The sequence below is a fragment of the Prunus avium genome, chromosome 2, assembly GCF_965620075.1.
Source record: "Prunus avium chromosome 2, drPruAviu1.hap1.1, whole genome shotgun sequence".
Lineage (NCBI taxonomy): Eukaryota > Viridiplantae > Streptophyta > Magnoliopsida > Rosales > Rosaceae > Prunus > Prunus avium.
In genome coordinates this window covers 32,741,602-32,811,496 of record NC_142285.1, presented here as the reverse complement: position 1 = coordinate 32,811,496, position 69,895 = coordinate 32,741,602, and the positions used below count along the sequence as shown (strand labels likewise).

General features: G+C 36.4%; 8 protein-coding genes and 1 non-coding gene across 12 annotated transcripts; 4 read left to right on the top strand and 5 right to left on the bottom strand.

The window, feature by feature from the left end:
- The first annotated feature begins 839 nt into the window (after window positions 1–839).
- LOC110766528 (uncharacterized) lies at window positions 840–1,817 on the top strand. The gene is made up of 2 exons (XR_015833845.1): window positions 840–1,527; window positions 1,679–1,817. It is a non-coding gene; the product is annotated as an uncharacterized LOC110766528 (transcript).
- A 1,772-nt stretch (window positions 1,818–3,589) lies between these two features.
- On the bottom strand, window positions 3,590–6,004 carry LOC110766808 (4-hydroxy-tetrahydrodipicolinate synthase, chloroplastic). Its single transcript, XM_021970198.2, has 3 exons — window positions 5,589–6,004; window positions 5,242–5,325; window positions 3,590–4,703 (listed from the first exon to the last, which is right to left on the bottom strand). Exons 1-3 carry the CDS (start codon window positions 5,672–5,674, stop codon window positions 3,776–3,778), a joined length of 1,098 nt encoding a protein of 365 aa, XP_021825890.1. The 5' UTR covers window positions 5,675–6,004; the 3' UTR covers window positions 3,590–3,775.
- Window positions 6,005–10,987: 4,983 nt separating this feature from the next.
- Window positions 10,988–19,347, top strand: ARK2 (armadillo repeat kinesin 2). 2 transcript variants are annotated; one of them, XM_021970096.2, is made up of 19 exons: window positions 10,990–11,369; window positions 11,667–11,767; window positions 11,923–12,045; window positions 12,140–12,325; window positions 12,538–12,759; window positions 12,911–13,064; window positions 13,540–13,689; window positions 13,947–14,035; window positions 14,327–14,530; window positions 14,829–14,945; window positions 15,454–15,588; window positions 15,690–15,821; window positions 16,260–16,398; window positions 16,493–16,585; window positions 17,363–17,488; window positions 17,629–17,754; window positions 18,098–18,241; window positions 18,581–18,709; window positions 18,788–19,347. In XM_021970096.2, the coding sequence occupies exons 1-19, from the start codon at window positions 11,189–11,191 to the stop codon at window positions 18,946–18,948; spliced, it is 2,712 nt and encodes a 903-aa protein (XP_021825788.2). In that variant the 5' UTR covers window positions 10,990–11,188; the 3' UTR covers window positions 18,949–19,347. The 2 variants fall into 2 exon arrangements, with proteins under 2 accessions (XP_088105150.1, XP_021825788.2); XM_088249024.1 differs by lacking the exon at window positions 15,454–15,588 and having other exon boundaries at window positions 10,988–11,369.
- A 5,434-nt stretch (window positions 19,348–24,781) lies between these two features.
- On the bottom strand, window positions 24,782–26,704 carry LOC110766919 (AT-hook motif nuclear-localized protein 22-like). The gene has a single exon (XM_021970345.2). It carries the CDS (start codon window positions 26,064–26,066, stop codon window positions 25,119–25,121), a length of 948 nt encoding a protein of 315 aa, XP_021826037.2. The 5' UTR covers window positions 26,067–26,704; the 3' UTR covers window positions 24,782–25,118.
- A 7,660-nt stretch (window positions 26,705–34,364) lies between these two features.
- On the bottom strand, window positions 34,365–38,037 carry LOC110767016 (putative calcium-binding protein CML18). Of its 2 annotated transcripts, none has more exons than XM_021970440.2 (2): window positions 36,988–38,037; window positions 34,365–34,761 (listed from the first exon to the last, which is right to left on the bottom strand). In XM_021970440.2, the coding sequence occupies exon 1, from the start codon at window positions 37,673–37,675 to the stop codon at window positions 37,058–37,060; it is 618 nt and encodes a 205-aa protein (XP_021826132.1). In that variant the 5' UTR covers window positions 37,676–38,037; the 3' UTR covers window positions 34,365–34,761; window positions 36,988–37,057. The 2 variants fall into 2 exon arrangements, with proteins under 2 accessions (XP_021826132.1, XP_088105500.1); XM_088249374.1 differs by having other exon boundaries at window positions 34,368–34,712.
- Window positions 38,038–38,455: 418 nt separating this feature from the next.
- On the bottom strand, window positions 38,456–48,401 carry LOC110766800 (brefeldin A-inhibited guanine nucleotide-exchange protein 2). Its single transcript, XM_021970184.2, has 11 exons — window positions 46,849–48,401; window positions 45,476–45,793; window positions 44,914–45,259; window positions 44,413–44,835; window positions 44,039–44,325; window positions 43,432–43,705; window positions 41,666–42,165; window positions 41,258–41,579; window positions 40,747–41,128; window positions 39,939–40,624; window positions 38,456–39,385 (listed from the first exon to the last, which is right to left on the bottom strand). Exons 1-11 carry the CDS (start codon window positions 48,027–48,029, stop codon window positions 38,777–38,779), a joined length of 5,328 nt encoding a protein of 1,775 aa, XP_021825876.1. The 5' UTR covers window positions 48,030–48,401; the 3' UTR covers window positions 38,456–38,776.
- Window positions 48,402–51,778: 3,377 nt separating this feature from the next.
- Window positions 51,779–54,869, top strand: LOC110766441 (Tetratricopeptide repeat (TPR)-like superfamily protein). Of its 2 annotated transcripts, none has more exons than XM_021969775.2 (3): window positions 51,779–52,471; window positions 53,241–54,123; window positions 54,311–54,869. In XM_021969775.2, exons 1-2 carry the CDS (start codon window positions 52,016–52,018, stop codon window positions 54,030–54,032), a joined length of 1,248 nt encoding a protein of 415 aa, XP_021825467.1. In that variant the 5' UTR covers window positions 51,779–52,015; the 3' UTR covers window positions 54,033–54,123; window positions 54,311–54,869. The 2 variants fall into 2 exon arrangements, with proteins under 2 accessions (XP_021825467.1, XP_021825473.1); XM_021969781.2 differs by having other exon boundaries at window positions 54,219–54,869.
- Window positions 54,870–55,800: 931 nt separating this feature from the next.
- On the bottom strand, window positions 55,801–59,361 carry LBD18 (LOB domain-containing protein 18). The gene is made up of 2 exons (XM_021970325.2): window positions 58,511–59,361; window positions 55,801–56,382 (listed from the first exon to the last, which is right to left on the bottom strand). Exons 1-2 carry the CDS (start codon window positions 58,847–58,849, stop codon window positions 55,972–55,974), a joined length of 750 nt encoding a protein of 249 aa, XP_021826017.2. The 5' UTR covers window positions 58,850–59,361; the 3' UTR covers window positions 55,801–55,971.
- Window positions 59,362–66,661: 7,300 nt separating this feature from the next.
- Window positions 66,662–69,432, top strand: LBD19 (LOB domain-containing protein 19). Its single transcript, XM_021970415.2, has 2 exons — window positions 66,662–67,117; window positions 68,910–69,432. Exons 1-2 carry the CDS (start codon window positions 66,800–66,802, stop codon window positions 69,276–69,278), a joined length of 687 nt encoding a protein of 228 aa, XP_021826107.1. The 5' UTR covers window positions 66,662–66,799; the 3' UTR covers window positions 69,279–69,432.
- Window positions 69,433–69,895: the final 463 nt, after the last annotated feature.

The following is a 69,895-nucleotide window of genomic DNA, read 5'->3' as shown; positions in this document are numbered from 1 at the left end:
GGATTTGAACTCAAGTGCAAAATGAGGAGTGGGGAGCACATCTGCTCTAGCCGACTTGAATAATCATAACATATATATAAATTCATATTGGGAGTATTCTTACAACCATCTAACGAAATATTTAACACTATTTGTACTTATCTTTCAAGAAAAAGAACCGTACATCTTGTAAATTAATATGGTACCTTAGCCAACACTAATGGGGATAAAGAATGTTCTTGGTTGGTAAGCATATTTAAATTGTGCTTAGAGGAAATGATTACATCTATAAGTTTTGAGTTTACACGTTATGAATCTTGACCATATGACATATGTAAAACATTTTCTCATGTAAAAGCAAAAGAGGGTTCCAAAGGGTTTGCGTCTACTTTTCAAACACAAGCCTTGTAAAAACAGATGGCTTAAGATAAGAACTAACTAAAAGTTCAAAAACAAACACCAACTTTTTGACAATATGACCCATTTTGCCTCCATATATCTTCTCCAGCTAATTATCTGTCATAATTTCACGTGGAAATTCAGAATCAACCCCATTCATATAATCCTCACACCCAATTAGTCATTGACTTAACTAAAGTAATTGTTTATTAACTAATTAATTATTATATTTAAAAACAAAATCTCTTTAGCTTTAAGAAATATGCATCCAAATGTTTTCTGAGCATTCAAACTTGATTTCTACAGTAATGATTTGGTTGATTGATTGCAGCACATGATCATGGAAATAAGTCATCTTCCACATTGAGGGCTCTGCAGAAAAGAAACCCAACCCTATTAAATGAAATGAAACTCAAAGGGGGAAAGTTCTAAAATTCAACAAAGTTGGGATATTCAGTCACTTTCCATGTGCCGCAACAAAACCCAAGTGCGACTGCCCCCTCTCAACACTCAATCCCGCCTTAGGAGTTAGGGGACTGTATATTATAGGAAATTAATCGTAACATTTTCTCGTTACCGACAAATAACAATTTGACACATACGGGAACAATTTTCCTCTTGTGTTTTTGACGCGTTCGTTAAGTTATATGTGGAAAAGATGCCAAAAGGAATAAGGGAACCCTCTAATATTTATTTATTTTCCTAGCTTCTTCTCCTCTGCAATTAATTTCATCCCCTACTGGCCTTTGTAATGATGACCCTTTGCGCCATCATTGCTATGAAAAGCCTTCTCTCTCTCTCTCTCTCTCTGTCACCAAAGGAGACAGATGCAAACACAAGACAATAGTTATGTGGCTCACCTTTTTCTCCTGGGTTCTGCCAAGACACCCCTGCTATTTAAAGTCCAAGAACTCCATTTTTCACAACCCACATTTTTGTTAGCTTTCTCTTCTCCAGGTTTACACACATTCAACTCTCTCTCTCTCTCTCTCTCTCTCTCTCAGAGAGAAAAGCAGCAACTGAATTGTAGAGGAAAACAATGTGTATGAACTCCTCAGAAATGACTCCATGCAGTCCTCAATACTCTGCTTTTCGCCTTCGAAGGCCATCAAACCAACATAACTTTCGAGTTCACCGCTTAATCAACAGGTCTTGTTCCTTCACAATCTATATATCTCTCTCCCTCCATTTATCTAATCTATCAATCTATCTCTCTACCTATCTATCTATCTATGTCTCTGTTTGTCTTCTTCGGTTTTTTACTTTTTATCTAATAGATTTGTTATATGTATGCTAACAGGAAGAGGAAAACAGCAAAAGAAGCAAAAAAAGGGGCAGAGATAGGAGGGGCAAAGGTAGAGATGGAAATCAAGAACCTGAAGCTATACATGGAGAATCAGAGCATTATAGAAGAGAACAACAAGCTGAGGAGAAAAGCACTTCTTCTTGTCCAAGAGAACCAAGCCTTGTTTTCACAGCTCCAACAGAAGAAGCTCTCTCCCAACAAATGAAACAGTACCAATATATGCATGCAGCAGCACCATGAAACTGAAACCTCATTACCCTAATGTAAACATATATTTAATTTAATGCTTTGCAATTTTCATAAAATTATTATTAGAAAAAAAGTTAACAAGGAGTAGTTCTACTAGGGGCCCCTCTTAGCCTTGATTTGTTCTTTCATCTCCTTGTTGGGGAAGTTCTAAATTCTAATGTCTCATCTTCCCCTCCACCTCACCTAGTTTGTGGGCTAATTTTGGTTAATTATGGATGATTTACCTTTTATGTGTGTCAAGTAGATTAGTATGTGCAATCCTTTTACATATTCTTCTGTAACTTCACTTTCCTTTTTTTTCTTTTTTCTTTTTTCTTATATCTCATGTTTCATACATCTTTCTCTTTGTCTCTCTCATCACGTGACGAGAGAAATATAGAGAAAGGTGTGTGAGACTAGGCATGTGGCAAAAGAAGATATTACCCAGATGTGTCCTCTCAGGGACAGTAGTTTACTGTGAGGGTGTGTACATGTAATGTAAAGGTTATTAAGAAGTCTTTCAGATTGAGATTCTGTGATGCATGTCTCTGTCTGTCTCCTCAAAACTCAGGTGACCCCCCCGATTTGTTAAGAGTCTCAGGTCCCCAAGAAAAAAAGAAAATAAATAGATAAAGAAAATCATCCCTATGTGCATAAATGTTCATATCTTAAACAATGCTTGGCAGATAACCGTCCAATTTGGAGGACAAGTATATTTCATTTAATACTTTACATAAATCTCTTCTGATATTTGAAGGGTGTGTGATTTATCATGTACCTCTATCAAGCCATGCCCAGACTTTGGAATGTTCTTAACACCCCTCACATGATCATGCTTCTAATCTTACTTCTTAGTGATGCAAAATGCTACAACCAACCACTGGCAGAAAATTGAGGTTGTATTCAAAGCTAAGTCAGAATTATGCGTAGGCAGAGGAGGCCGCTTCTCCTGAAATAAATCAAAAGGAGCAGAAAACAGAAAACTAGTTCATGTTCATTAGAACTCAGATGAGGATGAAACCGAAATCGTATGTTGCGAATCTGATCATAAACGGGTAAGTTGGTTAAGCCAAGGAAGGAAGATGTTTTGATGAACACTGAATCAAAAGCCATGTGAGGGGGCTGAGATATTGAACTGATAAAAATACAAAATAAAATAAAAAAGGGTTTGCGGATATTCAGTAGTTTTCTAAATTCAGGTGTTCACTTCGTCAAAATTGGATGATCATGAAATCAGTTAACGAACTGAACTCTCATATGAAATGGGCTGCCACATCACCTGAGCCTATGATGATAGTGGGAACCCACCCAACGAAGCCCAAGGTATGATGGGCTTTGTTTGCTTTGGTTCACATATTTTGCTAAAAGATATAGTTTATTAAATAGCTGCTACTGTTGGTACTCACCTTTGATTATCTTCACTGAGACTTGCTTTCATGAAGCAGAGGGTAAGAAAGACATTTCAAATTTCATCTACAAGCATTATTAGAGGATTGAAAGATGAGAGATTTCTCGAAGCTTCACGCTTTCCAGTCAACTAGAGTTAAAAACAACAATCATGTGTATCTCAGAGCCTCAAGATAGGGTTACTGGCATGTGAAGGACAAAGTAACAGCTTTAACTTTATATAATCACAGGTTGAGCAAGTAATGCAACTGCTCCAGCCAAGGGTAGATGTGATAAACAAGAAACAACACTTTTTGATAATCACATTCAAACACGCTGAAGTTATTGAGACACAGAACCACAAGAGAAAATAACATCCCGAAAACATCAGTATATGTAAATTAAAACAGCATTTTTGAATTCCAAAGGAAGTAACTCCGACAGCCAAAAAACAGAAGTCCTAAACACGAAAACTATCTAATACCGACTCACTAAGACGAAGTCATCGTCATTGAGAACTTTCACATCCTTTTCTCCGACAAAATTCTCCCGCCCAATTTGCTTAACCAAATTCACAAATTCTACCCTCTTGGCAAGAGGAAGAGGCACATATGGCAGCCTGAAGACCGGCCTCACAACACCAAGTTGGGCAAGTGCTGTGTTTAAGCCAATGGGGTTTGGCTCTTGGAAAAGCCACTCAACCAGAGGCATTATCTTTGCATTAAGAGAAGGGTTCTTCCCCCCAAACATCAATTCTCGCATTAAACCTGGAACCAGATTACTAGTAACAGATATAACTCCAGTAGCTCCATGATTCCACCTAGAATCATGGCACTCATCATCATTCCCACTCCAAACCACAATTCCCTTGTCGGTATACTGATCAACACGATCATTTCCAACACACTCCTTGATACCTGCGAAGTTAAAGCTCTGAGCCAACCTGTGAATCACACGTGGGGGGATATCTTGGCCAGTTCGTGACGGCACATTGTATACAATAGTGGGTCCCATTGACATGACACTATCAAGGTGTGCAACCAATCCCTCTAAGGAGGTTTTTCCATAATAAGGATTGATGTGAAGGGCAGCATGCATTCCAACAGCAAAACCCTGTTCAGTAGCATGAATTGCTTCTCTAGTAGAATTGCTTCCAGTGTTCCCTATTACCTTAATTGATCCTCCATAACAGTTGATCGTGTGGCCAATGAGCATTATGTGTTCATCCCAGCTCATCAATTGGCCTTCACCGGTTGTGCCACCAACAATCACACCTTCGGCTCCATTTTCAATCTGCATATTAACCAAAGCATCGTATGCTTCAAGGTCAAATCTGCCGTCAGGTAGATATGGGGTTTTGATGGCTGTTATCAATCTAAGTGACTTTATATCGTCCACTGATGTCCTGAAAACATAGAGCGTGCTTAGCATAAAGAACAATTTGCTCAAATGGAGCATTTACACTTCTAACGAGCTTTCACATACACATGCAGCACTTCATGTATACACAGTAGTTTTCCAAAGCACATGCTTTCTTATCAGCGACAGTACAGAAGCAACATAACAACACTAAATAACCATCTCTAATAGTGGACAAACATATACAGCTTGACACAACATTAAAATAGTCGTTCAAGATATTTCGTCTAGAATCAGGTAGTCATCTGGATTGCAGGGACCTAGAAATATGAATGAAGTTCATGTTGTTCCGGAGTCTAAAGGCATATCCCACTACTAAAGAACCGAAACATGAGATTTTACTGGAAAACCAAAAATACAGAGAAGCAATGATCTATTCTCACGTAATCTATAAATGTTCAACTGTGCACGCATTTTGATCTTCTAATCCTAAACAAGCTAAGAAAAAATGAAGCCACCAAACATCTTAGAACCAATTCAATATGAAGTTCATCACCCCACATAATTATATACATACAAATTACCTGTTTTTCACTTCAAAACTACGCATTGGAAGATGAAAATTGGGGATTACAGCTGCTCGCGGACACTTCCATTTTGCAGTCCTACTGCTTCGAATCAATACAAAAATTAAATAAATAAATAAAACAATAAAACAATGAAATTGATAAACTAATTAATCAGTTGATGAATTTTGTACTCTGTTTTTCTTTAGCATACAGATTTAATTAATTAAAGTGTAGTCTAATTTAATACCTAAAATAAAAATCTCTAATGGAGAACAAAATTAAATGACAAATATGAGTGAATTTAAAATTTTAATTAATTAAATACAAAATAAAATAATATAATATAAGAGAATGAGATAAACCTCATGTAGTTATCGGTAAGATGGTGACGCGGAAGCTGGAGAGCAGACTCTCTCAAGCACACACTACAGCTCTGGAGCGTAGCCATTACTAAGACACAGCGCGAACCCGATTGCGATTCTTAGAGGGACCCGACCCCAAACAGAGAGCGAATTCGGAAGCCTGAAGCTTGAAGGAGAAATGGAGGCAGTGGCAGAGTTGAAGTTTCAGTGAATGCTGGTGGCGTTAGTGGAAATGGAAATAGTCATGAGAATCGTGGTGGAAGGAGTTCGGGGGAGAGAAATGCAGAGATTGACGGAGCTCCGATTGGATTGGTGGGCCATGTAATCCGGGTACGGGTCAATAAGCGGACGACGGAGGCTGCGAGCGAGAGTGTATCTCTGTTCTGTGTGTGCGTTGTTTATTAGGGTTTTGTGTGGTGGCAGCGAGTGTCTATGGCTGACTCGGATGTTGACACGTGTAGATTTTTTTTTCCTGAGTTTTTATTATTTTGGATATTCTTTTTATGACATTTTAGTTTTTCTTTTGGAGTAAGCTAAATTTGGTCCACTTTGATGTCTCTTTGTACTATTAGTCAATTTACAGGTTGGAAATTTTGTTTTTGGTTAAGAAAATAACTTTTTTTTTTATCAATTATGAAATAAAGTATGTGTGACAGATGTCTTGGCTACTATGGACCAAAGACGTTGATGGCTAACTACCATTGGATAAAAGTTCAAAGGTTGGGATCTAAATTTAGTTCAAATATTTGTGTCATAATGGCATGTTTACTAATCCGCAATTAAATTAGGAAGAATTGAATTGAGGATAAATTAAATTGAGGAGAATTAGATTCCAGATCTTTATTAAAGTTGTTTACTAAAACATATATATGGATTGAGGAGAGTTAGATTTCAAATTCCTATTAAAGTTGTTTACTAAACCATATGGAATTGGGGTATGAGTGGTTCTAATTACTAAAATATCCTCATTGTTGAGTTAAAGTATATGGTAAATTTTAAAATTTTAAAATTGTGTGAAGATATAATGGGTAAAAAAAGATGAATTCATAATGGGTTAATTCTCTAATAATTAGAATACCACCTCCCACCTAATAATTGAATTCCTCCAAAAGCAAGAATTCAATTTCTAATTTTGTGTGGGCCTCATCTACTTTTTAATTCCTTAATGTTAAGTAAACGCAGGAATTCTCCATATGTGGAATTCAATTCCTGATTAGTAAACACATCATTAATGTTTTGAGTATGCATCCGTGTAGGGTGTGTAAGTTTAGTATGTTATCGCCCTTCTTAATAAGAAAGATCTTCAAAAACTTAATGTTTTGATAAAATAAATTATTTGAGTTTTTTTTTTCCCACAAAATAGCCCATTTACATATTCCTCATTAGAAAAACAACTATTTACATAATTATACCAAAATGAAGTACAAAAAAACATGATATGGAGCCAAACTTTTATTCAATTATTTTTCCTTTTCCTTTTATTTTGTTGTTTTGGGCCAGAGAATCCGGTCAGATTCATGCCTAATAGAAACATGTTATGGGAAAAGGCGGTGATAAAAGAAAAACATGAACACATTTAATAAGAGTGAAATTATTGGTCAAAGGATGACCCTATAATGTCAAGTCATTCCATGTGATTTGCTGGCCCTTGTGGTCTCCTACTTTGCTGCTAATCATTTGATTAGGCTCTTTTTAGGTAGTTTAGCTGAGATTTTTTTACAGTTATTTGTATTTTTTATGGAGCCACTTTTTTGGTTTAAAGGCAGAGTAGATTTAGCACCCCTCTCTCTCTCTCTCTCTCTCTCTCTCTCTCTCTCTCTCTCTCTCTCCATCTCTCTCTTTGTCCCTCTCTCTCTCTCTCTTCGTTCTCTCTCTTCGACCCTCTCTCCCTAAGCATTTTAGATTTTTCTTATGACTTTCTCATCTTTCAAGCAATATAGATTAGTAAACAAGTCAGCCCAACTTATGAAATGGGGTGAGGTGAGAGGTTAATATGATCACATCTTTCATTTCTTATCTTTTTCTTTGTACACTAAGTTTAAGTCGCGTAATTGACTACTTTGCTTCTTAAAGGTCAAGAAGATATGTCCTGATCGATCAATAAATAAATAAAACGACATGCAAGTAATAGTATTAATCTTTGCTTCGTGCTTCGTTGCCTTGACTCAACTAGTTTCAATTTTGCATTTTGTTGATTTCTTCATGTAATATCTCGACTTCGGATGTTGTTTATGAAAATTAAGTTAATTTAGTTGGTGTTTATCAATAACCACAGTATTTCTTGGATGTAAATATAATATGAGATTAGCAAAAAATAAAATGCGATACGAAATTATAATTATTTATGTTAACAATGTTATTTTGATATATGACCCATTTCATGCAACCCCAACACAAAGATTCAATTTTTTAATTTGTTTTGTGTGCTTAATGATCAAGAAAACAAAATCTATATAAGAAGAGTAGGAACAGTTTCACGAATTGAAAAAAAGAATTGTTTTCAAGAATTTAACCAAACAAGCCTTCAAACTTTTAAGATTTAGAAACAGTTTTCAAGTTGGATACTTAACAAGTTTTTGAATCTTAAAAAATGAATTTTAGAACACCTTGTTTTTAAGAAAAATCCAAAATTTTGAGTTCCATACTCGAATAGGATACCAAACACCCACTAAATTTATTTATTTAGGATTAAGAAAAAATGAACATACTGCCACTAAACAACCGACAACCAAAGTCAACTGATTGTGGAGACCACAAGTGGAACCAAGGACTTAATGACATGTTTACTAATCTGTAATCAGATTAGGAGAAATTGAATTGGGGAGGAGTTGGGTTGAGGGGAGTTAGAATCCAGATTCTTATTGAAGTTATTTACTAAACCATATGGAATTTGGAGTAGGAGTGGTACTAATTCCCTACAAGTTGTTTACTAAATTCCCATGAATTGGAATTGAAACGAAATTGATTACTAAAATGCCCTCATTGCTGAGTTAAAGTATATGACAAATTTGGAATTTTAAAAAGGGTGTTGATTTCCCCACTCCCCTTTTGTTCGCTTATGCTCCATTTTGTTTTTTTTAAATACTTTTTACTATAACAAAAAGGAAGCGTAAGTATAGAATAAGCAATCTCACATAATTATTAAGAGTCAATAAGATTTAAACTCTTAATTTTAAAAATAAAAAAAAGATAGAGAGCACTTTAAATCCGGGGTTTTTTCGACTTCTGGTGGACCTATGTCGATCTACTCTTCTTTTGGTTGATCTATTGTCTCAGATCTGGACTGGCTTTGGTTGTGCCTCATCTTGCGAGGTTACTCTTTGAGATGTTGTGGCTTTCATGGTAGATCCATTACTTATTGGTGCGTTAAGGCCCTGGAGTAACTAGTTGATGCTCTTTATGTCATGCCCCAAAGAAACATTAGCGGTGGTCGGTTTTCCTTTTGCCGACATTATTTTAGTTTTTTATTTTGGTTTAGTTTGTTCAAAAAAGTCCATAAACTCAATGAGTTTTATGTGTTTTTTCTCTCATGATTCTAGAAACTTAATTGAGTTTGTTGGGTGTTCTTATTCTCTTCAAGAGAGTCATGCTGGTTAGCAGCTAGTTTTTGTTTTTGAAGTCATTGGACTATATTCGGAGAAATTATAGCTATTGAAAGGGGTTTAGAAAAGTTATTTTTGAGTTTGATTCTCTCCAGATTGTTTCAGCTTTTCAACTGGCTCAAGTTACTGGAGAAGTTTTACCCATGGTTGCCATATTTTCATTGGGATGTCTCCCTTTACCATGTCCATTGTATTCTTTATTCTATTGATCTAATAAAATTCTTTTGCCTTTTATAATTTTTTTTTTAATTTTTAAAAAAGGGAGCGTAAGTGGACAAAAGAGAAAGATGAACATACAATTTTCAACAAAGGGAATGTAAGTGAACAAAATAGGAGTGGGAAAATCAACTCCATTTTAAAAATTGTGTGAGGATATAATGCATAAAAAAGATGGATTCCTAATGGGTTGGTTCTCCAAGAATTATAATACCACCTCCCACTTAAGAGTCTAATTCTTCCAAAATGAGGAGTTGAATTCCTGATTTTGTGTAGGCCCCTCTCGCATTTTCATTCCTCCATGTGAAGTAAACACATGAGTATCCGTAATAGGAATTCAACTCCTTATTTTGATTCTGATTACGGATTAGTAAATATGCCACAAATAGAAAGTGGTGTGTAATAAAGGACAAAATAAACTTGCACATGCGAGAGCAACCTATCGTTTAATCTCAGATGAAAAAGGCAATGAATTTTCACCATGTGGTATATATCTATCTCGAGAATCCTAAGTGTGCCTCTTTCATTTTGAAGGTGAAAGAGGATGAGATCCATCTGGAGGACATCACAACTGCTCCCAACTACCATATGATTGTCTCAATATCATAGCTCAGTCAATGGGATTGATGTGTTTTGAAAACACATCAAGAAATGAGCTTTATATTTGGAATGTTTCCCAAGAAAGGCTTGGACAAAGGATAGAAATCTATGGTCTTCTTATAGGTTTAGGCTCCTCTAGCTTTGGCCATTCAAAAGATAGGAAGCAGTTGAGGATCCTCAAGCTCTTATCACCATTGATTCTAGCAATGGTTGAGGGCATGGAAATCGAAGAGCAACATAAACTTAAAGTTGTCTCTTTAGACATGATCCAAGCATTGTGATATTTCATTCATTCTCTCCGGTCTTAGCATTTTTATTAATGATGGCTGGATGTATTGAAAGAATATCAAAAAAAAAAATTATAAAAAAATACCAAAAAATTATGGATGTTTTCTCTATAAATACATAACAATTTTATTCACTTTCCACACCAAATCTTCATACAAACTCTTCTCCTTCCAATATTTGTAAATTGTAATCATTTTTTTTCTTGCATTTGTAAATTGTTTATATTTTCTTCCATATTTTTTTTTGTATAATCATTTTATTTCTTACATTTCTAAATTGTTTATATTTTGTTGCATAATCTTTTTTTTTTCTTGCTGGCCCTTGCCTTTTGGGGTGGAACCAAAAAAGGCAAGGCTGCCACTATTCACATGAATAGTGGCAGCCATTGCCTTGCTTTTGCCTTGCCCTTGTCTATTGAGGTGGAGGTGCTCTTACCAAGTGGTTCTGGATTCAAGCCCCCATAATGTCTTTGTGTGTTCGTTTCCCCCTTTTTTTGGAAAATAAATAATAAATAATAAAAAACCCCATATCCAGATACCAAAGCAAGCAAGATGTGATACCAGCGACAAAGACACAGGCATTTTCGTAATTTTGCGCCTCCTCTTCCAACCCAAATGAACTTTAATGCGGGACCCACCCAATCTGCGACTCACTCTGTCTCTTCCCGCACACTATGGCCCCTTTGGGCCCCATCTCCCATCCCCCACTCTCTCTCTCCCTCTCTCTCTCTCTCTCTCTCTTCAAGCACTTTCTTCACTTTGAAACCATCAAACCAGGAAACACAAAAGAAACCCCTGACCCTCAACGTCAGACACACAGCAGAGTCTGAGTCACTGAGGCTTTCAAATTTCTCACCAATGCGTTTGTGAAATCTCTCCTCACTTGAATTGAACGATGGCTTCCCGAAACGGCGTCGCTCAGAGGGGGGCTGTGAAGTTGGATCGCCCCGTGAGTTTCAGAACGTCGTCCTTCAAGTCCCGGCTCCCTCCTTCTCAATCTCCCGGCAACGGATCCGCTGTTCGCAGGAGCAGTCCGGCGTTGTTTGGCTCTGCAGGTTCCAAAGACGATCATGCAGGTCAGTTTTGTTTGAGCAAATGCGATTCAATTGAAAATGTGAAGAAATGGAAACTTCCAATTCAAGCCTTTCAATTGAACTGTTCCTAATCATTTAAGTAAATGTTAGAGCTGATTTGGGACAATACATTCTGGTTCTGTAGCTCCCCTATACTCTACCGGTTTGTTTTAAAATAAAATGTTTGAAAATTGCAAAAATTAGTTAAAAAAGTGATAAAATAAGATACGCAAACCCAGATGAGCAAGCGATGAACATGTGCTTGTATGTCTGTTGCTTATGCTTTTTTCATTTGGATAGTGCCTGGAAGAGTTCGAGTAGCTGTACGATTGCGTCCCAGAAATGCGGAAGAGATGGTGGCAGATGCGGATTTTGCTGACTGTGTGGAGTTGCAGCCAGAGGTACTTGTTCATTTTGTTTCCATTGCTAATTTGAACTTAGTTTGGTAATGCCGGTGGTTAATATCTTCTTAACTTTTTTCTTTTACAGCTGTTCTTTTAGGTTTTTTTTGGTGTTTGTGTGTATCTAATAATGTTTGACATTTGTTCTACCACAGCTTAAAAGGTTGAAACTTCGAAAAAACAATTGGGATTTGGACACGTATGAATTTGATGACGTGCTTACTGAGTTTGCATCGCAGAAGCGTGTCTATGAAGTTGTTGCTAAGCCTGTTGTGGAGGTTTGTTATCTACTATAGACCACTTCGTATTTTCCTACACTATTTGATGTGGCTTTGCATAGCAACTGAATAACTTCCCCTTTTGCTCTTGTAGAGTGTTTTAGATGGTTACAATGGGACGGTTATGGCTTATGGTCAGACTGGTACCGGGAAAACATTTACTCTTGGACGTCTAGGAGAAGAAGATACATCTGATCGAGGAATCATGGTTCGTTCCATGGAGGACATTCTGGCGGATATATCTCCTGAGACTGATTCTATCTCTGTCTCGTACCTGCAGGTTGTTAGGCCCTTATGGCATTGCTGCAGAATTGTCATGTTATGTTCAAAATTTTCATTATTTATTCGTTATCATCGGATATATAAACTTCACTTACGATTTTTAACATTCAGATTCCTTTTTCATTTGATCTTCTAAATGCTCTCATTTCTACCGAATCTTCATTGTTCAGAAATTTAACGTTCTTATTTTCTACCCAAAAAAATGTGTAGCTTTATATGGAGACCCTCCAGGACCTACTTGATCCGACAAATGATAATATTCCCATTGTGGAAGATCCAAGAACTGGAGATGTTTCAGTACCTGGGGCAACTATTGTGGAGATCAAAGACCAGCATAGTTTTCTGGAGCTGTTAAGATGTGGGGAAGCTCATCGTATAGCTGCTAACACCAAGTTGAACACTGAATCTTCTCGTAGTCATGCGATTCTGATGGTAAAATAATTTACTGTCCATTATCTGTTCATATATTTATTCATTTAAATCATGATGCATGAAAAAAATGTCAGAATTTCTTGTTGGTAACTGATTGCTTTTTTGGTATAGCATAACTGGGGTCTTGATGTTTGTAAGTTCCTTAGTGCAGGTACAAGTTAAGAGGTCTGTCTTGGGAAGAGAAGATGATGTTTCCAGCGAAAATGGCGACCCTTCTCACTTGACCAAGCCTTTTAAACCACTTGTCCGGAAAAGCAAACTCGTTGTGGTAGATTTAGCAGGTTCAGAACGTATCCAAAAATCAGGTGTATATGCCAACTTGCAACCTTTTGTCGGTTTTGTAACTGTAATACTACATTGTGTGTGTGCCTGTGTTGGTCTGCTGTGTCTATCTTTATGCATATGTGTATAAATGTTTCTCTATGTCTGTGTGTATGAGCTCCTTCTCCATTTGAAGTTTGGTTTGTGTTCTTTTGCTTGCCACCTGCTGAATGGGGTGGAGGGTGCAAATTTAAGCTGCTTGGTTGCTTTCAATCACCTCAACTCTGAGTTAATATGTTACATGACTGACATCCCCATATCAAGTTGTATAGATTTTTCTGCTATGCCCTGCAATCGCATATGGTTCTGGTGTGGATTGTCTGATTGTATTTATTATTAGTATTATTATTATTATTATTATTATTATTATTATTATTATTATTATGAATCTGATCATTGGTGTTTGTAAGCTAGTCCCAGCAGGTATGTGGTATAACTTTTGTCTTTCCTTTTTGGCAGGAAGTGAGGGACATATGTTAGAGGAAGCTAAGTGTATCAATCTGTCGCTTAGTGCATTAGGGAAGTGCATAAATTCTCTAGCAGAGAATTGTGCTCATGTTCCGTTTCGTGATTCAAAACTTACAAGATTGCTTAGAGATTCATTTGGAGGTAAGATGTCTTTTATGTCTATGTAAACTTCACCTGAGTGGAATACTTAGATGAAATGCAAGCCATGACTGTCATCAAAATGTGAAAACTCATAACTTTTGTTTCTTGGTTCACTTTGTTTTTCTTAAGTTCCTCCTATCATTTTTTGTGAAGACTCATAAACTGATCTTAGTTTCCCCTCTTTCTTAAATGTATTGTGATAAAGGAAATTACGGTTTTATTTGTTTCTTGGCTTCACATTTGTTATCTTTTTACAGGATCAGCGAGGACTTCACTAATTGTTACTATTGGACCCTCTCCACGCCATCGAGGAGAGACTGCAAGTACCATACTATTTGGACAAAGGGTGAGTTATCATATTTGGGAAGTCCTTAAATTTGAATTAGAAAGCATCTATCATATGTTTTGTTGAAGTGTACTGATTGGATAGTGTCCTAAAAAGAAGTTAAATTAGATAGGCAGCATCTCTTTTCATATGCTTTGATCCCACAGTCTGTAAACATCCGTTCTATCTATTCCATTTAATATTTATTTTATCTGTATAAGCAGGCTTTTTTTTTCACCGATGAATTTTGGTACCGGTAAATATTCTTGAATACTTGAGATATGAATGGATGTGCCATTTTATTATTGACAGGCTATGAAGGTGGAAAATATGTTGAAAATCAAGGAGGAATTTGATTACAAAAGTTTGTCGAGAAAGCTTGAAATACAAGTGGATAAGCTTATTGCAGAAAATGAAAGGCAGCATAAAGCTTTTGAGGATGAAGTTGAAAGAATAAATCTAGAAGCACAAAAACGTATATCTGAGGTTGAAAGAAACTTTGCTGATGCATTAGAGGTTTGTTTGTTTTTAAAAAAAATCTTTTTAACTACTAAAGAATTATTTTTACTAAATTTATGCGTCAAACTTGCTCTTGGTGGATTGTGAAACTATTTCATTGCATTTTTTCTCTAATCAATTATCTTTAAACAAGCCACAATAGATGTAGCCTTTGTGCATATTTCAGAAATAACTAGAGAAAGGAAGCAATATTTGAGCATTTTATATGTATTTCCTCTTAACTTCCGTGTTTCCAACAGAGATTTAGTAATTTGGTTTTGGTTCTACAATTTAAGTGTTTTTACCTTCTCTGTAGAAGGAGAGGCTAAAATGCCAGATGGATTATATGGAAGCTGTTAAGGAGCTTGAGGAGAAGCTGGTGTCGAATCAGAAGCCAAACCTTTGCCTGGTTGATGGTAAATGGAATGGAGAGGTAGTCCCTTGAAGAATCATTGCATGTTATAATTTGTTTTTTGAAAGAAAAATTTCACGTTCATTGTTGGTTTATAAGAGATCCTTTATCATTTGACATCAATATTAATTCGGGCTCATGTGTCTTTTTGTCTTCTTTTGCATATCGGCTTCATAATTTCCCCAGTAATCTCAAATTATCTTTCAATCGAGTGAATTTTCTAGAATGTATTTGCCCTAGTGTGAATGCTTCGTTGAAGTCAAATTCACCAGCTTTTGTCTATCATCCAACTCAAAAGAACTATTGAAACAATATATCTATAAACATATAACATGATGCACCACACTTGCAACAAAATCTTTGTAACTTATCAGTAGGATGATTATAAAGCTCAAGACTTCTAACGATAAATATGAAAATCATTTTATAAAATGAAATTGGAAAATTTGAAAATTTCAAACCAAGCACACCCTTACTTTCTGGCCACCAAATGCCTACTATATTTGATTTTTTTTCTTCTTTCATTTAGGGGCCTGGGCTTTCTGTTTCTAAGGAAGCAACTGAGTTACAAGAGTTGCTCCAAAATGAAATTGACCTAAGAAAGATGGCTGAAGAGGAGCTGAAAAATCTTAAAGGCCAACTAGGGCTATATACACAGTCAGAAGTATGACTTTCTTTCCTAAATTATGTAGTGCTAGTGGAATCTGGCAACAATACTTATGCATGGGATTGATGTCATATTCGGGATTATTTTTGGTGTACTAGGCAGGGGGAGATGCAGAGATTTTTAAGCTTCATAAACTTCTGGAGGAGGAGGCTCAACAGAAGAAAAAACTTGAAGAAGAAATAATAATACTACGTAGCCAGTTGTTGCAATCAAATTTTGAAGCTGAACAGGTATTCAAAGAAGTTAAATAAAAGTTTTTCCTTCGTGGTTAACTTATATTTGGTGTGTGAATCCATAAATAGATTATATAATCTCTTCTTCTACTTTCTACTTAATGACAAAAGTATTTGAGCCTTTTTACCGCCACAAATATAGATGTTGATTGTTCAGTGATTCCTACTGGGTAGTTGTCTGTGCTTTTCTATGACAACCAAGATTAAAGGGTTGGAAAATAGTGAAAGAGCCTGGTATTTTCTTAAAAGATAATTTGCTTTCTTTGAGTGCCTATCTATGTGACAAAATCATATGCTGAAGATGAACGTACGATTCAGGTTGCAAATCATATAATGATTACAAGTTTAAGAATTTTTGTCCCACCTTAGCCTTTAGACTATTGAAATTTAAATTTATAAGAATTTAATCATCTTCACTCTAATCTGTATTCATAGATGAGAAGGTGTCTTGATAGAGGTGGGCCTGGAAATGGGTTTACTGGTCTAGATTCTTCTATGCCTCCAGTTAGGAATTCGTATCCCAAAGACATCGGGAATGGGCAGAAGGCACCAGTTTCCACGCTCTTTGAACAAGGTAATAATAAATTTTTGCATAATGCAATATCCTTCAAACCTTTTTAATCCACAGGCATCTCAAACATTGTTTTTTTTGTGAATCAATACAACAGTTGGATTGCAAAAGATTTTGTCATTACTTGAGTCAGAAGATGCTAATGTTCGTATTCATGCTGTAAAAGTGGTGGCCAACCTAGCAGCTGAAGGTGGGTGGATTTATCCCTGATGCACATTTCTTTTTTGGCCAAGTCTCTCACATACTTCCAATATCATGTTTTATCAAGAGAAGTTAGAAATTTACCATACAAGTGCTTAATCTTCTGGTTCTATTGTACTTTTTCTATCCCGTGATCTTTACATCATCTTGTTTAACTCTATATAGGGTGCATCGGAATCATGAACCTAGTAATTTAGTTGTAATGAGAAGTTGCTTTTGTGTTGTTGGTTTTTTAGTCATGAAATAGCAATTGCAGAAAAGTAACTTGATTTAAGAGAACTGAATTGTACTCCAGTTAGTTATTGTGGAAGTAGTTGTACTATTAGGCAAAGGTAGAACACCACAGAGTAGATCAATTTATCATTCTTTTATCAGGAATCTTTATAACCACAACCCTGTTGAAGATAAGGGTCATCTGTATGTAGAGGTTCTGTCAGTTTCTAATCCTTGCACTAACCATTTTAAAAACACTGTTGGCTACTTAAGTTACAGTTCTGATCTGGAGCTGTATGTTTGTTTTGTAGATACTTAATGATACCTTTGGGCCTTGGTTTAATTTGTATACAAAATTAATTTGGATATCTTAGATCTTAAATCCAATATTTTTCTGAAACATTAGATAGACAATGTTATTAGAATCTGACAAAGAACATTATTTGATTTATGCAGTACTATTATACGACACTTAGGAATACAAGTTACAGTTATATATACTTTGTTATTTTTGTTTTATGAGAACTGATGTGCACTTGCATGTGAAAAGCAGAAGCAAATCAGAAAAGGATTGTTGAAGCTGGTGGTCTTACTTCCTTGCTGATGCTTCTTAGAAGCTTTGAGGATGAAACCGTTAGAAGAGTGGCAGCCGGTGCCATTGCGAACCTTGCAATGAATGGTGATTGCTCAGTGATTTTTTCTTCTCTCTGAGAATTAAAAGGGATTCCTCTTTAGTTTGGATGTTGTTACTTTTGGGTTGAGATACGCTTATTTTGACTTTCATTGGTTTTCTATGTTGCTTCCTTTCTGATGTAGCAGAAGCCAATCAAGAACTTATAATGGCTCAAGGTGGAATTAGTTTGTTAGCAACGACAGCAGCTGATGCTGATGATGCTCAAACCCTTCGCATGGTTGCTGGAGCTATTGCTAATTTATGCGGAAATGGTATACTGCATTCTCTTTTGTTTATTTGTTTTGTTAGGGCCTTTGCATTATGAGATTGTTGGCTTATTAGTGCATAATGAAATTCCTTCATAATCTGCCAAGAAGACTGTTCCTTTTAGCTATCAAGGTTTATAAATTATTTAAGCTTTTTTACTTTATTGTCTCTGATCATGCCCATTTTCCAATTCTATGCTTGAGATGAAGTGTTTGTTTCTTTTCTTAGGTCTTACAATTGTCTTCGTTGCTTTGCAGTTTGCACTTCATATTATGATAGTTTTTCTACCCCTCCAAAAGAAAAATAAAAAAATCCTGATTTGTTGACATGGTTTTTGATATCCCTTAGATAAGCTACAAACGAAGCTAAGATCCGAAGGTGGTATTAAGGCTTTGTTAGGAATTGTGCGGTGTGGCCATCCTGATGTTCTTTCCCAAGTTGCACGTGGAATTGCAAACTTTGCAAAATGCGAGTCCCGAACATGTACTCAAGGTAATAATCTGTGTCAGATATATGCCATCAACAGTTCCCTCAGTGTTCAAAAGTTTTCATTTATTGGATTTCATTCTTTTTCTAACCAAATGAACAAACTGACCACTTTAAGGGTCCCCCCTCCTCTTCAGCAGTAACCATGAAATTGCATAAAATTAATCTGTTGTCAAAGTGAATAATTGAATTTCAAATTCATAAATGCTCATAGTTAGGTTTGGAGCTGATTCTTGGTTTCAGCAGCTAGATTTAGATTATTTTGGTGATATGAACTTCCATTTTGATGTCAGATTTAAGGTTTTATGTTTTGTGGTGTAATATTAATATGCTGAACTACTATAGGGATAAAGAGTGGAAGATCTCTCTTGATAGAAGATGGTGCACTTCCATGGATTGTACAAAATGCTAATGACGAGGCTGCACCAATCCGGCGCCACATCGAGCTTGCACTCTGTCACCTAGCCCAGCATGGTAGGTGCATTTTTTCATCCTAGGTAAAATCTTAATCATCTGAGACTTGCTGCTTATTTATTGGTATTCAATTCGCAGAAGTGAATGCAAAAGACATGATTAGTGGAGGTGCCCTGTGGGAACTAGTTCGTATTTCTCGGGACTGTTCACGAGAGGACATAAGGAGTCTTGCTCATCGAACTTTGAATTCAAGCCCCACTTTCCGTGCTGAAATGCGACGGTTACGGATAGACTACTGATTAGAAAGCAGTGTGATAGGCTGCATTGAATATACTTGTTGTCTCCAGTCATTGACACTGATGTGCACACAGATTCGTGATGCTGCTGTATAGGCTTGGGCAAGAATTGTGTCTGATTATTCTGACATGCCTAATAAGGGGCATGACCGGGTGAATTCCTCGCAATTTTTGTGTAAAGTAAGCGAGGCTTCAGTTTATATCTCTGTTTAGCTAGCATCTGTGTTTATAGAAGAACAAATTAAAGGGAAAGATTTTTAGCTGCTTGAGGGTTAGTCGAGACTCTCCCTTTTAGATCATGAAAGGTAGAAGACAAGCTCGAAACTTCAGCACGTCTTTTCCATTGTTGTATTGATTTATTGATATAAGCCAATGATAGTCGTCATTCTTTAGTTTTTTTAATGCTGACTTCAGTGTTTTATATTTTGATTTTGGGTCTTATGTTTTCATGTTATATTTGGGGAAGGAAAACGTGGGTGCTTATGCAATTGCAACCTTGATTAAGGGCTCGTTTGGGAGTTATTTTGGCACTTTTGTGGGGAAAAGCATCTCCCACGCGCTTCTCCATGTAATCACTTTAAGGGGTCGTTTGGTACGGCGGACTGTCATGGACTGGACTAAATCCTGGGACTGCCTTGGATTAGCTCGGATTGGACTAAGCTGGATTAAGTACTGACCTATGTTTGGTGCTGCGTCGGACTAAGAAGCTGGATTGTAAAAATAGTGAAGACCTATGTTTGGTGCTGTGTCGGACTAAAAAATAATTCTTGTAATATTTAAATTTAATTTAAAATTTTGACTTAAAAATAAATAAATGCTACAAAGAAACACAATTCAAAGATTTAAAACAATAAAAAAAAAAAAATTATGATTGTTTATGAAGAATAAAATTTTGATATTTTTTTTTTGGCTTCTCAAGATTTATCTTAGTTGCTCCTTAGCCTTGCCCCAAGACTACTACAAATCTTCTATTTTTTGTTGGTCGAAACATTACTAAGGAGCTAAACTCACTCTATATAATTCTACGTCTTTCATGGAAGACCAAGTAAAAAATAATTAATATATATATATATATATATATATATATATGTATAATTTTTGTATATTTGACTTTTGACTTTAAACTGAAAAATATAATTTAACAAGGTAATAATTGCTTGCGATAAAGAAAGCAGCACATCATGAATTATTAAACTTGTTTCAATATAAAAAGAATATCAAGCATTTGTCAATTATTATAGTTTGATTTTCCAGCACATCATGAATTATTAAACTTGTTTCAATATAAAAAGAATATCAAGCATTTGTCAATTATTATAGTTTGATTTTCCAAATACAAATGTGGTCAAATGCAATATCAAAATAATTCTCGTAATATTTAAATTTAATTACGGATTTTGACCTAATAAATAAATAAATGTTAAAAATCCCAATTAAAAATTTAAAACAATAATAAAAAGAAAACAAATAAAATTCTAATATTTTTTAAAGAGAGGAGTCGGACTAGCGTGTTCTATTTAGGAACGTGCTATTTAGTGAACCACTTTTCGGGCTCACTATATTAGACGGGCGAGTGAGGCCTTTTTTTCACTATTGGACTATATAGTCTCATTTAAGTTAGTCCCGTCTGTTACCAAACATGGGTTTCGAGTGCTATTTAGCCTAGTCCAGTCCAGTCCAGTCCAGTGAAGCGTACCAAACATACCCTAAGTGGTTTTAAGTAATTATATGGAGAAGTGATTCTCCATAGAAGTGATTTTGGGCCTATATGAAATCACTCCTAAACAAGCACTAATTAAGTGAATATTTGAAGGTAACTATGGAGCAAGAGAGGTATAATTTACACACAAAAAAGAACATACAACACGTTTATTTGTCGAAATAATCACAGTAAATATGATATTTGTATACAAGAATTCTTCATCATTGAGCATTTGAGGTTTAAAGATCTTAATGTTTTATGTAAGCAGCAATTTGTCCACTTATATTTCTAGTAACTTGAAACCCCAAAGTTAGAATGTGCCTTTATTTTTCGGCAATTGGATTATTCTCTGTCGCATGTCGCATAAAACGTAGCTCCTTTAGGCTTATAGTGCAGAATATATCTTAGCTCTATAAAATTAGGGTAATTAAGGATTCTAATTTGATGCCTTGTTTATGTGGTTCAAGTCTTCTTGAAAGGCAAAAAAAAAGTCTTCTTGAAAGGCATTCCAACCTTTAAATTGTAGGACCAAACCTTTAAAGGCATTCCAACCTTTAAATTATAGGACCAAACCTTAAAAATAGAAAAAAAAACAGACAATTCTAAAGAGCTCACATCTCTTGTAGAAGATATTGTTAAGAAAGGACATAATGTACTTTTCATGAGGTAAAGAAAAAAAAAGGGTATGACTCTACATGACACATGAAATATTGTTCTTTAATTTGGCTACAACAATACATGCCAAGATGTTGAGGATTATCAACACAATTATAATATAAATGCTTTATTAATTCATTCCTAACTTTTTAAATGGTTAAGTATGTTCTTCATAAATATAAAGTCAATATTTTTTGTTTCATCATTCAGTTGTGGGAATTTGAACTTCTGACATCGTTCTTCCAATATAAAGAAGAAAAATAATTGGTTATACGACATTTTGATCGCAAAAGGTTCCCATATATCTACACTCTCATGAAACTTCATATTTCAATGTTGTAAAAACATATGTGCACAATGTTAGATGGTTTTGACTTCACTATTATGTAGTAAGTTTCAGGTAATTGTTATTAGAGTTCACTACAACACACCGAAATACACTAAATAATTGTTTCATAAGATGAGGGGTCTTCTAAACAGAGTTAAATTCTAGTTTAGTGACTTTTTTTTTATAGTTAATTAATGATGGGACCTAGCACCACTTTAGGGTTATGGTGAAGGCTGGGGAACCTTAACTTTAATTAAACATCATCATCATCCACAACTCCTCGTAACACATTGGAACATGTACAATTTGCTCTTTAGGAAGTGTCAATCATTAGAATATAATAACAATTCAACTGAAGACCCGCACCAATATCCATCGTTTCATGATTGATAATTTGATAGGATATTTGTAGATATTTGTAAGTACATAATAATTTATTACAATATTAAAATTCCAATCAAGGTAAATAGTAAGTGGGATATTATTTGTCTTTTCTTTAACACATTAAAATTCCACACTGTATAGAAACATGATTAAGGTGATGACACAACCAGGGCTTTATGATAGAGGATTAATATACTAAACAATCATTTCCTACTTAACAACAAGTTTCCTATAACTTATAAGCATACCCGTTTAATATGAAGAGAGAAACATGCCCTATTGCCTTATTGATAATCCATATCAAGATTCAACACTCTTCTCATCACATGAGATCGGCTCAATTCAGGGATGTTGAATCAATTAGCAATGGAGACAGTGACTCAACTTCTTATAAACCCTTACAATGTTTATTCATTTTCCGATGTGAGACAAGTCTTCACATCAATAACCATGAACCGAACACGGGTTTACATATATGCAATCCAAGAACTTATCAAACTTAACCACTGGGATTATCATGATTGAACCAAAGGAAGGTCCCAATACATATTTAAGTTACTATATGGATCCTAAAAGTTAAAGCTGATAGGAACTATATAGACCAATCCATATCAAACATAAGACAATAATAGGTGTTAGTATCACACAGGCATGAACACAATAGAAGCAAGTAGATTCTAAAGCTATATAACGCACGTATGATATATACGAACTCTGTTGAGGCTAACGAGGAAAAGAAGGTTAAAGCCTGCTGTGTTTTGGATCATGAAAAACTGCAACAGGTTGAAGGTCTTATAATTAGCTTTGATAAGCTTTTAAGGCGATGTCGAAAAGCAGAAAGCAAGAGGACAGAAATAGAATATTGACACTTTATATACAAACTCATCAATCAGATTGTACTTTGAAGAAAGTGATGCTCGTCATTATGAACTGGAAACGATTTATATATATATATATAATACGTCCGAATATTATTATTGTGTTATTATTGTGTGTAGGTTATGCATTTTCTACTTTTTTTTTAAAAAAATTTGGTCCGCTTTCATTTAATATATATATATATATATATATATATATATATAGTTATTCTCTTATCCGGATGTCCGTACGTTATTATCGTGCGGATCCTATTGTAAACAGGCAGGAAAACAGAGAGGGGTAGTACAAAATACACTGCGTCCGCACGATAATAACGTCCGGATGTCCGCATAAGAGAATTTTTGTATATATATATATATATATATATATATATATATATATATATATATATAAACTTGAATTGTCTCAAGCACAGTAGACATGCATGGTCCACCTAATAATCACCCCTCAAATTGTATAAGGTTTAAATAATTTATAACACAAATTTATACACAAACAAAACTTGCACGCACAAGGGCAAAAATAAAGGCTATATATCAGCTAAGATAAATATATATATATATATATATATATATATATATATTTGTGTTGCTATACACAAATCTATAGAAAACTTCATCTTATCTATACTTGTCATATCTTAAATATTTTAAATCTATATTTGTGAGATTCGTGTACAATTTTTAAGGAATTTTGGTAATTATTTATAGACATGTATAAAAAGATGGAATACTAAATTGTGAATATTATGTAAGGACAGATTCCTCCTTTGAAGAATCTAAAGATTCCATAACCACAATCAAAGAAAAAGGCCAGTTAAAAAAGAAAATCTATATCTATATATATATGTTTCAGTTGCACCTTGAAGAAGAAGTCCTCTTCCTTATAGTTTTCTTTTGGGAATAAAATAAAAAAAACCAAAGTCTGCTAAAATTCATCAAACCAAGATCTAGAGGAAAAAGAAAAAGAAAAAATTAAATTAGGGGAGGAAAATAAGAAGTTAAAATAAACTAAAAGCCAGGCATATATATATCTATATCTATATCTATATCTATAATGTCCACTAAGAACATGACTAGATCTTTTATGCACCAAAAATAACTAGGGCAGAGAATCTGAAAAATTGTCTAATCATGTGTAGCAGAGCTATAATGTCCACGAAGAACATGACTGGATACTCTCTGATCGATGAAGTGCAGAAATGTCCAAATAGAGAAGTAGAGATAGCTAGCTAGGGTTTCGAGGAGCATCCCAATATTTGATCGGAGAATCAAGACAAAAATAAGTACTGTTTTTCGTTTTTATGAAATTTACTGACCTTAATTTCTCTCAGCTGCTTGATTCACTCCATTCCTTTACTTCTGAGGAGAGAGAGAGAGAGAGAGAGAGAGAGAGAGAGTTTAACGCTTGCTTGAGTTGAGGTCAGTTTTGTTCTGGTTGTTGCCTCGAAAAGGAGCTTTACAGACAGAGCAGTGCACGTGTGACCCTGTATCCAATGTCCTTCTCGGTCGACCTCCATAATAAACCCTAGCTAGCTAAATCACTGAGTCAGAGATTCAGAGAGAGAGAGAGAGAGATAACCCTATATTCTCTTGAGGAAAAGACGTTTTCACCAACCTCTTGAAACCGTCACGAACTTAAAAGTTAAAACAAACCTCTTTAATTTCCACAACAACATCAGTAACTGCTACAAACAATAACAATGAACACGATGATTTTTATGTAGGAAGAAGAAGAAGAGTTGTGTATTCTATACAAGCAAAACCTATAAGAAATCGAGAACAAACATTAATCTAAGAAATCCAACCCAAAAGAAAAAAGAAAAAAAAATTGAAGGGAGACAGCAGAGAGAGAGAGAGTGAAATGGAATGCCAACCTTTTTGCATAACTTGTTGATGCTTCATTTCTAAGCTAGCTACAATCACTTGCGGTGAATTGAAAGTAACTATTCCACTAGTAAAACCAAACACCCCCCAACCAAAATCCATCCAATTTTTCAATCCAAACACCCATGTAGATGAATAATTTCCATGACAACTAATCAACATCTTTAATTAACTAATTCATTAAACATCAACTAAATTTTATAAAAGAAGAAGAATCAAAGCTGTTTAATTTGAAGAAAAAAGAAAAAGAAAAAGAAAGAGGGATCCATCCATCCGTCTTAGATTGAGAAAAATAAAAAACACAGTGTGCTCCTTTTCTTGCTTAGCGATCAGTCAGTCAATAAGGAGGGCGTGCTGTGCCCCAATATCCCTCAGCAGGCAATTGGCATGAATTTAGTAGACTTTGTGGCATCCCATGAAAAAGCGACGGTGCATTAGGATCTTGCAATAGTTGCTGTTGTTGTTGTTGGTGCTGCTGAATCGACTGCTGTTGATGTTCTTGCCCGCCAACCCCGGGAGACCCGAGGGGTCCGCTTCCCGGCACCTGCCCTGCGGTAGCGGGATCCTCCTCCTCCAGAGGCAGCCTCTCATAAGCTGCATTACCAAAAGACGCTGCCATGATCACCACCGGGCCCGATGCCACGAGCGGGCCCACAACCCCGCCCCCGACCACCTGGCCCTGCACTCCGGCCAGGTATATAGTCAAACCTGACGCAGCTGGCGGGGCAGGAGGGGGCAAAAAGGACCCGGAAAGCGACAGAATTTCAAACCTGCCGTGTAAGGTGACCACAGATCCTGGGGAGGCCGGTTGTCTTATAGTGACATTAGTGACGGTTCCGCTGCCGCTGAGGATGCAAACTCCTCTTTGCCTGCGCCTGGCGAAAGTGGAGACGCTGTCCATGATATCGCAGCCGTTGGCGACTTCCATGACGTGGGATCGGAGAGCATTGGCGCTGTCCCGGGTTATGATGATGGGGGGCTTTGCCTTGTTCTTGGAGCCCGCGGGGCGGCCCCGGGGTCGCCTAGTGATCTCACCCTCCCCAGCGCTGGTGGAGCCCAGTTCCTTGCCGTCCAAGGAGGTGGTGGCGGCGGAGGTGTTCTCGTCGCGATCGCGCTTGATGCCACGGCTAATTAGGCCTCCTCCGCCGCTGCTGTTCTGCTCGTCTTCGGAATTGTGGTTGTTGTGCTGGAGGTGGTGCTGGAATTGGTGGTGAGGATGTAAGTGGAGATCCCTAGAAAGGAAAGAAGGAGGCAGTGGACGCCCATGTGCCGCTACTGGATCCATATATGAGTCTATATTTTTCTGGTAAACCTAATTTTGAGCTCAAGGAGCTAGCTCTCTCTAGCTCTTATATATGCAATTAAGCAAAACCCAACAACAAAAGATAATTTGAGGATCGAGGGGGATAGATATGGAGGGCTTGTTCTATTTACTTTCCTTTTTTTTTATCCTTCCCTGTTTTTTTTGGGTATTTGGTGAGGAAGATAATGGGGCTAAATAATCTTCACCAAATTGAAAAGAAGGAAAAGGGAAAGTCTTTCTAGGGCATACCCACCAAATATTCAGCTGAAAGAGCTGAAGAATCAACCATCTATCTTCCTTGTACAAAATTACTCTTCTTCTTCTTGTTCTTCTCCTCTCATCATCATCATGTGAGTGAGTTTGCTTAACTTTGTAGTTGGTTTTGGTTAAGAGTTTGGGAGGAATTAAGAAAGGAAGATAGAGAAACAAGTAAGAGAGTGGAGAGACAGAGAGACAGAGAGAATCAGAGTTGTGGGATTTTGGCCATGGCCTCTCAAGGGAAGAAGGTGGTAGTGGTGTTAGTTTTAGAACTGTTGGGATTGAATGAATGAATTGGGCTTTTTGGTGTTTCGATTGATGAGAAGACTTTTGAGAGAGAGAGAGAGAGAGAGAGAGAGAGGCTTTTTGATTTTTGGGTAATGTTGTTGGTGTGACTTGCTGGATATAATATTTTAGGGTTAGGTCTGGAGGAATTTAATCGGATCGATGATGTGGTTACCATGGATTGATGGGTTGATGGATGGATGGATGGTTGATGATGAGACCCTCCTTCAATTAGTTTTGGTAAGACAGCGTGCGCATGGGCGGTGTGTGGGTCCCACCATCCTCCTCTTTGTCTCTTGCTCTCACTCACTCTCCCTTCCTCGGGGGGCCCCAACACCGGAACCCCATGCTCTCCCCTAAGCTCTTTTTTTTTTTAGTAATTAATTTGTCTTCTTTTGCTATGAAGTGACTATGAGTCCATGGTTAATTAATTAATTAATTATAAGCCTGCACTCGCTAATTCATGATTTTTCTAGCTATTTTCTCTTCTTTGCTCAATCTCCTAACCTTGATTTATTGCTTAATTTTCATGTGGGTTAATTTCCTTTCTTTAATTCTCAGTGATATTCATAAATCCTCCTAAAAACCAAGCGATTAAGAATTATTTCACCCATTTGATCATGAAACAGAACTAGGGCTCTCAGCAAGACTGAAAATTATTACCAGATATCCTCATGCATATATATATATCCATATATTAGTTGCATATCTCCATATAAGCTTGTTATATATGTTGAATTGGATCTTACAACGTACTGAAGATAGCAGGCAGGCAATATATATCTTTCTTCTCTCCTGCAGTCTGCATATGCCTTATTATATATATGTCACAAGTCTCACTCATCGATGCAGGATTTAATTAAATGAGAAACACATGCCTACACAAAGAAACTAAGCTCATTTCTTCACTTTGTTATTTCTCTTAACCCCTTTGTAAATTGTATACCCTACAAAAACCAACTTCTCTCTTTAATTTTTAGCTTTTAAGACTTAGTCAGCTAACGAGTTACTACACTTTCAAGAGACGATTTTATAGTCTATTTCGTTTATCACGTAATGAAACAGATACATACAAAGTGTCATGAGAGCTTTAAGAATTTATTCTCCGCTACAACGATACATGTATGAACTTCGAGCATTAATCAATTAATTCATTATAGCAGACTTTCCATCTGCCTACACAACCAACCAGGTGCTTTTAATTCATTAGCAATTAACACCATCTAAATGTAAGCCTAATATTAGGGGAAGAAAAAAAAAGAAAAAAAAAGGTTATAAATCTTGGTTTTGTGACTAGTAAGTGATAATAATGGAAAAGGAAGAAGACTGGAACTGCATGTGAGTCATGTGACACGTAATTTCCTTCACTGGAAGAAGAAGCAGCAGCAGCAGCAGCAGGAGGCAGGGGTGGAGTTGTCATTTCACTGGGGGTGGGGGAGTCGGTCTCGTGGGAAATTGAAGTGGGGCCCACACGCGAGCAATTGGGGTCGGCGGGCGGGCGGGGGGGGTGGAGTCAGGGCGTGTCTTACGGGCGACCCTCGTTCGTTTTGATCCTCCCTCCCTCCCCTCCATCAGTTGATGTCTTTTCAAGTTTCTGATTTGTGTGATGACGTGGCTCTCCCCGGCTCCTTCTATCTTATCACTTCAACCGCCACGCGCACCTTCCATTTTCTCTTCCAATCCAATTATTAGTGACTTACCTAATTGCTTAATTACCATCAACCCATTTTGTCGTTATTCATGCCTTTAAATGATCGGGCAGGGCATTTTAGTTTCGTTAGGACAAATAATCCAACCTATTTGTAGTTGCTACATAATTTCATCCAGGTCTTTATTCAACATGTTTATTGAGAATTTAATATGGTACGTACGTAGTAAATTTATTGTCCATAAGAAGATATTCTTTTACTAATAGTACATATTTATCGAGAATTTAATATGGTAATGGTACTTACGTAGTAGATTTATTCTCCAAGAAAAGACATACTTTTAATACTATAGTATATATGTGCAAAGCAACTTCTTTTACAAAAGACCAAAATAGTAATACTAAGTATCGGACTCATCACGAATATATATCATTCTCATCACCCATATAATATTTCACGGAATCGAAGACTAATTGATATGAAAACATATTAGTTAAGATTGTGACAATGTATCAAAAAGTAAAAAGCAATAACAGTGAAATCAATGGAACTTTAAGCCATTATATGATAAGCTGCATTGGAAACCATTGCATGATCTATATACAGTTAATTTATGGATGTGATTCAACATTAGTTTAGGGTAGTCAACCCAACATGTCAGCTAAAACACTTGGATATAATTGACTTTCCATTTCAAGATCATGAGACTTTTTGGATAAGTTCGAATTTGATGAGTTCTTTACGGTAATTTTGGTGTTGAATCTCAACTTCCTTTATAGTATTAGAGTCAGGTTTGCCCACGTATGAAATCCAACAGTCACATATAGTCCACGTGTCAAACTTATTATAATATCTTTCTGTCCAAATAATCGTTTTATATAAATTGGTGCACAAAGAATTAGGCCTCGAAAATTTAATTTGGCATATATATGAATGGAATTAAATCGATGATCACAACGAACAAGAGTCGTTGATGAACAAAATTGGATTTATTTGTATATATAAGTTTTTTTTATAGGTGATCACGGCACCGTTGGATATGTTGGCATGTAGTGAGGCTCTCTCAGTTGCTGACGCAAGCGCCCAACTCAGACGCACGTGCATGGTTTTACACTGGATAGATCGATCGCTAGCTAACTTCAATCTCTCTCGCGGAATGCAAGGAAACCAAACCTTCCAACCAAAGTCATGTCCCCATGCTTCATGCTTCTCCACATCCATACATGTCCATATATATATATACATGATAATGATATTCCAAATTTAAATAAAAGTCCATATTTATTTATTTATTTATTGAGGAAACAAAAAAAGAAAAAGAAAAACTATAATTGTATGCAAGATTTTTGTCTTTATGTTATAGCAAAATTGGAATGGATTCAATCTAAATGATGTCATTTTGACTGAGCTATACGGTCAGAAAAGTACATTACTATAAAAGGGTTTTTCTTTTGATGAAACATGTGTTTGTTTTTTTATTTTTAATATGTTTTTGGTTAGAATTAATTTGGTTATAAATTGATGATGAATTGGGAAGCAGCTGCAGTGATGCAATTAAATTGAAGAAGGGAGGGCCATTGGAACATAAATGATATGGGAGACAGTTTGACTGCATTGTCAATGGTGCTTGGTGTAGGTTGAATGGCAAACCACAGCGTGTGGGCGTGAATGAATATGAATATGAGAGAGAGAGAGAGATGATGGTGGTGAGTGCTGACAGTGGCACAGAGAGAGAGAGAGAGAGAGAGTGATCATTTTGGTGTTGGGGTGTCACTGTACCTCACACGCGCTCAATCTTCATGAATCAATCAAACCCCCATTTCATTGCTCTATGTCTCTCACACTCTTTCTTTTTTGAGGCTAATTCAAGCAGCGAGAAAATGAATTGGGATTAGGATGAGTCAAGAATTAATTTTCTAATTTATTAAGAAATAAAAATGTATATTATATACGACCATTGCACGTATTGAGTATAATGATAATTCTACACTTTGGTTAAATATGGTAATCTCATATATTCTAACTTTACTTTTGCCTTCACATCTCTTAATTTAATGACTAAGATTGAAGGTGGCCAGAAGAATTACTCTAGCTCTATTATTTTATGGACAACATTAATATTAGCAATTTAATCAAGTCAATCATAAAGTTATAAACACAGAACAAGCCAAATCATTTGGCAGCTCAAAGTCCAGTTGAGATGCTAATACAGTAAGGAGTTGGTTAATACCAGCTAGTGATCAGTTAACAGATTAGTTATCTGTTAAGCTCTGGTTTGAAATGATATATAGTGTTTCACAGTGTCACATTCCATGCGATGAATAATTCAGATTAAAAGTATGTAACTTATCAGATTATCTGGAAAGAGAAAATTTATGCATAACAAAACTTATACAATTTAATTTTTTGTGTTTCCCTACTTGTTGCTCAACTCAAACCTGCAAAAGTCTTAAAATTTCTTCATTATATCTAAATTTCAAGATGGGATGAGAGATATGTGACACTGGATCCATTACTTGTTAAACCAAATTAATCAATGTACTTTTCGTATGCGGATACAAGCTGTCATTCTAACCCTTAGCAAGCTTAATATCAATGTCAAGCTGGTTCTACTTCTTGACAGAGAGAAAGAGAGAGAGAGAGAGAGAGAGAGAGAGAGAGGGATAGAGAGATCAGAGAATAAACAAAGAAATAGGGAAAGTTATTGGCCAAAAGAGAATCTAAATGTCTCTCCCTGTAATCAAATTCAGCCAAGTCCTCTCCTCTCTCTCTCTCTCTCTAAGAAACACCCCTTAATATTAGAAAAATATTTGTAGTGATCTAACACCGCAAACTATCCCTCTCTTTCTCTCAAGAAACAAACAGAAACTTAAAACTTTTTTTAAAACACACCATCGTTTTCTTAAGGCAGTCAAAGGCGCATTCAGCCACCAACTCTAAATTTTTTAGGTATTGAAACTTCAAATTAATATTCTCTTCATCACTAATAATCCTTCAAGTCCATAGCTAGATTCAAACACCTTTTCTCATGCTTCATTCACTTATTATTAGCAAGCTTCACCTGTCAAATCTTGAACTAATTTAAAATTAATCTACATTTACTTCCATGCACTTTGAAATTCAAGTTTTGGTTCATTTATATATATATATAAACGAACCCAGAAGCAGACCCATCATGGAATGAACACTACGTATCACATCACTTTAATTATATTATATTTGCAAGTGCAGATATTAATGTTACAAATATATGTTATGCCAACCTTACTTCCATGATGCATATATATCCTTAATAGAAGTGATAATCTACTTTAAATTAGTCTAAACTACTGGAAGAGAGATTCAAACTCAAGTGCAAAGTGGGGAGCATATCTGATCTAGTCAACTAGACTAAACCCATATTTGCGGGTAGTAACTCAATTTAAGGAATTGTTTGTGTCATAATCTAGCTAGAGTAGCTTGGTCCTAGACCAAGATTCTTGGGTTCATACGTGAAGTGCAACCAAGTCCAAAGCAGCGTTGAGTTCACGGGGTTCATTGAACACAATCTTAAAAATTCAGAAGAAAAACAATTAAGAAACAATTTATTTGTTGAATTTGGTGAACATACATATGAATGAAAGTTAAGTCTTCAAGAAAAACATAGTCTTCCCTTAAGAGAGTAGAGTAGAAGAAATGAAAGTTAGCTTAGCTAGCTTTGGCTTTGTCGACAGTACAAAAATAATATAATTAAATATTGTGGTGCTTATCTTAATCAACTCGAACCCTTTTATTAAACTATAATTGAACCCCATTATCTAATCCAAATAAAAAATTATGTTATTAGTTATAAAGCTAATCCATAAAGAACCTTATATACGGACCACTCCAAAAAGTAATTAATTAAATTAAATTAATTAAATAAAAAATTAGTATCACTTCCAATCTTCCATGTGAAGGGCACCTATGGGGCTTCGAATCTGCCACAATGCTGCATGTTCTCACTCTCCCACAAGCCGCTTTTCACTCGAAGTGGCTTGAGATTGTTGCACCGTTTCTTGGCCTCGATGGAAATGAAGGCCAATCCAAAGCCAATTGAGACTTTTTTGGTTAATATTAAACTGAAATTAATGGAGATTTGCATTGAGCATTGGGAATATTTTAGGGCCTAAACAGCCGAGCCAAAACTGAGGTTGCCATGTGATGTAGATGGCGATGGATTTGGAATCAATAGAAATTATTTGTGGTGGTCATCATCTGTTCACCTGCTTGTTTGGCCTCTTTGAAATGAATTTAAATCTAAAATTGCAATTGGCTTACAATAATGTCAACGCTCTAACTTTGTTAGAAGGTTTGATATGATTGGTTTGGTTGGTTTGCTTAATTGGTAGATAGATAGGGGTTGCTTCTCTATAAGCTAATATGCTTCTACAATTTTATGATTTAATACACCCTTAGTGGGGTACTGAGTTTTGGAACCCATTTCAAAATAATGGCTTTCTTTCAAGCAACCAACTAAGAAGCATTTTGGCATATATATGGCATTTTAAGAATCAATTCGAAAAGCATATTTGAGTTAGGTCAGTTGGCCAGGGCAATGATCCCACTCTTTTTACATTCAAGCTCGAATTCCCCTCCTCGTGAATTAGAGTAATTTAGACTATTACATGTATTAAAAAAAATCAAGTTGAAAAGGCATACATAGTTTTGTTTCGACACAATAGGCTTGGATCCAAATCTTTGGTCATTCATTACACCACCAAAATGGATTATAAGAGCATTATCCACCCATGATATAAGTGAACTTTTATATTATTAACCAAAGTAATTAATTGGTATATATATATATATATGTCTAAGTCAAAAAAATATGGTCTCCCACATATTTGGAAGTGCAATTAAACATTCTACCCACAAGTTTGAGATTTTGGTAAGATTAATAATTAATTAGACAATACTAGGAAGAGAAAAAAAAGTAATTTATAATCTTCAGTTTAATTTAATACCCACATAAAAAAATTGTCCCCATATATAATAATTCATTGAAAAATGGATAAATCAAGTTGGGATAGAAAAATTATGGCTCTAGGATGTTTTGTGATCAGACCTACTAACTTAAGCTATCCTAAAACAAGAACAAAATTGTCTTGATTGACAAGCATATATATTTAATTTACTATTTGCACTACGTGATGAGCAACATACTCAAATAAATAACTGCAACAATTATATTTATGTTGGGATTGTGGGTTACATGTCGACTGTACTAAAAAGAAGAGTTTGCCTGAACTCTGAAGATAACAGCCATCAAATTGTGATTATATTAAAATGAACAGGCAGTTGATGCATGTAAGTTAATTATTTGTGTATTTAAGTGTCCCCAAAGCTGCAATTAGGGTTCTGTGCATGATTATATTTGCTTACTTTTATCAGTTAAAAAGTTCTAATCGGTTTTGAGAGAAGAATAAAAGAAAAGGATTGCATTTTCACTTCCCCGTTGGTATACTAGATGGGGAGAGAAAAACATATATTGAATCATTTATGTGTATGTCATCACGTGATGAGAGAGATAGACATAAATGGTCCATGTTCATCTACGAAATAGTCCAAATCTGTCAAAAAATTTCTAGAAGAACTCCCAAGAAGTGCCAATTCGTGAGGTTAATGGACATGAAAAATGTCCAGAGGTTTTGACACAAAAGAATTGCTAGCTTTTATTTCTTCATAAAACTATCTAGGAGTTTGCTGAAGTTCAAGTTCTCAGCTCGAAATAAATGCATCAATAAGATTAACCCTGGTCGTCCAAAAAAAAAAAAAAAGCCCTGGACCAACCTTTACAAGTTACAACATGTGTTTCAGATCAAAATTGGCCCACTGTGTACAGGCTTTATGAATGGCCTAGTGCGCTGTATTTCCTTGATATTTTTGTCAGGTCAAATTGGCCCAAATAAAATATCGCATGGATTAAATTAGTGGAGTCATTTTATAGTGAGGGTCTTATCCATGATTTTTAGATGTGGTCTTATTTCTTAATCGTTGAATCAAACTAACTAATTTGATCTAACAATTAAGAGATAAGACCTTACCTAAAGGCTAAGGCCCTCAGTATAGAATTCTTGTCAATTGAGTTAGTGCATAGAGTAGAACACATGGGCCAACCGTTCATTTACTGTTTCAATTATTGCATATGAACCTCTATCCATCGGGTGACAGAAAAGGAACACCTCTATCCATTGTGTATGAACTTGAAAGAGTGGATTTCCAGGCATATCTCCCATGTCACTTGGAAAAATTGGGAAAGTCTTCAAATCTCCCACAGCAGCAGTTTTGACGAGCTTTCAACTTAGGATGTCTTGCCTTCTGGAACAATTGGCTCCATGAAAAATTCAAAAAAAAAACCACACAATGATCTTCAATGTCTTAGCTTTCTTCTCCAGTTTGCCTTACGCTAAAATTCCTACAGAATGTCGATCTTCCATCAAACACCTTTTAAGAGCGCAGAAAAGCTAAATATAAGGAAAGTAAAGTAATTAGTCTCTTTTTAATCAACTTTCCCTACAGAAACCAATATAAAGGGTCCGTAACTTAGATTTTGCTGGTCCTCAAGCAAAACAAAACATAAGAACAAAAACTCAACACAAACAAGCAACAGAGTCGGTCCAGGGTTTTCTAAAGCCTTGGGCAAATTTCGAAAAGTGTGCCCCTTTAGACAAATTAAACACTAAAATTACAATTTTTATCAAAATTAAACACTGCTTAGATGCATTTGGTAAATTTTCAAGTGATAGATAAAAAATCTGATAGATAAAAAATTAAAAAAAACCTTGAAAGAAAGGCACTGGTCTGGTCTTGTGAAGGATTGTTTTCCAACTCAATGTTGGAGAAGAAGGGAATCACAAAAAATAAAAATAAAAATATACTTGCATTTGAGAGTCTTCTTGTGTTGTTTTTTAGAGACTTTTGGCTTTTTGATTAAAAAAGAAGAAGAAGAAGGCATGTTGTTTTATCTTTGTTTAATTTCCAATGTTATGTTTTTTTTTTATTATATTATATAATATATAAAATATATTTGACTTTGTTTTCCAAGTAAGGAAGTTTCCTTGAGAGGATCAAAAAGTGATTTATGACACCACAAAGTTTGGTTCCTTTTTTTAAAAAAAAAAATAGTTATTTTATAAATATACATATATGGGCTATAAACAAAATTTGTGTGCCCCTCTCAGCTTTGGGCCCTGGGCTGTAGCCTTGGTCGCCCTGGGCCAGGGCCGCCTCTAACAAGCAACTAACTTTCCAGTATTATTGATCTCAAAGATAATCACCAACCGTTAGCTAACTTCCAAGAAATAATCAACAATAACTCAAAACATTATCAAAGGGTTAACCAAACTTTAATTGAATAACTTGGAGTGTAGCGTGTGAAATAGCCAACATTAATACAACCCACGATTTAAGGTTCACAAAAGTTAAATAATCAAATAAAAACACGCTTCAACTTCAAATCTCACCAAGAATGTTCACTTCAATAAAAAGCACTCGAAATTTGATTAGGTATTGTCACTCATATATATTTGAGAAGAAACAAAGCAATATGATGTACTCTCATAATCTAAATAAAGGCACAAGACATGACTAAAAGATCTCATGGAAAGATATCGCATACTTGAAAATATTTAAATCATTCGACCACAGTCCTTCCACACCTATTCTCCATGAACAACACTTCTCCTTAGATCAAGTAGGACTTTCATTAAGGTTGTAACAGGGTTTAAAATTATGGGTGAAACAAGAAAAGGATATAGAAAACGACAAAATCTATAGAGTTCATAGAGCTTTCCAACTTTTAATTAACATTCTTGCACTTGAGAGATACAACTAATTCAAAGCACTTTTTGAACTTAAGAATTTATCTTTGAACTTTCGAATCTTTCTTTTGAATACACTTGTTCAAACTTTGGGAAGTCTACATCAATATCCTCGTAAAATATGGACATGCTTGTGCGAATTCTTGTATTTGGCTATGTCATTTTTCTGAAGGTATTTTACATAAATTACACTTTGATTTGTATGGTGTAAAGATCCCTCGACGATATTCTTTGTAAGGTTTTTGTTTGTTCAAAAAATAATTTGTCAAATGACGTTTGAAGTTGAAGAGTGGGTTTTTACTGTTAAATGGTATATTCTATGATCTTTGGATAAGGATTCAAAAAATATATTACGACTTTGGTTCAATGAGGTTTTTCGTCATTGGTTGGCAAGTCCAAACAAAGAAACTGTGAACATTGTAATTAATGAAGCTAAGAAAAAACCGTATAATCTATGGTCTTATCAATTGTGGAAGACTGTCATCTAGCGTTGTTTTGTTTTTTTCTTGACACATCACACAAGATAAGAAGCAACCCAGCCAATATGCTTTCTAAAACCCTAGAAATGATTGAACAGAAGATAGAGGACCTATGCTATGGACAAAAACTGTGTCGAACATATGTGAGAGAGAGAGAGAGAGAGAGAGAGAGAGAGAGGAATCCCATAAATTATTAGTGAGTGCAGTCAAAGAGGGAGAAAGTGAGAGGGCATTGTGGTGGGGATATATTAATTCTGTCTTCTTATATAAACTTTTTAGACATAATCATCTGCCAAAATTTAAAGCATACCTGTTACACAATCAACCCTTTTTCTTTGGAAAAAGACTGAACTCTTTACACAAATTAAATATATGCATTCTGAAATTGAACCTGGAAATGATTGAACTCATCTTCTTTCCTGCAGCTAGCCTGACTTGATCTGACTTAATCCTATTGATCTTCAACTCACATAATTTCTTGTCATCATCAACCTAAATTCTTCAAAATCCACTGCTCCATCTCCATTCTTATCAACCCCTTTGATCATCTGTCTGCACTCTCTAAGACTGCATCTTTGGCATCCAAGGCTGACCAAAACCCTCTGCAACTCCTTGGCTGAAATTTTCCCATTCTTATCAGTGTCAAAAATAAGAAAAGCATCCATGAGCTCATAGTCTTCTTCCTCATTTCCACACCCACTATTCTTATTCTTATTCTTATTATTTTTCCTTGACCAATCAATATTCACAGCATTCATGAACTCTTCCAAGTCTATAAAACCATCTCCATTGCAATCCATTTCTCTCACAATTCCTTCAGCTTCCTTTGCGGCAGTGGACTTCTTGTATCCAAGGCATGAGAGCACTTCACTGAGCTCAAGAGGGGAAATTTTCCCATCCCCATTTGAATCCATGACCTCAAACACTTGCTTGAATTGGTTAGAGACTTCCATGGCTGCAAAAGATGAGGTTGCAGGCACATCAAAGCTCGAAGAAAGTTTCCTTTGCTTTCTGGTTTTCTTGCACCCACTGGTTATCCTCCGTAGAGATGAGGCCAAGCAAATTCTGATACAACTCATAATGATAGAGAGTTATAGGCTTTGCAGAAAGAAAAAAAAGAGAGATAAGTGGTGTTAAGCAGAGCAGCAGTGAGTTGATTTTTGCATGGCTCTTTTTGAGTAGAAACCCCTGCAAGACCAAGACTTGGGCTCTTTCTTAGATCCTCATCTATGCACATGACATGCTTGAGAGAGAGAGAGAGAGAGAGAGAGAGAGAGAGAGATAGACTGTATGTATATCTATAGCCTATGGGGAATCGGACCAAGTCTTTTGAAGCTTTTGGGGTTTGATTAGGTCTTGCTGGGTGGATGCCAGCTGAGTTATGATTCTAGAGAAGCCGGCATATATAGCACACATCACTCTCACCGCTTTCTATTTTAGTCCTTGGCTTGGCTCTTGTGGTCTCCGCAAATTGAGCTCTAATTATTTGACTTTGGTTCTTGTTTTGTGGCTAATCAGTATGTTCATGTATTTACTCAAGTAAAGGTTGCTGTATTACTAAAACCACTTGAACTTCTTGCTTCCCCAACTTGTTATGAAAGTCAACTAAAACGCGCCTAATCAAAGTTATCTCCATATACAAAATCTATAATCAAAGATAATTTAAGTAATGTTTTCACAGCCTGCCACCAAAAGATCTCATGTTTAGTAATGGTTGAGATAAGTTCTCATATCATAAAATAATTATATCCAACGCAGAAAAGGACAGTTCCCTTTTTTTTTCGTTTGGGGAACGGAAGAATCGAACTTTGGACATCTTTCCAACATTGTGAAAGAGAAAGGGAATGGGCATTCTTGAATGTATAATAAGGGCAATTTTCATTTTCAGAAAAAATAGTTGTTCTCAATTTCATTTTGTTCAAAATCGAAAAAATATATGACTAGCATACAACATCAAAACTCCTGAAGAGATGTATAAATTCTAAATGGAGCTGTACTTCTCGGATAGACTACAGAAGGTTTAGAAGCACTGGCCAACCAAATGCGAAACATTGCGCTAACTCTTCATACACTATCAAACTATATTTCCGACAATGAAGAAAAGAAAAAAAAAATGAAGACTACAAGACTTGGCATCAAATTATCATACATCTCAAATTGCATGGTCCTGTCTCACCTGCTCAACACGATCGAAGCAACACAGGCCCCACCGATGAGCGCAGCATGTCACTGAGGGCAAACTGGACCTCATTTGACCCGTGTTCACAACTTATCAAGCTTGAAATTAGGGGGAAGAATTGAGACAAGTTGTTTTCAAATGAGGTCTCTCCCAAACTAGAGATAGTCTGGAGAGTTGCCACAATAAGTGGGGCGCGTTGAGCCAGTTCTCTCCGTCTCCCAGAACCTAGAGGAATTAGCCAATGGTGCTGCCCACTAGATGATTCGGATATCTTTCCAGAGCTGGCAGCTTCAATATAGAACTGTAAAACCTCCCTGCAAAGGTCCACGATGTGGGACTCAACCTCCGCCTCATCATAACCTGGAGGCCTATCCTCTATAAGATTCTGCAAGAATGTGAGGCATATTTGGTAAGATTCATTCTCAATACGCAACAGTGGAGGATCTTGCATTTGGGTCATGGAGCCAAATTCTTGTAGCCTTGCCCGTAAAGTGGTATCAGTGTTAATCTTGTGAGCATGAGTTGCCACATCATGCAAAGCATCAAAGAGGACTAGCGTGTTTTTCGCTGAAAGGTGAGATCGATACATGGTGTAGATCTCCATCACCGCCTGCCAGATTTAATGAGAACATGCAAACTTCAGGAAACGGTATTGACATGACAACATGTAAATATTAGAAAGATGCAATTTAATTCACGTATATACTAGTACACACTAATAGTGTTTTCTTTGTACTTTCGATTGACAAATCAGAATTAACAGAACCAACCCTTTAATTTGCATTGGTTACATTTGATGATCGTACTTCACCTAGATGAACCTTCTCCCTTTTGATATAAGTGTCGGTGGTATCAATCCTCAAGAAGTGTCGGTGGATGTATGCATGGTTCCTATTGTTTGTTATTTTGTTCCCAAACAAAAAAAAACTTGCTGTTTCTATAATTCAAATAACATAATTTTCTGAAGTATGTCCACAGAAAATCAAGTTCAACTAATGGAAAGAGACTAGAGTTCAGGCCTACTCAAACATAACCAACAGCTGCACATAATCAATGTGACTTGGCTTCAAGAAGCATAAGAAAAACAGCATAAATACACAAGAAGTTTGTTGAAGCCATATATTTGCAAAAGGAAGGTGGTTAATAATTGGAGTAGAAGTTACCTGAATCAATAAAAGTTGAACAGCAGCTCGACACTTAACATCAGATATGCCAGCATAAAGGTAATTTGTCCTCAGTCTCTCTGAATCATCATCAGGCCTACCAGACACAGTGGACCCTCCATTATCTTCTCTACTCAAAGCAGGTTCATGGTTTCCAATTATGCCATCTCCACTTAGAATGAAAGAAAAATCAGGAAGCGTTGAATTGGCTGCTTCTTTTAATGATGAAACCACTTCTAGCCACTTTTCATCAGAAAAGAGATCCCCTGCATTGCTCATCAATCGCACAAATGCAGCAATACCTATACCAGCTAAGCTTTGGTGAGGTCGTCTAATAAAACTGACTAGAAGCACCAAAACTTTCTTCAAAAGCGGATTAACAGTGTTATAAAATTTGACAAAAAGATCAACTACTAATTGTAGTGCCAATGTGCATGTCTCATAGAGCCAGGCATCTTGATCAAGATCGCTGATATCACCATCAATCACTTGTCCTGGTGAACCTTCCCCAGAAGGATCAATAGCGTGTCGCACATAGTCAAATATTGGAAATAGAACTGATTCAAAAACCCTTTCCCACAAAGGTAGTGAGAAAAGGTGACCATGGTTACGTAAAGTTTCAAACAGCACTTGTAAGGCACTCTTCCTGATTTCAGGCCTAGGGTCAAAGCTAAGCTCGGACAAACCTGCAGAGGGACGATAAATGAATAAAAATCTTTCCCAATGTGGTTTTTAAAAAGCTTAAAAACATAACCAAAACGCTTTGCAACATTACACTTATAACTACCAATTTATGCTGTATCCTTACCAGCCAGTAGAGGGAACCAGAAATAGAGATGGTCATCCTTATCGGCCATTTCGCCATTTTCTTGTTTTCCATCTTTCCCTGCTTGAGGTGAAGATGGAGAGATTTTTCCAGAAGCTTCCTTGTCCTTATTTCTTGATGAGGAACCAAGACCTCCATCTGCCAGTTTTGTAGCACAGAACCGAAGAAAAGCAATAGCATTGAGGCTAATGTCTTTGTTGAATCTACTATTGGTGAATGCAATTAGGCAATTCACACAATCGGTAAAAGTAGTGGTTTCAGTCTCAGTAATGTATGGAAAGTAGTCTCGAATAATCTTCTCAATTATTTCAAAGGCCAAGAGTACAATGTTTTTGTGGTCATCATAAGCTGCAGTAGTGAATACCTGAAAAGAATCAAATAGTAACAACTATTACCAGTATGCAAGAAGAATAATTCATGAATCAAATTAATAATTATCCCCTGTAGAATAAAATATATCCCCAAAGAGAAAAGATAGGACATATTCCAGTACCATGAACATGCTCTTCCATCCAGATTTAACATTGTTGACCCGAGATAAAACCATTTGTGAGACACATCTGATGATTAATTCACGTATTTCCACCGCACTACTTTTACGCATAACAATGACAAAAGGTTTCATAAACTCATTCTGAAAATTGTAATTAGCCAACTCTTCTCGGTCCAAGAATTTCATTGACAACTGGCGTAGAGAATCCATAGCAAAAATTGCAATAGACAGGTTTTCAGAACAACCAATTGTCACAAAGAAATTGGAGAGCACATGCCAGATGCTAGACCATACAAACCTGATGCGGTTCATGTTATAATGCCTGTTATAAGAAAACAATTGACGTCAAACTCTACAATTTTGTAATAGAAAGCAAATAAATAAGATTTGAAGTTGGGTGATCCATACGCAATCTCAACAATCTTTGTAAGGCTGAAAACACGAGGATCAGATGCTGAGCGCAATTCTTCCATAGAAACCTTGCAAAGAGCCTTGACAAAATCTATAATCGCCTCACTGTTTAGCTTTTGACTCCGTGTGAATATGCGACTCATTTCACCAACTTGTTCTAACATGTTTAAATTGGAAACCAAATTGTTCATCTGTTCTGATGTGACCATCCCAGAAGCATTCCCACCAATACCAGCACTATCATACGAACCTCTCAACACAGCAGAAGCTGCATACTGCATCCTTCCTGGGCCCTTCTTTTTTAAAACAGGAAGGATAGTTGACTTAGCTTGTTTTGACTTTTCTGACTCATTCTGAGGAAAAGCAAAGAATGTTGCATCAGGAGGAGCACCCTCTCCCAAGAGATGTAGATGTTCAAACCGGGAAACACATGTCAAAATATGCTCCCAAGCTTCCTGTAGGTAGTTCCCATCTTCATCTGCAATTGTCACTATAGCCTATAAACAATATGACCAAATAAAACATCAGATCCATCTCAAGGCTTGAACTCCTGAGTATACTGCTGAATAATTACATTTCTAAAGGTCAGTAAGCAGGTCATGAAATAATAGTTCTGCAATACTATTAGATGATAGCACATGATTAACATAGTGACAAACATATTACCCAGACCCCTGGGGCCCTGTCACACAATCGAAATCAGAGATGTTTTATTCACCATGTTAACATTCATTTCACAGATAACTACATAAGCACATTTGCAACTCTTCTACTAAGCACTCTTCTAACAGTCATGCAAAGCATCTGACTACGCACCTCCAGCTCCAAATTACAAATGTATTCCCTTCCTTTACTGGTTCATTCTTGGCACAGCACAGCCTCTTTATTCTAGCTAAGGTATACCATTTCGCTTTTGGTTTTCAAATTTTTGTTAGACAAAGAGAGTACATGGGAGAAAGGAGGGATGAAGAATGGTGGAGGAAGGGTGTTGGGAAAGAACTGACAACGAAACGAAATCTACCACTCAATTTCAGAGTAGTTCATCTATTTGGAATAGAGGAGAAATACAAGTATACCATCAGTGAGCTACCATCCTATAATTGTTTCCAAAGATTTCATGTTTAGCTTTGACCAATTTTTTTGAGAAGGTTTAGCTTTGAAACAATTCAAAGATCACAATATAAACCTATATGCCCAAGAATCACACAAGATATACCATTCAGCCTTCAATAATAAGACAATTGGCAGATCTAAAACAAGCAAGACTAGGTTAATCAAGTTTTTAGCCAACTTAAGATATCATTTTCACTTGGGAAATTAATCTTACTGGAATGAAAGCAGACTGTCAAAAAATAACTGATAGACTCAGATGATAGATAATGTGAGGTGTCTGTCTTTGTTCAAGCCGACATATGAATTCCTCATAAACTGTTATAGTATTTCTTTTGCGTTACATATCTACAAAGACGACAGGTTAAGCATGAGAAAGCAAAACTAAAATAACTTCACATCCAAAAATTGACTCCAAAACAAAGGGAAACAGAGAGACATGCAATGAGGGTGGGGGAGAGGGAGAGAGAGACACGGTGTGAGCGAGCAGTTCAAAATAATATCAAGGTTAAAAACAATGATAAGTGGCACTATATTCCCCTATAAGACTACTTTAAAACATCATCCTGATTAAGAAGGAAAAGTAACTAGTACAATATTTAAACTTTCACGTCCTGTACAGAAACTATGGTAGAGTAAAACCATATACCAACCTTAATTGCATCTATATTTTTCTGCTTGATATCAGCAGGGGAGTGGAGGGAAGTAAACTTTGCTAGTGAAGTCACAAAAGCATCTCTATGGGTCTTCATGGACATTACAGCAGTAACATGAATGGCATGACGAAAGCCTTCGAGACACAGAGAAATAACTACTTCATCGTCGCTTTGGTCAAGTGGAACACTGAATGCAGCCAGCATAGGAGCCCAGCATACCTCAACCATAAATCTAAGAATTACCACATCTGTTGCAGCATAATAAACTGACCTACAAGACAGCCATACAAGTATAAACTAAGAATGAAATCTAATAGATAGTTTAGTATAGATTATGTAATGCAAGCATCATAAAGAATTCAGATTAAAATTCCTGAAAGATAATATGCCTACATGCATTTTGCACTTATTTTCACAGAACTTGGTCTAGTCAAACTTCCACTATGCTGAGCAAGGAATAACAATCCCCCGTAAAATAACTCCTAAAAACTAATAGTTAAACTCCTATGGCCTTTGAAGAAATTATGGCCTGATAAAAGTGGAACGGCAAAAGTCATTAAGGAAACCAAACATTTGATATCAGTTAAGTTCAGTTGGTTCTTACTCAGATTTGCGAGCTTTTTCTTTAAATTGTTCTTGCATATGCTTGATAAGATCATCACTGGTCTCTAATTCTTCCCCCCGTTTGCGGATCACAATATTCAATATACTGTCCAAGCCCAAAAGCCGGTTTGGGTTCACTGACTGCATCTGCTGGGGAGCCAATTCATATTCTTTCATTTTAATCTCATTTCTTGATATTCGTTCAAACAATGACCTCAAGTACTCCTCAGGTAGATCCTTTCCATCATCTATGCCGCGATTGTTCCTTATAAAATCATCAGCTGACATCTGCAAGTTTTAATGGCCAGAGAGAGAGGTACATCTATCAGCTATCTGTTTCAATCATCTAATTAGATCAGGTATATGTGAACTCACCTTGTTCTTCACCATCGGGTTATGAGCGTCAGTATTGAGCAATATCACGGAGTAAGCAAGGACATAGGCAGTGTCAGCACTAGTAAAAGCCTTTGGATTACATTTGCAATAGCGCTCAGCAAACTTTTCCATTATTCTATCAATCTTCTGTGCCTCACCAGGCAACCTAAAGCCTTGAAGAAAGGCCCTGATTGCCTCATCAAACTCCAATCCTTGAAACTCAAAGGAATCCACATAAGCATGCATTACTTTTAGCGACAAGTCTTCTCTTTCTCCAAGGTAATCCCCAATCAAAGTCTTGTTCAAGCCAGATGCATTTTTTAGAAAAGCAGCTATCTCCTCAGGTGAATCGCCCACCTTGTTTGCATTTATAAGAAACTCAATTCCTTTCTTAGGTTTCCGATTGAAAAGAGATATACCTTCCTGCCACAAAACATACATCAGATTCCAAGTTCAATAGCCCAAAGATGAATCTGATGGCATTCCAGACAATTTGCTTACCTGAAGTTCCAGCTTGTAAGCTCGTCGTTGCTCAATCGTCAAAGCATCAGAGGCCTCACTAGAAGCTTCAGAATGAGTGTCTGATCCTTCAACAGGCTCCTCGCTGTTCCCATTTGCCATGGGAAGACCTCCTGATTCAAGACTATTCTCAGTTGCATCAAATTTCTTGTTAGAATGAGGATCTGGAATGCGCAACTGTTTGTTCATCCAGTCTCCGATTGACCTCAAAACACCAACCAAGCACTTCATAGCTTCAAGTTTCATGGTTGCCTCCTGAGGCGGTAATAATGTGGTGGCAACACCAGGAGGGACACCTTGGGCAGTTTTAAGAAGGCCATTAACCATCCTGGCAATATCAGGACAAAAAGAAAAGGAGAAGGCAAACGCAAAAACTGTTAACATAAGACCAAGTAATTCACAATGCTATGAGGGTGTGGAAACAATGCAGGACAACTGCTATCGAAATAGATGGAACTGGATATTATTATCAGTGTTCAATGCTTTTGAAATTTGAAGTATTGTATATCAGGGAGTGGAGTCTACAGGATAGAACATGACATACCTCTCAAATATGTTTGATGAATTGACATCACAATCATAATTGATGAATATGTCTACCAAGATCTGGGAATCAACACAGAGCTTCTCAAGAAACCGAAGCACTATCATCTTCTGCTGAAAATTGGGTTGAGCAACATTTTCCAAAACTCTGAGAACAATCATAGGAAAAAATACTCCAATCTCTGCTTTCAATCCAGCTCTAAATCTTGACACCAGACTAATGAAGATGGAGCAAGATAGTTGAAAAACTATCATAAGAGTTGAAGCACTGTTCTTTAACAGCGACAGACACAAGTATTGCTTAATCGCACCTAAAAACCTGTTCCAAGTCACAAATTTATCTTTATGAATTTCAAAGTAGGTGAAAAACAAGCTAAATTCAAAAATATGAAGAAGACAAGTATGGAGAACGTAAGTTTTTTCACTGAATTCAAAGCGTTTTTTTTCAGAGAAACAGAACTGAATTAAAAGATATGAAGTGCTTATTTTGTTCAACAAAAGAAAAGAAAAAGAATATTAGGCGACTTTGTGAACATTATTAAACCTGCTATACTATGCACATGCACATGATCACACACCAGAAACCAAATTCGCAGAAAAGACCAACATGCACAACAGTTTGATTTGCATTGTCAGGAAACTAAACCAAGATCTATCAAACAGCAACATCCGTGGATAAACCACATTAAACATGTTTTGCACAAATGTGTCTAATCTGGGGATCCACTTCAATACCTCCAGATTTATACCAATTCATTTGCATCAAAGTGGAGGCGACTTATCTGCATTATGAGTCTGCAAGCCTGGACTAAGAAGCCAAGTATCATATCTATCCACCAGCCTTAATTTGCATCCAATAACCAGTCTTGGCTAAGAAGCCACCATATCTATCGACCAGCCTTACCAGCTACATATTGATATATTGTGATTCTACTACTCCTCACACCCTTGCTGTCTAAAGTTCTATGATCATGCTAAGTATCACTTTAACTTATATACTCGAGAAACCAATCTGAGAAGATTTGACATTTTTTATTTTTATGACAAATTTTTCATACCTGTTAAACATTTACATTCCATCTCGATTTTGAGCAATATTTTCATTTGATAACAGTACTACATCAGTCTTTTTAACTGTTAATGAGATCAAATCCTCTTGCACCAACTACGTTCACTACCAAACACTAAAGCCTACATTCCCTATATAATATATATCTCCACAAAATTGCAAACATAGCAGTCGTCATACGTGCTGTACTTCACAAACATAACAAAATTACAACCAGTGCAGCTCAAGCAAGATAGATAACAGTAAACCCAAAATAGCAACATCTAAGCATAACCATTTTAGCATGAGAGGTGGTAGTGAGGTACCTTTCGCTGGTCCTAAAGACAGCACCGGCATTCTCCAACAAAATCTTCAAAAGCTCCAAAGCCACAATCTTTCCCTTCATCAACTCCGGATCTGCCAATGCCTCCTTAGGCGGAGTCTTCATGGACAGCTTACACAGAGCTCTAAACACCAAAAACGCGTCTCTTCTCAACTTATTCCCAATCTGAACTTCCAAATCCTCATCTCTCTCCAATTCTCCATCCGCCAATTCACCTTTGCGGCCCTCCAGCGCGGTCTTGTACATACTAATCTCCCAGTACTTGGCATCCAACATATCCTTATCTGTCGAGTCCAACAAATCGGCAGGGTTAGTGGTCTCCACTGTGGTCGTTTCAAATGCCCCGTCGTGCCCACGAAGCGACACCTTGGTAGGTGTTGTTGGGTTCAAAACTCCATCAATGTCTGACATAATCTTGGTGATAAACCCTTGCACGAACATTGTCATCGACCCGTCCGCATCGGATTTCTCAATCGGATCCATCAGCTCGGCCACCACGATCGGATGAATCGGAACTGTCGAAGAGTCTGCCTCCATTCTTCTGAACACAATCACCAGCATCTGGATCAACGACGCCTTCGCCGTCGTCTGATTAACAACATTCTTACTTCCCAGATAGATGTCGTAGCAGGTCCTCACTATCTGAAGTAAGCAATCCCCATGAATTCGCAGCGATATCGACGTCACCGCCGACAGCAGCGTCTTCAGCACCAGAAGTTCCATCTGATCGTCCCCCAAATCGTGGCATTTGCACACGGACTCGATCAATTTCGTAAGAAACTTCGCCTCGGCGCCGCTGCCGGAGGCGTCGGCCTCACCGCGCAGGTATCCATGGGCGATAAGCTTCTGGATGCAATCGACGGCCGGATCAGCGATCTTCAGTACGCCGGAGCCGGCGGCGTTGATGATGGGGCTGAGAATGGACTCGGAGTCCGCGAGGGAGTACTCCTCGGAGCCTCCGTCGTGGAGAGGACCCGGCCCGGATGAGTCCGGGTCGGAATTGGAGTCGGGTTTAGACTTGGAGGGGTTGCTGAGCCGCTCGAGCACGGCTTTGCATTCGCTGGCGAGCTTGGCGTGCTTGCGCCATGAGGCGTTCTTGATGATCTTATCGAGGGCTGGGGCCACCACCTCCCTCAGACGGGAATCGGCTTCCGAAGAAGCCATTCCCGAGCTGGCTACGACTGGTGACTCAGTGAGCCGGATCTGAAGAAATGGCTAAGGATTTGAAGCTTCAGACTGTGAAGCCAGCTGAGGAGGGTTCGTGACTCGGTGAGCGGGTTGACTCAGTGGCATAGAGAGCTTCACAGAGAGAAGAGAAAGAGAGAGCAGTGAGTGGGAGGAGGAGGAGGAGTTGAGATTTGGATCGCGTTTTCTCCTGGAGGGGAGGTCCAATGGTTGGATTTCTAATGACGGAAATGGCCTTGATAGCTGAGGGGAACGGCGTTGAAGGTTCGTTGAATTTGATGGGTGTTTTTGGTATTTTGTAGGACGTTTGAGAAATGAGATTGATTACTCTGTTTTTCAGCTGTTCTGCGGAAGCTCTCAGTATTCAATCCAATAAAATGTTTTGTTTTGGACTTTGAAATCACCTTTTTTCTTTTTTTTCTTTTTTTTCTTTTTTGACTTTTTTTTTTGGTTTGCAAATTTGAAAATAAATAAATTATAATTTCTTTTTGAATAAATGAATTATCAAATCTAGGAAATATATGAGCCGTTACTTTCAAATCTAAAATTGACACTTGTGGAATGATAGGTGCTGAATTCAAATCATATATATAGACGAGAAAGGCCTTAGTTCATATTCCTTATTCATTGTAAAACAATTGTTGGATAGGAAAAAATAATAATGAACTTACCTTTCAATTTTTTTTTATAACACATAGCATTGCGTTGAGCATGGTAAAAGCATAATAGATTCTATAATTTAAAAGTTTATTACAAGGATAAAGAGACTCGAGATCTCATAAACTATTTTACAAAAGTTAAATTTCACAACATGGGATCCTCGAGAATAACCGAAGCTTGTAAGGCAAGGCATTAAATTAAATTTATTTTACTTTATTCTATCGATTTCCTATGATTGTTCATGAACAATGAGTCAATGTCTTCCTTCTTAAAACATTTGTTTATGATTATGTTTAGGGTTATTGATTTCAATGGTCCCCCAACTATTACTCCAGTATTATTTTGGTCCACTAACTAAATTTTTCATTTCAATGGTCCTTCAACTCTTAATTTGGTATCAAAATTGTCCTACAGTCAAAGTCTATCAACTAGTCCGTGAAATTGAAGGGCACAATCGTATTTTCAGGGCATTCCAACCTCTTCCTCTTTCTCTCTCTTTGACGATTTGACAGCCACCAACTCCAACCTATCGCAACCCACCTCAGCATCCTTTCTCTTTGTCTCCTCCCCCTCTCTCTATCTCTTCCCCCTCTCTTTGTGCTGTTGAATCGGATGGTGAAATGAATGAAGAACACAACTAGAAACCGTTCTCTAAACCCTCACAAGTTCAATCTATTTAAAGGTTTCCAAGAGATTCTAAGCTTTTTTGTTTTGTTTTTTTTTTGGGAATATTTTTGAACCATCTGAACATTAAACATGTCTTCTCTCAAGTGGGACAGTTGAAATCTAATTAGCATGGACAGCCCATCAATCTAAGATTGTTTGGTTTTGTTTTTTAGGATACTGCCCTAAAAAGAGAAGAAGACGAAGACTAATATGGAATTCGTTTGGTTTTGAGTGTACTGCCCTAAAAAAATGATTTCGCCCTTGAATTTAACGGCAAAATTGATAGACTTTGACGGTATGACTAATTTTGTAAGATCCCACATCGACCAACGGATAGGGGATTGATGTGCCTTATATGTACATGCCCGCATCCATCTAGCATGAGGCCTTTTGGGAGCTCACTGGCTTTGGAGTCATGGGAACTCCGAAGTTAAGCGAGTTGGGGCTAGAGCAATCCCAGGATAGGTGAGCCACTGAGAAGTTGCACGTGAGCTCCCAAAAACAAAACCGTGAGGGCAGAGAGGGGAGCCCAGAGCGTACAATATCGTGCTACGACGGAGCCAATCCCGGGATGTAACAAATTTGATACCAAATGAAGAGTTGAAGTACCATTGAAATGAAAATTTTAGTTGGTGGACCAAAATGATACTGGAACAATAGTTGGGGGACCATTGAAATCAATAATCCTTATGTTTAATTATGTTCCTTGTATAATCTCTCCGTTTATTGGTGGTAATTTTCGTTACAAGAATTGTGAGTTCCTCCTAAAATAAAAAACACATAAATTCACTTTTTTTTTCCTTTTAATTTGGATCTTAAAAATTGTGTCATATAAGGGAAAACAAAAAACACTTACAAAAGCTTTTGTTTCAAATAAATTTCATTTTTCAGGCATCACTTAATTAGGGAAACAATTTTATTTTTTTTGGTACAAACAAAATTATAATGAAGATTCTCTGCAAATCTTATAACCAAAAATGTTTAAATTTAAACGATAAACAAGTGAAAGAAAATATATGATTCCATTTAAATTGTAGATGATTGAAATGCCAAAATCATTTTCTTCATGTGGCGAGTGCTGACACTATCTTATGCTTTATTCTTTGATGTTGGCATATGTAAATTGATGGGAACATTATAGAGCAAAATTTAGAATCAAAATTAGTTACGTAATTGTAATAGTTATACACTTGTATTGAATATATCTACAACAAGAAAGTTACGTTTTTATCATATTTACAATAAAATTTTGGGTTGCATATTTTTGTGTGTAATTCACTTTATCTTGTAGTTCGTTTGGATGAGAAAATTTAAAAGTATAAAGGAATTTATAAATGATGGAAACTTTTTTTTAAAGAAATTCTATGATTGCATTCATAATTCAACCTAAAAAGCCACTAGCCACAAAAGGGCAATTACAATAACGGAGCTATCTAACATTAAAGTTAGGACAATTTGGGGCTCCTCCACTAATGTTCACGCATTATCGAAGAAACTCTAACATGGGTATATCAACTAAGCATGGGCGGAGCCAATAAAGGCTCACAGTGGTCAAGTGACTCTTCTCGTGTTTAGCATATTTTCTCATTTTACATGTTCGTACTTATATTTTTTTTATACAGTATTTTTGAAAATTGACCCTTCTCATCATCTTACCTTTTGAAAAAACTACAAAAGTAGAATGATGACTTACAGAAGAATAAATTTTTTGTCTCGCATGTCTCTAACTTATGCTACTTACCTTTTTTCTTTTTCTTTTTTTGTAATAACTTAATAATATTATTAGATGATTTTCTTTTTTTGTGTGTTAATCTTGTCATTTGAAGGTTGATCCATCTTAATACATTTATGGCTCTGTCATTTGAGGGTTGATCCAAATTCCATATTTTTTTCCCTTGCGGAATTTCTAAATTTCTCTTTTTTGTTATCCAAACAAGGGAATTGTTTTACGTCAATTTAGATATTTTGACTTTTGTCAAAATCCCAAATTTATTTTCCTCATCCAAATGTATTGTTGTAGTCTTCAATATACAAGAGTGGAGGCGACCTTAAACTATAATGAGCTACAAATAAGATATTGGTGTACAACATTTGAGGTTTTTTTGTTGTTGACCTTTTTATGAATTTTATTTTAAGTTCATCTCCTGATTTGGACCCTTAATTTAATGGTTTGATATTTTTGTAATTAAAATTTTGTTTCATCTAAAAAGAAAATATAATACTTTACAATATAAACACGTCGTCTGTCCATTTCGTAATTTGAATTAGTAACATTACATGTCGGTGTGACAGTCACATAAAGAGAGAGATCTACTCTTCATGGCCTATTGGCCCATGAAAAAATAGCTGGACTTTGGACCCTAAAATCCAAGGCCTTTCTTTATAATGGGCAGGGAGCCCAACCTGCCTAACAAGCCGGGAAAACTACCGCTGCTGGCTGTTAGATTGCGCAACCGGCAAAAAATCCCAGTCTGCGACGACCTTTTCCTTTCTTTTGCTCCCATATCCCAACCCACTATGCCTAAATTAGCCATAGAAACCACACCTTAAACAACTCCTAATTTTCACTCACTCTGACCCAATTCCAAAAATAGTTGCCTTTGCATCTTTGCTCATTGGCAGCTTGCCACATTTTTTCCATGGCCACCTATGCTTCCAACATGATTTGCTATCCAAACCCAGCAAACCCAGTAATCAATGGATTGAGAAAAACCCATCACCTCCAATTCATGGGCAGCACTTTCTGGGCAATCCCAATGAGTCTCTGCTCCAATGGCCATTTTCACCGACCCTTAGCGGCTGCAAGCGTGGAAGAGACAGCAAAGACAGAAAGTAAAGAAGGGAAGCCAAGGTTTAAGTTGGATGCGGTAGACCCTGAGATTACTGAAGCCCAGAAACAAGCTATAGCTCAATTGCCATATCATATGGCCAAACGTTGTAAGGCATTGATGAGGCAGCTTATTTGCTATTCTCCTCAGAAGGGTAGTTTGTGTGAGTTATTGGCTGCTTGGGTTAGGGCTATGAAGCCTAGCAGAGCTCACTGGCTTGCGGTTCTTAAAGAATTGAGGATAAAGGATCACCCACTTTATCTTCAGGTATTATTTTTTCTTTTAATTTCTTATTATGAGTTTTTTTTTTGTTTTTGGGATTTGTAATGTGTTCAAAATGTATGCTTTGAGTTTCATTGTTATAAAAGTATAACATTGGCAGTCGTAATTGAAACCCTGAAACTTTAAGTCAAATGATTTCTTTCTGTAGAAGAACCCCTTTAGCATTTTAGGTGACTTCTTGTTTGGGAATCTGGCTTAGGTGCCCTGTTTCTGAATTTGTGACACTGATGGGTGAATGCTATTGAAGATGTTCCATCTCTTTCAAGATATTATCCTCTTCCCACTTTTATTCATTTTGTTGAACTCCAGTTTTCTTTGTTCATTTTGATCTGCTTGTTAGGAGCTTCTCTGGCTGTGCACGATATGTTTTATTGTCATCAACGAGTTCACTTACAAATGTCATATTTTTGTAACTAACCTACGATGCGTATATATGAAAATTTTCTGGCTTGGATTTTGGCATTTGTTAACTGATGTTAAATAAACAGGTATTGGCAAAGAAAAACGTGGGAGAGAATCGCATTTTATATTGATGAAGTTTTGAGCAAATTGAAATGCCCTTTGTACTTGACATACTTTAGTTGGAGCCAATGTATCACACTTCTTCGAAATTTTTTAACTTCTAAAAGATACGGTTTTTGAAGGAACTTATATGCTATCCTGAAATTATATGTTCCTGCACATGCAAGTGAATTTTTCTGAAATTGGTAACCACTTATAACCTGAAATCCATGGCTTATTGAACTGTTCATAGGTGGCAGAAATTGCTGTACTAGAAGAATCTTTTGAAGCCAATCTTCGTGACTATACCAAAATAATTCATGGTTATGGGAAGCAAAACCGAATTGAGGATGCTGTTAAAACCCTTTCAAACATGAAGGCTAGAGCCTTCATATGTGATCAGGTAACTCTAACTGCCATGATTGACATGTATAGCAAGGCTGGACATGTTAAGCTGGCTGAAGAAACTTTTGAAGAAATTAAGCTCCTTGGGCAGCCCTTGGATAAAAGATCGTATGGCTCAATGATCATGGCCTACATTAGAGCTGGAGTGCCAGATCAAGGAGAGAGTTTACTCATAGAAATGGATGCCCAAGAGATTTATGCTGGAAGTGAAGTTTACAAGGCGTTGTTAAGAGCATACTCTATGGTTGGTGATACTGAAGGCGCTCAAAGAGTGTTCAATGCAGTTCAGCTAGCTGGTATTTCTCCGGATGATAAGCTATGTGGACTTCTCATAAATGCATATGGTGTATCAGGTCAAAGTCAAAAGGCACGTGTTGCGTTTGAAAACATGAGGACGGCGGGTATCAAACCGACTGATAAATGTATAGCTCTAGTGTTGGCTGCTTATGAAAAAGAGAATAAACTTCAGAAGGCATTAAAATTTCTGATGGCGTTGGAGAGAGATGGTATCATGGTTGGGAAAGAAGCTGCAGAAACTCTGGCGGCATGGTTTAGAAAACTAGGGGTTGTGGAAGAGGTGGATACAATCTTGAGAGAATTTGCAGAAACGGAAGCAAATTCCAGAGTTCCTGCTACATAGGCTCCATCTCCCAGTTTTATTATCTGCAGCCACGAGGACAAGTGTCAATTTCCAAGTATATTACTCCTTCTGGTTGCCAGGAATGATAGGGGTAAGATCTGATTATTCCCTTCTTCACATTATAGTATTAGAATCACACAACATTGACATTATTTATCATATATCTGAGTTTGCTTCCCTACACAGAAATTCAATATACCAGTAGGTCCACTACAACTTTGGATGATGATTAACAACTACTATCGTTTAGTAATCTGACCTCATTTGTGTGGATGCAGCATATAAAGCCCAAAGAATACGGTAAACAACTCACCTCTAAACGGGTACTGTATCTTGAATCATGAATGCTTCCAATTAAGCTTTGCTGCTTAAAGCTTTTGCTCTAGTAACAATTAGATGGAATGGAATGTCATTATCCTTGGAGCTTGTTGTTTATTCTCCTCATGTGAATTGTGTATGGATTCCTTCGGATGCTCTGTTGTCTGCATTCGCTGGCCTAACGTACAAATTGGATCGTTAAGGTCCATCTGGTAACATTTTTTATTTTACTTAAAAACAGAGGGGAGATGGAGAGAAAAAGGAAGAATGCACGACATTCATTCGGTTTTGCCTGCGGAAACACTCAGAAACCATGTTTTCTGTTTGTTGAAAAAAAATATATTATGAATTCTTCCCTTCTTCCTATAATCATGATGAAACCCTTTTTTTGCAAGCATTGACTTGGCTCTCGAACATGGATTCTTCATTATTGTTATTATTATTATTTAGTTTTATCAATGGATGTAATTGATATTCGTAAGAATGACATAATCTGAATTGGTTTGATTTTCTTTAGAAGTGTATGAGCCCAAGAGACCCAAGAGGCCAAGGCAGGGCACAAGCCCAAAGAATTAGACCCATAAACAAGAAACTGAAAGCCAAATACCAACAGGGTCTACCCAATAAAAAAGAACCTTGATTTGCAGACCAGTGGTCTTCCGATCCCACGACTCTTTCCCTCATAGTTACTATTGCTTGTATTTAAAATATTTTTTTTAGAAAAAAAAAAAAAAAAAACCCAAAACCAAAACAAAACGCCATTAAACTATCAGTCTATGCATATGCTACTGTTTATCAACGCCCCAAATTGAACTGAACCACTGCAAATGAGGTCTGAAAAAATTATTTTAACTATTACAAAGATTATTTTCAACTTCATGGTCACGCAAAAGTACTTTCATACTGTGCAAGGCTTTACTTCCCCGATTTGGGATATCCCATGTCTCAACAGTTAGTGAGGCAGACAATCCATGCTCCAACACCTTACTCTTAACAGACCCAATATCATTACTGTTTCTCACCACTAGGCTAGCTAGGATCAATCTGCTCCTTGTCAGATTTTCAATTGTGTGATAATAATTTTAAAGCTAATTAGTTTTCTTTCCAACTTTGGATCAATTTTCTGCTTCTCAGAATTTCAATTGTGGGAAAGCTAATTACAATACATGAATTATCTCAAAAGACACAGGTGCAATTTAAGGAGAGTTATAACTTAATATATTCCTTCTTCGACGTGAAATAATTGTATTTGATCCACATTTTCTAACGTGCCCTATATTCATAGGGTAATGCTAGGCATACCACATTTATATACCACATTGTGTACAGAGAGGTGGTACACAATGTGGTATATAAATGTGATATGCCTAGCATTTTCCATATTCATAGCCCTAATTTTGAATTGTCACCAAGTATTTTGAAAATGAAAGAAATGAGCAAAAGTAACAAGTTAAATAAAAAAATATTGATATATAGATCAGTCATTCAAATTACTTGCCCATTGAAACAACCCTAATACTATGCTCTCCCTGGCTAGTATATATATATCACATATAATCAACATGCATTTCATCAGGCAAGTACTGGTAAATCAATTGATCATCAGCTAAGTCTCAAACTCTCATTTGGAGGGAGGTGGAGATGGTGAGGCCTCGGAGCACGGCAAAGACCCAGGTGATAGAGATTGGCCATGCCTGTGAAGGAGTTCACGAGCCAAAGATTGAAGATCGCCGCCACCACCGCCAGTTGATGATGAACCCGACCCACTACTGCCTCCTCCGAACTGATGGTGGCGTGGATCATGCAGCGCCCGGTGTTGCACGACCCAAGGTTGTTGGATGACCATGGGTTCAAAAAGTGAGGACAAGTCGTATGTGGCAGGCATGGAGGAGGCAGCCGATGGAAGGTCTGAGATGGAGAGTGGAGGTGGAGTTATGATTGATGGCGGAGGAGGGGGTGGAGGTGGCGATGGAAGCTCCAATGTTGCTAAGTGGGCTTGTAAGTATGAGAGCTCGGCTTGTAGACTCACCACCTGTATGTATGTGCATTATATATATAAACAGTAAACCCCAACAAGAAAAAGAGAAGAGGGCACAAAGAATTACTTATCGTCTTAATAAATTCTCAAATTCTAGATTTTGTTCATATTGTACTTACTTTTGTCCAAAACACTATTATTTTTAGAGTTCAGGGTTAATCTAAGGAGAAATCAAGTATCCAAAACTTTGATATAAATAATGCAAATAAATGACAGAAATCCAACTCAACCTAGCTAATTATCCAAACTAATCTAAAATAACTTAGATTGAATATAAAAAGTAAACAGATTTTACATTTTTTTTAGTGTCTGTTTTGAGTATTTTTCCAGAAACAAAAGGACTAGATGAAGTTTGCATAATAAGGTTTCTTAGCTGGAGAAAGAATTAGGAAAATGACATGAGAGAGAGAGAGTAAGATTGATCAAATTGATAATGTATAATAATAGTGGTTTGGTTTGAGACAAATTTAAGGCTTCTTGTCTTTGTTTATACTTAAAGGGTGCTTGAACTATGTGTATCAGAACATGGGATTGCGAACAAAGAAAGGATTCTCTCACGGCAAGGGAAGAAGAATGAACAAAGTCTCTTCTGCACATATATTTGTTCTTGGGGTTGGCGAAGCCTGTTGAATTTGGATGTAGCATTGTCTATGTAATATTACTATGTGGTAATAAGGATAAACTAGTTTTAAATTTTGACCGGAGCTTCAAACCATGGACTCTACTCTATAATGAAATTTTGTAACCTGTCTCACATTTCCAAATAATTACTTAATTAATTTTTCTCATATAACTTCACTCATCATAAAACCAATACTATAAGTAGTGTGTAACTTAAATCTACATCATTTTCCAAAATAGAAAGTACTAATAACAAATTTAGTTCAACATATATAACATAGTAAAGCATGGGAGATTCTTCTTTCGAGCCCTCCTTAGGTCTAAAGGGTAGTCACATACGTGTCTCATGCACCCGACAGAAAATCTCTTGTATTTATTATCACGTCTCTTAAAAATGAGAAACGCTCACTTGTTTTTACTAGCTACATTACGTATCAGTGAGAGAGATACGATTGCAATAAATGTAGCTAGTAAAAACAAGTGAAATAATGAGTTCCGTATATGAGAGAGAGAACGTAATTAAAGTAGCTAGTTTTTTTAAAACAAAGTGATAGAAGTTTATTTTTTTGTATCTATGATAAAAGGATTTTTATTCACTTTTAATTAGTAAATATTAATATAATATTTTTTTAGGGGTCAAATTCATGGTAGCTAACATCTGAATATCCCATATAATTTTCTGGTAAATAGTCTCGTATTATAGGCCGCGCCATCCCAAAACAGAAAGAAAAAAATATATATTTTCACTTCTACACTCGCAACAAGTTGGCCATGATCAGTGAGAGAGTACTAGATCTACCTTTGAATAATAATAATTATTATTATAAATGTTCATCTGTACTTTTAATTCTATATTTGGTGATGTGCAGCTGGAAAATAAGGAAACCAGTTTCTGAAAATAAGATGGAACCAAAAAAAAAGAGAGGAAAAGAAACTCTCTCCACTTTTCCCAGGAATTACGTAGACAAAGGAAAATGACTCTTATCGTCATCCCTAATTAATAAAAAAGATTATTGAAGAAGCAGCAAACCGACCATTTTCCTTAATACCAGCAGCACCAAAGAAGCACAAATTTCACAGAAACCATTTCCATATAGTAACCGCCGACCACATGATTTCTTAATCAAAAAGGCCTCTAGATTTCAGTACTTGTTTCTTCCCAGCAACCATGTGAATGAATGTTCCTATACATTTTATTCTTTCCTTGATTTTCCTAATTAAAAACCACACCAACAAATCCCATAGGCCCGCCCTACCCAAAATACAGACCCCAATCCTGCCAACAAGCTCATGGTTTTGCCCTACATTTAACAACTCTTTTGGGTCAATGCAACTTGGAATTTATGGAAATCATTCGCCTACGGCTACTCACAAGAAAAAGGAAAAGGTTTTGGATTTAATTAGAAAAGGGTATTAAAACTAATTTACCCAAAAAGAAAAAATAAATTATTGGTTCTTTTAAGTTAATTAGTCATGCACACTCACACACACACACACACACCTGTTGTTGAAGAGCAAATATGTGAGCAACGCAGCCGTAGACCGGATCTCTAAGCCGGGCTTGAGCCTCGTAGCATATGGTGACGACAGCGTCGAGCCGCTTGTGGACCGGGATGTGAAGAAGAAGCTTGGAGACATTGCTGGCTCCGAACACCTTGTGCACCGCCGCAAAATGAGCAGCGCCTTGCTCCGAGTCGAAGTAGGGTGCAAATATGCAACCCAGCACGCACTTCCTCCTCAAAAACTTGCACGCGCCACATGGGCCGCCTCCTCCTCCGCCGCTGCTACTACTTCCTCCGCCACCGCCTCCCCCGGAGCCACTAGGGTTTGTTGCATTCATTATGACGATGACCTTGATTTTGAGGTCTTGATGGTGATTTAATTAAATTGGTGGATATGATTTCCTTGTTTTGATTTAGGTTGAAGATTGTTTGGGGTTTTAGGGGGTCATGATGATGATGATGAGAGGTGGTGCCATTAATGTTTGTGAAGTGAAAAGGAGGAGGAGGAGATTTTGGGGTTTGGTGGGGAAGGGGGTGTGGTTTTATGTTTGTTGTTATTTAGAGAGAGAGAGAGAGAGAGAGAGAGAGAGAGAGAGAGAGAGAGAAGGGATGTGGGTGATAAAAAACGCTTGTAGCTGATGAGATTGAAAGAAAGGAGACTTTAAAGCCACGCGAGAAAGCAAAGGCTTAATACCCACATTTAGCTGTTTGCGTGAAGCAAACATACGATAAAGCCCTAGCTTTCTTTCTTTTTTCATTTCATTTCTCTCTTCCTTCCTTCCTTCCTTCCTTGGTCTCCTGAATTTTATCTAGCAAAACTCATGCTTCTACTTCTCTCTCTTTAGCTAGCCAAGCCACATATGCAATATATATATATATTTTAGGGGATTTTTTTTTTTGATAGTGTGTGTAGATGTAGAGTATATATGTATGTGAAATATATATATATATATATATATATATAATGGGGGTGGGTTGGGTTGGTTTGTTGGGGGTGGAACAAAAAGAATGGGATTTTGGAAGGTCGAAACGTGTCGAGGGGACTGCCTATATTTGCCAGTCTGCGTGTTTTAAGCTGCGTGGAGGGCAAAAGACGCCATCTCTCTCTTCTCTCTCTCTCTCTCTCTCTCTCTCAACGTTGAAAATGACTCATTTGTTTTCCTTTTCTATATGAAAAGCCAAAAAGAAGCCTGGGTTTGAAAGTGAGACATAAATGGTGTTTTTTTTTCCTAATTCTTCTAGCTTATCTCGTTTTACTAATTACCACTGGTTGGTAAATTAACTAATGATTGCTCGCATTTTAACGTATTATAAGCCAAGGTTTATACGCCCTAACCCTGTAGAGATATACATAAAACCAAAAATACGATCATTTGAGAGAGAGAGAGAGAGAGAGAGAGAGAGAGAGGCTAATAGCAATAATATAATTGTGAAAGTTAGGAATTGGAGTAGTGGTCTGTGTCAGTGATGACAATTGAGTGAGTAAACTGGTTAATGTGTATGATCAAATCTTATCGTATTTATACGCCATAAATAGAAAGCAATCAACCATAAATAGAAACCCATATAATATATATTACATATTCAAGTAAATTATTCGATCTAACAAAATTCATTATTCTCGAGATGGAAGAAAAGAAAATGGCACGAGGATGCTTACGAAACTAAAATGGTTGATGAGTGATGAATCGATGATGATTATTTTAGGGTTGATGGCAATGTGAATGATAACAACAGGATTGATAATATTTTGGTTTTTTTTTCTTCTTTTGATAATTTGATATTTTTAAACTATAGAATTCGGATGCAAAGAGGCGAGCGCACTACTAACTAGCCTAACCCATATATGTATTATATTTTCTATTTTAATCGTAACGTCTAGCAAAGAGGAATTGAAATAGTTTTGCCGTCATCATTAGGTCAAGTCCAAAGTCTTTATTATTAGACTTCCATTGACGTCTTAGATAGGATCAAATCTTATCGTTTGTCAAGAAAGAAGGAAAAAAATTATACCAAAAAACAAGCCGATCACCTTAGGAAGAAGAAAGATAATCTTATCCAAAGACTTGCGAATAAAATCCTTCTTAAGCACCAAAAAGTTATTCCATTTGTGCAGACTAGAAGCCCATAAAACGTGATGTGGGGCCTAAATTTTGTATGGTGAGCTCCACGTTCTTGTATAACTGAAAGACCGCACACAAAAAAAGAAAGAAAAAAAAGTTGAACGGTTATTCATTTTAACAAGTCCAATCTCAACGCACTAAACAACGGCCATGACTCTTGCGCATTTTAATTGAAATAGTCCAATCCAGTTCCACCCACCAAATATGACCTAATCTTACGATACTTAACCCTTGAACCCAAAATAACCTAACTTTGTACATAACTAAATGCAAGATTAGAACAAAAAATTCATTAGAGGATAAAAAATGAGATAAATAAGTAAAAGCTATATACTTTTACAAAAAAAAAACTAGGTGGACATTCAACAAAGATATATATATTTTTACATAAACGATATTGAAAGAGGAGAATTAAACACAAGATCTCGAGTCCAGAGGTAATTGTTTTTAACCATTTGCAAACAAAGAAACCATTTGTTCATTGATCAGTTGTATATAAACTCCCATTCCATGCAAATTATATTTAACCTATTAACACAGTAAGCGAGGCTATCAAAGGTCAAAGCCCCAAGTTCGGTGCTCAAAAAGACCCAGCAAGAGCCAGCCGAATCTCTGGCTGCCACGTGAGCGGGGGTGACCGCGAAAGTAACGGTCGAGAAAGAAGATGACCTCATATTCAAAGTGGGATCCACACGTCCTTCACTTCAAAAGAAAGTAACGTCCCAATTTAATTTTCTTTTAAAAAGACAACTTGGATTTTAACCTCCGTGAAATAAAACAAATAAATAAATAAATAAATTTCCGTATAAAAATTGAATGCGATTGTATCTGCAAAAGTTCGTAACGGCGCATCACCGAGCTGCTGCTCCTGTCCAATCCATGTGCTGTGACTGTGAAGAGGAAGAAAGTTTCATGAGTGCCATCTGATGTTCGACACGTGTCCTGATTTTAAGGTGTCCTACGGTTGTGATGATCACTAGCTTACGTTGTCACAGTTGCACACACAGATAGAGATAGTACATCTCCCTCGTCCTCCATCTTTTTATTTATTTATTAAATTTATTTATTTTTATAATTATAATTATTTGATGGATTGTGGGAGTGCACAGGAATTAAGTTGAAGACATTGTGGATATCTAGAAGTATATATATGTGCTGCAATTTGTAGTGTTATTTTATGTGCCTTGAGCACCAAATTTGTATTTCACTTATATCTCCTAATGTTTTAAGATTTAAATCGTTCATTTTGAGGTCATATTTTACGATATCAATAGTCACAATTAAAACACTCTTTGAAAAATTTAAATAAATGAACGATTGCGATCATATAACTCGTTGTGAGTATGCTGGCTCGTTATATTTTGTAAATATACATTGCGTGCAATCCTGAAACACAAAACAATGATAAGTAGTATTTTAAGTTAATTATACACATAGATTCGTGCTTTAACACCCACGTTAATAAATTAAACAAGTTCAATATAATTATTTTGCTTTGATCATGAAGGAAGCACACGCAAATAAAAGATTATTTGAAAAGCGATCACTTGTATTGCCAAAACGTTTCTAGAATAGACATTTGAAAAAAAAGTCTTTGAATTGCTTAAGACTGTCCCTGAATTAGGCTCACCTAAACTTTTCCTAGCAGCAATGCTGCCCCACGAGTCCCCCACCCGTACGGTCAAAACCCTCAAAATCTTAAAAATGTACAAAATATTTATGATTAATTAGCACTGGCTTGGCTTTGCCACTTTAAAGTTGGAAGAAATGTGTTTTAAATTGCAGCATGTCACCCCAACATGCGGCAACTTAGCTGCTAATTAAAAGCCTAAGAGTAAATGGAAGCGCAAAAGGGAGAATTAAAACTAATAGTCAAAGAAAGATTTTTGGACCAGGCTAATCATGGAACTATTATTATTAATCAGGGTTTTAGAGTTGCATGTTAGTCAAACTACAAATGGATCCATCTGTATTATTGTTGACTAATCTGCTAATTAATTACTATTCAGCACTAATGATGATGTATTATGCTAATGTAATACAGTTGTGGAGATGTGGAAAAGGCTTTTCCTTGTTGCATTCTCTTCATATTAAGTTATGCTTAATTAATATTTCATATCTTAAATTTATTTATTTATTTATTTATTATGACCATTACTATTGAGAAATGTGATAATATACTAAATTCACACACAATATATATATATATATATATATATATATATATATATATATATATATATATGCTATGACTCGAACTCAAAATTTTTTCCGAAAATAAATTGCTCCGAACCACTACACAGTGGGTCCTTTGCATATTTTTTACATTTTTTTTAGGTTACGTACAAATTTATAGGGTAAGGTTGTGCGGCTATAGGTCTCCTTTGACTATATACTTATGCAAGTTCTAGGGAACATATATTCTAAATTTAAAATAAAATTTTCCCTTTTTCACAACTGTCCTAGTCATTCCGGGTGAAATTTATATAAGTTCCATATGGGATTTCCATACACCAGTCACATACCCTACCGATTTAATTATTTTCTTAATGGTTTACTTGTCCTTGCCCTAATCATCTTTTGTTGGTTTGCTCTATAATCCAGCCCGGATTTTGTGGATTATAAAATAATGCATATAACGAGATTAATTAACCCACATTTGGAAAATGAAATCTTGCATTACTAGTGTTTAAAAGATTCGGACGGCTTTTTCGATTAGTTTTGAGTAAGATGATCTAATTTTATCATTTCTATGGTCGCAACTTATTAAATTGTCATAAATCGCCTTAATTCTCCTTACTTTGCAAATTTTTCCCTTGTCAATATATTTTTTTTATTAATAAAAATGATAGTTTAAACTACAAGGGAAGAGATGGGTTTTCATACACACTATGGTGTCATGAGGGTTCGAACTTTAGACCATTGGTTTGCAAATCAATGCCATTTTCCATTGTACTAGACCTTGTTGTCCCTTGCCATATTATTTCGTGATCATGATACGACCATATCTCCATTAATTTTTTTAACTATTCATTTAAGGCTTGTCTTTGCAAAATATAAACTAGGCCAAAAATAATTGGTTTCCATCTAAAATCGATTTTCCTGCAAATCATCACATAGAGGTATTGTCAGCTTTCGGTATATGTTAGGCCTAAATTTTAGAAAACTTCACTTCGAAGACTGCACTCACATTGAAGTGTAAATTATTAATCAAATTGACCTTACTAAATGTTATAGCAGTCAAGATAGCATGAGGCAGTAAATTACTTAAATTAGATTTATGACGATATCAATCACGATAACACCTAATTATCAGTTAACCTGCTTAAAGTTTAATTTATAAAGGTAAATACAAATCCAATTATCGATAAATAACTTTAACGATAAAAACATGCATGTAACAGAGTGTATATATCCTCGTATTATAAAAAGAAAGTCCGAGAAAGTGACTTTCCAAATAAGAGGAGCTAAATGACTGAAACATGATATATTATATCCTCCCTCACCTATATATGTTTGCAATTTTGTTCAAATAAATATATAAATTCAACCAAGTCTAAATTAGAAACCAAGAACATTCATTATGCACGCAGGATAATAACCGAGCTCATATATTTGCTCTTGTTAGGTTTTTAAGGGACAGTATGTGTAAATTGTACAGTGTACTGATTGACCTGAGGTGCTGTTTGGAGATAGGGGAAGGGTGTTCGTGGAGGAGAGAGAGGAAGGATGAGAAGATGACAAGTGGCAGTGGGACCCAGAGATGATAAAAAGAAAGTTGCACGTGCCATGATACGTTGTACGGGTGTGTGGTTTGCTATTGATTGCTTGCATCAACCTTTTTTTTTCTTTCAACCTTGCATGGTTTTCTGTGCTGCAAAAAATAAACCCATGACAGTCAGTCACTGACTCAGTGTGTGTGAGTGTTATGGCTTTGGCTGATGACTAAAATGACGGACTGACTAATTTCACTGAATCGCTCACTAGCCTGCGCTTCTGCCTGTACGGTCTACCTGTCCACGTCACCATAAATGAATTTCACTTTTACCACACTCTTCTTACTCCATCGCTTCAACATGGGACCTAACTGCACAAACTAGTCTCTTGACCTCGGGGTTATGTTAGCATCAGTCGTGTTTGAGTGCGTGACGAGGTACAATTGTTAATGATTTCATGTGTTCATGCGCGCAACTGATGCTAGCACAACTTTTTATTTTAATGTGAGACAACTAAAGTATAAGCTAGCGTTTTCAAATGAATTAAACCATACCAATTTCTTAGGCATTCGTGAAAATGTATGAGTCATGTGGCATTACGGGTAGGTTTATAGGCTGAAAATTGACCACCATCCCTAAATAAAAATAAAATTATGAGCTGAAAAGTGGATTGGAATCAGTTCGAATTTGAGTGGAATGGCAGATTGAATGTAATTGGGTTGAAACGCTATCTGTGTGTGGGCTTGGAATGCTATACTTGTGAGTGGGTTGTAACCCAGCCCAAATAATTTATCATTGTTTCTAATAAGTTGAGAAGTTCTTATTATAACATAATTTCGTTTGAGAAGTGCTTCTCAGTTTGGATAAGGAATTAGCTCTTAGTTTCATGGGACTTCGCTTTCTAATGTTGAAAGAGATCTCAAGTTCGAATCTCATCTTCTCTTTTAATCATAAAACAAGTTCACAATAAATAAAAAAACCGAGACAGATGACCATACACAAAACAAACACACGAATCATGTAAACGACGTGTTTTGTGCCGATAAAGTAAGTTCGAGTTCACATCTCACCCTATATTCGTTTACCCAACCAGATCACCGTTGGGTTATGTCTTGAAATATTTACCACTGGAATACCATACCAAGGTTCTCATTAGCTTGATATTTCCAATCACAATAAACTTATTTGCGATTACCAAATATTTCACAAGAATATTTAGGTGCACAGCTAGATTAGCAAAACATTTGATGAGGTGAATGCTGGAGGCCTGCGCACCATATATCTGAATGAATGTATATAAACTTATGCAAGTAGCAAAAGCTGATATCTGATAACCGCATGTTTTTGTTTGCTTAACGCAAACTACTCCACTTCTTTTCGTTTTGACGTGATTTTAAAGTTTGAGCCACATGTCAACCTCTCTCTCTCTCTCTCTCTCTCTCTCTCTCTCTCTCTCTCTCTCTCTCTCTAACACACTAAAATAAACAGGAGAGAATTGAATATATGCCACTATGAATTGAATAAAAGCTTGTCTTATTCGTAGTATTACTTTAATTTAGGGCTGAAGTATGTCCGATTGCAAGTCATTTAAGCCAAGTTTGAAAAAAATGGGAGCCTAGTACTAATTTCAACATATATATAATTCATGTTGTATAGGGAATTTATATACTAATTACGTCACGTATTCTTGACTACTCAAGTCATGCTAATTAATAAATAATGTTAATAAATGAAATGAATTGTGATGATCTGTTATGTTGTCGGTCGGGTCTGAATAGTGTTCTTCAAAGATTATCTTTATAAAAAATAAAAATAAAAATCATTGAAATCAAAAATCGACTAATTACTTGATTATCAGCCTATTCTTTTCAGTATTGAATTACTTGTTCCGTTTTTTGTTCGATTACAATTACATGACTACTCATCTTTAATTTGGCCGAATTTTTTCATTATGCAATGCATGTCTTAAAAAAATAGATGATTCATATCATGAAATGTAGATTATAGAGTGATCCCAAAAGAGTGGTTTGTGCCGTACACATAGTATATATATTTGAAAATTTCTGATATATTTTGTATTCCAATATCTAATGACGATACCTTACAAAATTGAAGTGACAGTTGTATTTGTTTTTTTTTACTTGTCTGCCTAGCAAAATAGAAAATTTAACTGATGGAAATAAAAATGGAACAACCAGTCCCTTCTAGTGACCCACCAGCCACCACCAAAGCTTGCACAATTTATCATCAATAAAATAAATATAAAAACATATAACAATAATCCAATCCAACCTCTCTCTCTCTCTCTCTCTCTCCCTCTATCATCCTCCTTTATATATACTAAGCTCTCTCTCAGACCCCACAACAACTAATTAAACTGGCCTGAAAAGAAGAAGAAGAAGAAGAAGAAGAAGCTAATATCTAGCTCTAGAGAGAGAGAGAGAGAGAGATGAGTGGATCATCAACAAATGGAAGCAACAACAATGGAGGAGGAGGTGGTGGAGGGCCTTGTGGTGCCTGCAAGTTTCTGAGGAGAAAATGCGTAAAAGGGTGCATATTTGCGCCCTACTTCGACTCAGAGCAAGGCACGGCTCACTTTGCTGCGGTGCACAAAGTGTTTGGTGCAAGCAATGCCTCCAAGCTTCTCCTGCGCTTACCACCCCACAAGAGGCTCGATGCTGTCGTCACCCTCTGCTATGAGGCTCTTGCTAGGGTTAGAGACCCTGTCTATGGCTGCGTTTCTCACATTTTCACCCTCCAACAGCAGGTCAAATCATCAGCTCCTCAAACCTTAATTAATTGATTAATGTTTCATTAATTTCTTTGACCTTCTAAGCTCAAATTTTTTGACCATTTTATGAGATTAATTAATTGTGTGGAATCTTGAGCATGGGTCTCATGTGGGTCTCGAGTATTTTTTTTTTCTGTGAAAGTTTGGTTAGAGCTCAATTCTCACTGTTTCTTGAGATGAAATTGTTTGCTTGATACTTCATAGCCAGTGATATTGACACTCTACTTTAGATTCTAGCCACTCATCCCGGTAAGAATTTGCTGTTATTTGGAGCACATTTACTAACCGCCTCTCTAGCTTAACTCGCATGGATAAGCCAATAAAAAATCTTGTAAGTGATCAGTAAATGTTGTACAAATAACAAATCTCGTGACTCAAATGTAAGCGTGCTAGTACCTATAGCTTTAGTGCCCTTTGTTCAAGTAGTTGCAAATTGACAATTGCAAGCCACTGTCAAGTTCATGGTAGTGGTGGATATTTGTACTAACATGCGCCTGTTGGGTATTTCATTCTACCTGTCATTTCTGTGACAAGAATCACTGTACATGTAATCTTAGACGTTTTTCAATGTTTACGATTTGTAGGACTAGATCAAGACTGCGTGTTCCACAAGTTTTAAAGTCTTTGTTGTAATTTTTTGGTGATACATACATAGTCCATGCTGGCTAACGTGCGCCTGGTTTTCTTGGTTTCTGGGTCTAATCACTTGCAAATTATTAGTCCTAGATGGGAGGGTTCGATCTGTCAAAATTACTTGGTCTTTCTTTTCCAATACAAAGTTTGTGAAAATTATGCTAAAGCTTGGTGTTTCTATTTTGTTTCACCTTCTTATTTTTCTCATGAGAGAGAGAGAGAGAGAGAGAGAGAGAGAGAGAGATGGGTGGCCGCTGTGGTGTATTGGGTGGATGACTTTGGGGGTTCTTGTTGCTTGCCGGAGCTACCAAGCAAACATATTTAGTAATTCGAGAAATATTTAATACACCTGGTTTTGACTTTTCTTAACCATGCATTCCTATATTATTGGTATCCCAAAGAAAACATAGATTAATCTCTATGCATTAATATCACCTATAGATGATTATTATTGTTTCTCTTGCATGGATGATAAATTTGGGGCCCTACACTCTTTGGGTTTTTGAAATATACCAAAACTTCTTCCTTTAATCACAAGGAATGGCTTGATGTAGATATATATTTATAGACATCATGTACGTTCTACCATCCCTCATTGTTTTTCTCTCTGTTTACAATGATGTCCACACAGTAATAACGTGCAGATATCTGCATAGGAAAATAACGGTAGATATATATAATCTTTTGCTTTATTTGATGACAACCTTTGCTTTTATGGTACTAAAATCTTATTCATCATGAGTAAAATAATTAATTAGATGGTATATATGGTGCATACATAAAATGTTCTAGAATATGGTGATCACATTTCCAGTTTCCACACGTCAAAGCCATAAGATTGGAAAGATATTTAGCTTTTGAGTTCGGCAGAATTCCAAAAGCCTCTCTGTTAGGCAGGTTGACTACATGGAAGTGTTGCTCCAAATGCTTATGCTTTTGTTGATTAAGATAGAAGATATATCAAACTAGTCCACGTATACACATGTAAATCTTGCAAATTGACCTAGTTGTGTCTCTTGAACAGAAATTAAATTAAATATTAATTAATATTTTGACCTTATAACACTTAGACTACATCAATATTTACCAACAAGAAAGAAGAAAAAGTGAATTAAATCCATCTTATCGTTTGCAGGTAGTGAATTTGCAGGCAGAGTTAGCCTATGTTCAGGCCCGCCTTGCAACCTTTCAGCGCGCACCGCCTCCACCGCCGCCTCCTCAACTCGAATGCCCTCCTCCACCCAGAAGCCTTCACTATTCCTTGTCCCATATCAATGTGCCATCATCTCCATGCTCAGAGTTTGTGCCAACTTCCAACTCGTTGACGCATTTTGATCCTCTACAAACAGTGCCACACACAGCAGAAATGACAAGCCTTTTCAACTCATTGGATCAAGAACTTATTGATAGGGAAGATCTTCAGGCATTAGCTCGAGAGTTCGTGTGTCGATATTTGCCAGGAGTGAGGTTGAACAAGGCTTCGACTTCTCATCAAAACTTCTAAGAACTCTTGTCAACTGGTCACATCTGATCAGTTTTCTTGCCGTACGTTATGGCTTTTGCAAGCAAAGATTTTGTTGCTTCTCAAGTTAATGAAAATTGTACCTTTTTTAGATTTAAAAATGCCGGCCCATATTGCTTGTTCTATTGCAACTAACAAACCCTGCATGGTTTTTGGTAAATCGATTTCATCGTGATTTGTGCTACATGTATATTTTTTTTTTGTCACTCATCTAAATTCTTACTTGAATATCATAACTCAAATGAATCTAACAATGTCAAATTTCTTGATTTAAAAAAATCAACTTCTTATCTATTGTTTTTTGTTTTTTTTTGGGTGTGTTTAAACTGAAATTTAATTAAAAAGTAGTTAGAAAAAAATTACAAAAGAAAAGGAGGAAGGCCAGATTGAGGGGGTCTTTAATAGCCATCCGATCCCGTACAGGAGCTATTATTCCCGTACAGAGCTATTATTGGATTGTAACCCCTCATTGTAAAGAGAGGCTCAATAACTAGGCCCGGCTTTATATATCTCCAAAGAAGTATACTTATTAGGCCCATTCTCAATAAAAAATAAAATAAAAAACTTATTAGGCCCACTCAAGCACAAAGAATTCGAAC

Excerpts from the sequence above, each read along its gene's own strand:
- LBD19 (XM_021970415.2), top strand. The coding sequence starts at position 66,800 with ATGAGTGGATCATCAACAAATGGAAGCAACAACAATGGAGGAGGAGGT. Across the intron at positions 67,118-68,909 it reads TTTTCACCCTCCAACAGCAG|GTAGTGAATTTGCAGGCAGA; the intron begins GTCAAATCATCA and ends TATCGTTTGCAG.
- LOC110767016 (XM_021970440.2), bottom strand. The coding sequence starts at position 37,675 with ATGAGTTGTATCAGAATTTGCTTGGCCTCATCTCTACGGAGGATAACC.
- LOC110766441 (XM_021969775.2), top strand. The coding sequence starts at position 52,016 with ATGGCCACCTATGCTTCCAACATGATTTGCTATCCAAACCCAGCAAAC. Across the intron at positions 52,472-53,240 it reads ATCACCCACTTTATCTTCAG|GTGGCAGAAATTGCTGTACT; the intron begins GTATTATTTTTT and ends AACTGTTCATAG.
- ARK2 (XM_021970096.2), top strand. The coding sequence starts at position 11,189 with ATGGCTTCCCGAAACGGCGTCGCTCAGAGGGGGGCTGTGAAGTTGGAT. Across the intron at positions 13,065-13,539 it reads AGAACGTATCCAAAAATCAG|GAAGTGAGGGACATATGTTA; the intron begins GTGTATATGCCA and ends CCTTTTTGGCAG. Across the intron at positions 16,586-17,362 it reads GGCCAACCTAGCAGCTGAAG|AAGCAAATCAGAAAAGGATT; the intron begins GTGGGTGGATTT and ends TGTGAAAAGCAG.
- LOC110766919 (XM_021970345.2), bottom strand. The coding sequence starts at position 26,066 with ATGGATCCAGTAGCGGCACATGGGCGTCCACTGCCTCCTTCTTTCCTT.
- LOC110766808 (XM_021970198.2), bottom strand. The coding sequence starts at position 5,674 with ATGGCTACGCTCCAGAGCTGTAGTGTGTGCTTGAGAGAGTCTGCTCTC. Across the intron at positions 5,326-5,588 it reads CTTACCGATAACTACATGAG|TAGGACTGCAAAATGGAAGT; the intron begins GTTTATCTCATT and ends GATTCGAAGCAG. Across the intron at positions 4,704-5,241 it reads AGTTTTGAAGTGAAAAACAG|GACATCAGTGGACGATATAA; the intron begins GTAATTTGTATG and ends CTATGTTTTCAG.
- LOC110766800 (XM_021970184.2), bottom strand. The coding sequence starts at position 48,029 with ATGGCTTCTTCGGAAGCCGATTCCCGTCTGAGGGAGGTGGTGGCCCCA. Across the intron at positions 42,166-43,431 it reads AAAATATAGATGCAATTAAG|GCTATAGTGACAATTGCAGA; the intron begins GTTGGTATATGG and ends TATTGTTTATAG. Across the intron at positions 41,129-41,257 it reads GATGGAAGAGCATGTTCATG|GTATTCACTACTGCAGCTTA; the intron begins GTACTGGAATAT and ends GATTCTTTTCAG.
- LBD18 (XM_021970325.2), bottom strand. The coding sequence starts at position 58,849 with ATGAATGCAACAAACCCTAGTGGCTCCGGGGGAGGCGGTGGCGGAGGA. Across the intron at positions 56,383-58,510 it reads TATTTGCTCTTCAACAACAG|GTGGTGAGTCTACAAGCCGA; the intron begins GTGTGTGTGTGT and ends ACATACATACAG.